At 39.9% G+C, this 71,743-nt stretch overlaps 3 protein-coding genes and 1 pseudogene across 5 annotated transcripts; 1 reads left to right on the forward strand and 3 right to left on the reverse strand.

Annotated features, from left to right (window-relative positions):
- Positions 1-338: 338 nt before the first annotated feature.
- Positions 339-32,832, reverse strand: LOC130090438 (keratin, type I cytoskeletal 13-like). 3 transcript variants are annotated; one of them, XM_056257808.1, is made up of 8 exons: positions 32,564-32,832; positions 2,010-2,275; positions 1,721-1,803; positions 1,488-1,644; positions 1,244-1,405; positions 1,027-1,152; positions 724-944; positions 339-552 (listed from the first exon to the last, which is right to left on the reverse strand). In XM_056257808.1, exons 1-8 carry the CDS (start codon positions 32,781-32,783, stop codon positions 399-401), a joined length of 1,389 nt encoding a protein of 462 aa, XP_056113783.1. In that variant the 5' UTR covers positions 32,784-32,832; the 3' UTR covers positions 339-398. The 3 variants fall into 3 exon arrangements, with proteins under 3 accessions (XP_056113783.1, XP_056113786.1, XP_056113785.1); XM_056257811.1 differs by lacking the exon at positions 32,564-32,832 and adding an exon at positions 2,276-2,415 and having other exon boundaries at positions 2,010-2,239; XM_056257810.1 differs by lacking the exons at positions 339-552; positions 724-944; positions 1,027-1,152; ... (2 more) ...; positions 1,721-1,803; positions 2,010-2,275 and adding exons at positions 30,602-30,821; positions 30,920-31,140; positions 31,225-31,350; ... (1 more) ...; positions 31,696-31,852; positions 31,936-32,018 and having other exon boundaries at positions 32,307-32,823.
- Positions 19,238-21,127, reverse strand: LOC130090441 (putative nuclease HARBI1; annotated as a pseudogene).
- Positions 21,537-23,676, reverse strand: LOC130090440 (keratin, type I cytoskeletal 13-like). Its single transcript, XM_056257815.1, has 7 exons — positions 23,179-23,676; positions 22,913-22,995; positions 22,680-22,836; positions 22,427-22,588; positions 22,200-22,325; positions 21,894-22,114; positions 21,537-21,761 (listed from the first exon to the last, which is right to left on the reverse strand). Exons 1-7 carry the CDS (start codon positions 23,605-23,607, stop codon positions 21,611-21,613), a joined length of 1,329 nt encoding a protein of 442 aa, XP_056113790.1. The 5' UTR covers positions 23,608-23,676; the 3' UTR covers positions 21,537-21,610.
- Positions 32,833-53,308: 20,476 nt separating the features above from the next.
- On the forward strand, positions 53,309-55,564 carry eif1 (eukaryotic translation initiation factor 1). The gene is made up of 4 exons (XM_056257816.1): positions 53,309-53,477; positions 54,413-54,576; positions 54,675-54,776; positions 54,867-55,564. Exons 1-4 carry the CDS (start codon positions 53,447-53,449, stop codon positions 54,909-54,911), a joined length of 342 nt encoding a protein of 113 aa, XP_056113791.1. The 5' UTR covers positions 53,309-53,446; the 3' UTR covers positions 54,912-55,564.
- Positions 55,565-71,743: the final 16,179 nt, after the last annotated feature.

Below are 71,743 nucleotides of genomic sequence, written 5' to 3' on the forward strand. Positions count from 1 at the left end.
AAACATTTTGCTTATATTTTTACATGGATATATTTATTAAAAAATAATGTCCTTGTCCTTTGTAGCAAAGTGAACTCTAGCCTGATTTAATGTATGTAATTTAATGCATCTGCATCTTATTGTTACTTCAATTTTTGTACTGGTAATTGAGAACAGCCATGTAATCAGGTCTTTGAGTTAGTTGGTATTTCTTTTTTCTAATTCTAATGTTTTATACCACACCTAGGCTAATACTAGCTGATCTGTTTTTTTTTTTTAAATGCCTTTTGCCTACATTTTCACATTGACTCAATATGGTATCAAAACAAAACTAAAGAAAATAAGACAAAACACAGAAATTCACAGTTAGGCCAGTTTATTGGTATTTTTTAAATCACTCTGAGATAGATTGTTGCTGCTCAAGAGCTCTTTTGAGACATGGTCTCGCTGGTAGCCTGGGAAGATGAGCTGACCACTTTGCCGTCCACCACCTCTTCCACAATGGTTACCACTTTTCGTGTAGTTGTGCTTGAGCTTGAGCTTGAGCTTGTGCTTTTGCTTGCGCTTGAGAGGCTGCAGAGGTAGAAACACATAAAATTAAATTACTGAAATGCTAGGCAGATATTTCCATCTCATTTTAATTTAGTTTGTTGTAATAAGTCGCCACTGCTCACTGAAAAATGTTGACACTACTGTTTAATCTAAACGCTGTTCTTTAGAGATTTTGTGTTGTAGATGTCTCACCCAGTAGCCTCTCCGTCCAGCAGTCTCCTGTACTCTGCGATCTCCATCTCCAGTCTGGTCTTAATGTCCAGAAGCATCTGATACTCTTGACTTTGGCGTTCCAGATCGGCACGAAGTTGCACCAGGTGCTGTTCCATGCTGGTCACCTGGAACTGGTAGCCGGACAACATGGAGCTGTAGCGGGCCTTTGTTTCTGCCAAAGTGCCTTCCAATGATGATTTCTGTTGGGGGAGGAAATTAATTATTCAGTGTTCTGCACAATGTGATGACGAAACATTAAGGGATTTATTTCTCCTTGCTTACCATACTAAGTTGAGACTGCAACTCGATTTCAAGACTCTGGAGTGTGCGTTTAACCTCCGTGATTTCAGATCGGGATGTTGTAAGGGTTTCTGTGCTGACAGCAACTTCCTTGTTAAGGGTTTCGCTCTATTAAAGACAATCCATAGCAAAGCAGTCAGGTAAGTCTGTTGGTTTTGATTATAATGCTGCCCTTTCTTTAAAAACATCAGATTTTTACCTTGGACTGGAACCAAGCCTCAAGTTCCTTGCGATTCTTATTAGCAACAGCCTCGTAGTGCTCACGGATTTCAGCCATGATCTTTGACAGGTCTTCCTGTGGTGCTGCCTCAACCTCTACATTGACCTGTCCACTCATCTGGGCACGTGCTGCCAAGAGTTCCTAAAGATGTTGTAAGAAACCACTGAGCATTTGCTTCATTTACAGAAATAACTTATTTATCAAAGAGTGTGAACCAACATACCTCCTCATGGTTCTTCTTGAGGAAGATCAGCTCTTCTCTCAGCCCCTCAATCTGCATCTCCAGATCAGATCTGGCCATTGTCAGCTCATCCAGCACCCTTCTCAGCCCAGCAATATCTGCCTCTACTGACTGCCTCATGCTCAGCTCATTCTCATATCTGCACAAAACAGTAACTGATATAAATGATTTGACCTTTTATAGATGTTGGAAGTGCTGTTTGTTTATTCACTTACTTGACTCTGAAGTCATCTGCAGCCAGCTTGGCATTGTCAATGCTCAAGTAGATGCCTCCGTTTAGACCAGTAGCATGCTGAATCTTCAAGTGGAAAAATGAATAAATAAAGTCAAATTTAGATATCTCCTGAAGTTACCTACCTGAGAAATATGGTATTTTTTCCCAATGCATTTTGAATATATCCTTTGCAAATGAGGAAACATGGGATATTGAAATTGGATAATTTTTTATCTAAAGTTAGGTTAATGATTGACTTGAATTAGATGTTCTGTAGCTATGTCACGTACCTTGGCCTGAAGGTCACTGATAGTAGCGTAATAGGCACTGTAGTCCCGAGCAGAGGGGGACGTCTTGCTCTCGAGGAACTGGCGGATCTTCAGCTCAAGATCAGCATTAGCCTTCTCAAGGGTGCGCACCTTCTCCAGGTAGGTGGCCAGACGGTCATTGAGGTTTTGCATGGTGGCTTTCTCATTTGTAGACACATCAACGGCATCAGCCAGGTTGAAACCAGCACCACCTCCAAAACCAGCACCACCTCCAAAACCAGCACCACCTCCAAAGCCAGCACCTCCAGCAGAGAAGGAACGAGAAGCAGAGGAACTGGAGATACGGACACCGGTTCCTCCTGCTCCCCCATACACACTACCGGCATGCATTGCTGAGACACGACCAGCTCCGCCACCAAAGCCAGTGAATTGAGAAGATCCTCCTGAGGACATGTAGCTGCGGGTGGACATTTTGAAGGAGACTTGCTGTTGTTCTCTACTCTGGAGAATGAGCGAGTGGATGAGTGAGGAGAAGACGACCCTTGCTCCTTTTATGTGGACAAATGGGGGAGGGACTAGATGGATGGATTGCTTAGGGTGGGGAGCGTGAAACTATTTGCCTATCCCCCGAGGTAGCAGGCGTGACTGAAGACAGGTTTGGATGGTATGTTAACTTATAACAGTTTCACTTAAATCCCTCAAAGATTCCTTAAAGTTTGACTCAAACATATATCATGGATTGACTGAAATGGGGTTTTTCCTTCTTTTTTGTGTGTTTTGTTAAATTAACTAATTTCTTTCTACTTTAATGAAATGTTTTATGTTTGCACAGTATATTGGCCCTATCAGTCCGATAAGTAAAATAGAAGAATATATTTAGATATAGTCAAGAAACAATAGCCAAATGATCATAGGACCCCACATTATATGTAGTTGGCATGTTGTTAAACACAAATTAATTAAAATGTTTACTCAAAGATATTTTTTGTTGTGTGGGACACAGGCATTTTATTTCTTGATTCTTTGTTATATTATTCTTGGCTCTACATAGGTATCTATCATTTTCCAGTGGTTTATAATAGGCCAATTTGAAAATGATTCTGGGGTAAAAGTTGTATTGGTTTTATTTTATTTCCCCTGCACATATTGTTTGGTGTCGTTTGACACATGTATAGATGTAGACTTCAAAGGTGAAATTATATGAAATTTCACAAAAGGCAGATTCATCAAAATATATGTGAATATATTAATAATATAAATTATCAGTTATCAGGATTGACAAATTCCATTTCCTACTTTGCATATGTTTTATATGATTGCTTTTTAAATATATTTTTTACAGATATACATTACATTTTATTTAGATATACATTTAAACAACAAATTTGCTTAATGCCCTTACTTTTGCATCAAAATGAGCTAGATTAAAAACCAAATAATTAAAAGTAGGTTTAGCTTGTATTAAGTGGGTTTCGGATGGGTTTTGGGTGACTTGATATTAACCAGATTTGTGAGGGGTTGGATTGTTTTCATTTCAAATGGTAAATTGAAAGTTTCAATGTTGTATGTAACAAAGTTGTGTATAGGGCAACCTTTAAATGTTTGGAATGTGGAGTGAATGTAATACCATAAAGCTAAACACAGTTCGTTTCTAATATACAGTAGTTTCATAAAAAATAAAAATAAAAAAAATACATAAATTCCTAATATAGTAGAACTAATTCTTAAGTTAGTGAACAGAGTTAACCCTACTTTACACCTTTTGACCAACAGGAGGCAATGTTCAGAAACTATGCAGGGTCCCTCCCGGCATTCAGTCAAGCAACAGAAGGGACTTTATTGCACTGCATTTTTTTTGCAGGGATAGTCACCTAGAGCAGTGTTTCCCAACCTCATTTCTGGAGGCACATTGTTGAATCAGGTATGTTTACCTGAGGTTTGCCCCTTTGCTCAAGGCCACAAACCCTTTGGGGTTTGACCCTGCAACCTTTACCAGCTTATGTCAATTCAGTAGTATTGCTGACAGGGCCGCTCTTAAGGCGGTGCGACCGCACCATGCCCCGTGCTTAAGGGGGCCCTGCAGTGAACGGACTGAGGGGAATGGACCATGCTTGAGACGGCCCTGATTTCTGACAAACTATTGGTGCTTTTATTAGCAAACTGTTTTGAAAACGCTTAATTTGAATCCATCCTAACTTTGGTCAGGATCGACTTTTGATTACCTGATTTAATTTGGTGAGGATCAGAGAAACTTTATAGTAGGAATTAACAAAGAAAAATATTTTTTTAAGAGTTTCAAAATAGACGATGGACAATACAGTAATCAACAGCAGAACAATTGTAATAATTGAACTCTGCATGCCTCTGGGAATCTAGACCAGAAGCATGATTTAGAGTAGACGCTCAGAGCATGGTTACAAAGACATATATACAAATTTTTTTTAACACTCAAAAGCATTGCTTATATGCAGCCTTAAGGGCCGTACACACCGGGACGAATATCGGCGCGCGTTATTCGCCAGCGTTTTTCAACGCGTTTTTGTGTTCACACCCAAACGATTTTCGCTGACGATGAGCCGAGTGAACATGCCAATTCATTCCCTGACAGATGGTGCTTAATGTAAAACAGAAATAGTCCTAGTCGCTGTCACCTAAGTTGTGTTTTACTGTAACTTCAGAAGCTCCAGACACGTGAGCAAAAGCACCAATATCATTGGTCGGATAGTTAGCGCGTCAAACCAAAAAAACGAACCCGAGGCGTTTTTAAAAAAAATGACGCTTTTACGTGTGGTGTTTTTCGCGTCGGTGTAGTATTGCTGTCGGTGTAGTATTGCAACACATTGGCGCCCTTTATTTCGTCACGAGGCGTTAAACGCCGGCCAATATCGCGCGCGAAATTCGTCACGGTGTGAACAGGCCTTTAGGCCCTGAAAGACTTTTTCATCAAATACATTACTTGATATATATTTAAGGGTTCGTACGATCATGAAACACTTTGAAAAGTCATGGAATTTTAAAATAAAAAATTTTCAGGTCTGGAACAGTATTAGAAAAATAAACGAGAGAAAGTTTTGGAGAAGTCATGGAAATAAGTTTCACAAATATCCAGAATATATATTTAATCAGTGCCTACATTTCAGCATGGGAATGCAGATATTGCGCATAGTTTTACTCATTCCAGCAGGTTTTGTGCTTATAAAGCTGAAAATTCACGAAAACTTTTATTCATTATATCATGTGGTATACTGGATCCATGCACTCGATCTTAAAGTGACAGCAGCCTAATAAACCAGCTGTTGTCTGTGTTATTAATGTTAATCTAACAACACAAGACAAAGAGAAATTCACTGGCCGCTTTTGACTGAATAACTTTTATTTTAAGGATTCAAATTTGCAGTAAAGACAAATAGACAAGTGTTACTTTATTACATTTCTGTAGTATTTCAGATTACTGAGCCTACTGTTAGACCTAAAAAGAAAAAACTTTTATTTGTATCTCTATTCCATTGTATTTATTCGTGCTACTGCTTGTAATTTAGTTGTTTTTATTTTACTGACTGTTTAATGAACTTGATTAAAAATTTGACTTTATACAGAAGCATAGGAGTGTCCACCGGAGTATTGGTATTTGCAGTATTGCAATGCCCATGTCAAGAGTAAGGTAGTCATTAGTAAAGTCAATCTTGCAAATATTTAGTTTACTAATTTCACCTGTCCGTTTCACCTATTAACAACTATAATGTCATTATAAGATAAACATTAGAGAAAAGAAAAGTGATATTCATTAGAATGGATACTAAGTCTGAACTGAGTAATGTATTGATGTGGCTTCTTTAAAAAACTTAATAAAACATCTTCATGAACAGTAACCCAATAAATCAGTGGCAGAACTACTAAAAACATTATTCATTTTGAAAAATGCTATGAAATGCATGCGTGTTTGAGTCTGTGAGTAAGCTGCCTCCTTATTTTGTCTAATTCTAATATTTTTATATACTGGCAGTTTTTACTATGGCTGATAATTGTTGATTTTAATTTAAAGACTTCAGCCTTCCCTTACAAAAAATCATTTTATGAAGTATACTTAAGAAATGTTCAAGTATATTTTTAAGTATACCTTATGTAGTAAGTATACTAATGTCAATATGTACTAGTAGTACATTTGTAAGTGTACTATTTTAATACTGCTTGGGACTAAATTGGCCCACTTTTAGTATATAAAAGTATATGTTTAAGTGTACTATAAGTGTAACAGTAGTAAACTTTAAGTGCACAACTAGTTCATAATTACATTTCTCATTTGTACTGCAAGTGAACGTATGGGTATACTAGTAGTTTACTTTTTTAATACTTGTAGAACATTTTTAGTTAATGAAAGTACACTTTAAAGTATACTCATAGTATAAAAGTACTAAACTAGTAGTTTACAGAGAGTACACTAAAAGAAAACTTGCAAGTATACTTGCAGTATAACACTACTAAACTAGTATACTGAAAGTTTTCTTTAAGTAAACTTAACATTATACTTATAGTTTACTATTTATATATTATATTTGCACTTGCAGTAGGCCTATACTACTATGTTGACATGTTATTTTTTATACTTGAAAAAATACTTTGTACTTTAATTTTTTTTTAAAACCTATTTTATTAGCTTCATGCATGCTTTTATATCAACACTTGAATGTTGGTAAGTTTCATAAAGAAAGGAAACATTTTAAACAAAAAAGTTGAGAAAATCTCATTTTTGTCATAGACTACGCCTTGATCAGATTCAGAACGATGATCAAAACACAGATGGAGTAGATCGAGTCCAACACCCCCAAAGCTTCAAAGTCGTTTTCTCTTAATGGGTTAGACGCTGTTTAATGTTTTGATGATCACGTTATTTTACATTTGCGTGAGCAATCTTCTTTCACTTGTTTCAGCTTCTTCTTCTTCTTCTTCTTCTTCTTCTTCTAGGATTTAATGCGGGTTGGTAAACCAACTTAAAAGGTGCTGTTACGGATTAGTTTTGTTTTGGGTTTTTTCTGTTTGTTTTTTCTCTCTTTTGATAGGTTGTCAGATAAGGATCCACACCTGTCTTGAGTTTGTGGATGGATATAAGATGTCTGCCCTCTGTCTACCGGGGAGCCCTGCAGTTGTGCTGAGGAGCTGGACCTTCATATTGTTTTTCTCTTAAGTGTTTGTTTATTTACTGTTGAACAACTATTTTCTTTATTACTTACCCCTAGATTTAAATAAATATATTGTTAAATATATTTTTGGACTCTGAACCCTTTCTTTTGTTACTTCCTTGAGCCGGAACGTAACAATTGGGGGCTCGTCCTCAAAGTTTTTTTTTGGTTAGAATTCGGAAGGTCCAGCTTCTATTGAAAAAAAGGTATTGTTTGTAAATTTTTCGCTAGCGCCTGTGTATGTGTAGGCGGAGCGTATATGACTAGGCTACTATTCGATTCACCTGCGTGTGGCTTGGCGTTCTGGCGCTAGCAAACAGTGGGTGTTTGTTGGGAAATGTGCGCGAGAGTTTTCGGTGTCTTTAAATCGGTGGATTTTCTTCATCATGTTCAATTGAAGAGAAAGTAAGTGGAACCCGAAATAGACCATTAGATATGGTAAGTGTATTGATTTCTCTTAATATTTCCCATTGTAAAACGTTTGTTTCTTTTGATAGGCTAGCTTTGGCAGGATTTTGATGGGTATGTTTACTCTGGTACTCTGCTCGGTTAGCTAGGATTGCTGAAAGAAAGGTAATTTGTCAGCGAACTCTGTATTTTGTAGCACAAATAGTGAGGTTCCCCGGTAGGTTTAGCAACGCATCGCGTTGATCTTTTTTTTATTTTAGTTTGTTGTTTTTGTGCTGACGCTGAGTTGAGAGCACTGCCGCGATTGTATGTCTCACTGGTTTGTCCGTGAGTTTATACATCTGACGGTATTTGAGTGCTTAAAGATACTCGACTCTTGGTGGAGGCATGAAGACTAGGGTTGAGTTATTTTAGGGGAGAGGAGAGAGAGAGTAGGGGGAATAGTCACTTTTTGGTGCTTGTAAGTCAGAGTGAACGACTACGAGTTCTGCTGAATAGAATAGAGAATGGCTACTGAGTTAGACTTATTTTTTGAATCTCCTAGTGAGGAATTCTTTGACCAATTAACGAAAGAACAGTTGTTGGAGGTGGCCGCTAAGTATGATATCTGCTTAACCACCAAAGAAAAAAAGTTAAAAGAGTCTGTTGCACTAATTGTTAAAGCCACTCTAGTTAAGTTAGAGGTTTTTGATCCTGATAAGCCTGTTGGTTCTGATGAAGATGATGATAGCACTGCACAAACTTCAGTTATTGCTTCCAAGTTCTCTTTTGAGCAACAAAAAGAACTAATGCTTTTAGAGTTAGAAAAGGCGAAAATGAATCGTGAAATTGAAATTCGTAAATTGGAGGTTGAGGCTTTGCGGTTTCAGTTAATTGAGGAGGGTAAACTGGGGGACAGTGCAAGTGCTCTAACCAGATCTGTCAGAAAAGGGTTGGATGTAGCCAATAATATTAAGCTGATACCCAAATTTAGTGAAACTGATGTAGACACATTCTTTAGTTTGTTTGAGCGCTTGGCAGATGTTATGAAATGGCCAGATTCTGAACAGACTTTGATGTTACAGTGTGTGTTAACCGGTAAGGCACAAAAAGCTTACTCCTCTTTGAGTGTTCGTGATAGTCAGAATTATCATAAGGTTAAGGAGGCTGTTCTGAAGGCTTATGAGCTGGTGCCAGAAGCCTATCGGCAGAAATTTAGAAACATGCGAAAACCTGCAGAACAGACGTATTGTGAGTGTGTGAGAGACTTAAAGATCCAGTTAGATCGCTGGTGTGCTGCTTCAGGAGTAACTAGTCGGGAAAATCTTCACGAGTTGTTCCTGTTAGAACAGTTTAAAAGCACTTTGTCTGAGCATGTTTCCATCTTTCTGACTGATCGTAATGTTACATCTACGGAGGAGGCTGCCATTCTTACTGATGAGTATGTACTCACTCATAAATGTGAAGTCAAGAAAAGTAGGTTCAAGTTCAGTGAAAGTCCTACAGAGAATGTAACTGTCCGTCATGCCTGGGCTGATAATAATAAGAGTGAGAGGAATTTTAAAAGTTACGCTGATAAAAATGACCGGTGTGCTTATTGTCATTTAAAGGGACACTGGAAAAAGGATTGTTTAGCACTTAAAGGGAAACTGATGCGTGTTAAATCTGAACCCAAGCCTGCTCTTGCTGTTTCGTCTGTTCAGACAGATAATAATTCTGACTGCTGTCTTGATATTTTGCAGAATCTGGAGAAACCAGCGGTACGTTACAATGTTGGAGATGTTGGATATTCTCCCTTTATTACAGAAGGCTATGTGTCACTGCTTGAAAGTACTGAGAAGGTTCCTATTAAGGTTCTCCGAGACACGGGAGCATCAGAATCATTCATTTTGCAATCTGTTCTTCCTTTTACTCAGGAGTCCAATACAGGGAACAGTGTGCTGATTCGCGGTATTGGGTTGCAAACATTGTCTGTACCCCTGCATAACATGTTTCTCCAATCTGATTTAGTAAATGGAGCAGTTGTGATGGGAGTCCGTCCTTCACTACCAATGGAAGGAGTTTCAGTGATCTTGGGGAATAATCTGGCGGGTGACCGTGTGTGGCGTGATGTTCCACCTCCACCTGTGGTTGCTACTTGTCCTGCCCCATTGGGTGACAATGATATATCCCAGCAGTATCCAGAGGTATTTGTGTCTTGTGCACTCACGCGTGCAATGCGTAAACAGTCAGCCGATGCAAAACTAAGGGATGTGAAGGATTTGTTAACGTCTAAGAGAGTGGTGCCAGGTCTCCTTGCTTTGCCTTCTATTCCCCATCAGGTTTGGGTGTCTGCTCAGAAAGAGGATTCATCTCTGAACTCGCTGTTTGATGCTGCTTTGTCTCCTGATGTAGCAGAGAGTTCCGTTAATGGGTACTTCATTGAAAATGGGACACTATTGCGGAAGTGGACTTCTAACACAGAGGGAGGTTTGACGGAACCAATTATACAGGTAGTAGTGCCTGTTTCTTTGCGAAATTCTGTATTGGATTCTGCTCATGGCGGGGTGTCTGGACATTTGGGCGTAAATAAAACCTACCAACATTTGCTGCAGTACTTTTACTGGCCTCGTATTAAGAGTGACGTAAGGCAGTATATTAAGACTTGTTCGATCTGTCAGCTGACTGGAAAACCAAATCAAACCATAAAACCTGTGCCTTTGTATCCCATACCTGTTATGGAACAGCCTTTTCAGCATCTTCTAGTGGATTGTGTTGGGCCTTTACCACCTTCAAAGTCTGGTAGCGTTTACTTATTGACCGTGATGTGTCAGAGCACTCGGTATCCTGCGGCTTTTCCTTTGCGTTCAATCACCACACGATCAGTTGTAAAAGCCTTGTCCCAGTTCATTTCTATTTTTGGAATTCCAAAAGTTGTTCAGAGTGATCAGGGGACAAACTTTACATCTAATATGTTTCAAGAAGTTCTGCGGCAGCTTGGCATTAGGCATAACAAGTCCAGTGCATACCATGCGGAAAGTCAGGGTGCCCTAGAGCGTTTCCATCAGACGTTAAAATCTTTGTTGAGGGCATATTGCACTGAGTTAAAAGGTGATTGGGAAGAAGGGTTGCCTTGGTTGTTATTGGCCACACGTGAGGTTATCCAGGAGAGTTTGGGATTTAGTCCCAATCAGTTAGTCTTTGGACATTGTGTACGAGGACCCATGGCAGTACTAAGTAAAGCTGCGCTACCGGAGGAGCCACCACAGAGTCTGATTCAGTATATACAGGGTTTTCGTCGACGTCTAGTCCTGGCTGGGGAATTGGCAAGAGAAAAGTTGAAAAAAACTCAGGGAAAGATGAAATGCTGGTTTGATCGTAAGTCCGAGGTTCGCATGTTTAGTCCAGGAGATCAGGTGTTAGCCTTATTTTCTTTACCAGATTCTCCTTTCTGTGCAAGGTTTTTAGGACCTTACACTGTGCTTAAAAAAGTGTCTGATCAAAATTATATTCTTTCTACCCCTGAGCGCAGGAAACCTACCCAGTTGTGCCATGTGAATTTATTAAAACCCTTTTACTCTCGTAATGTTGCTCCTGAAGTCGTTCCTTCCTCAGTTGCGCTAGCTAGTTTAAGTCAAAAAGGTGACGTACAACAGGATGTGAAATCACCTGATGATGTCATCTTACAACCTCGTCTAAAAAACTCTGAGACTTTGGCTAACCTAGAAGAATGGGTAAAACATTTATCTTGCAAACAACGTTTCGAGTTAAAATCTATGCTGACTGAGTTTTCTGTTCTCTTTTCAGATACTCCTTCTCGTACCCACTTGATTGAACACGATATAGATGTTGGTGATGTTAAACCTGTCCGGCAACGATTTTATCGTGTATCGTTTGACAAACGTCAGAAATTGGAGGCTGAAGTCAGTTACATGCTTGAAAACAACATAGCAAAGCCTTCCTTTTCAGATTGGGCTTCGCCTTGTTTGTTAGTGGGAAAGCCAGACGGCACTCAGCGTTTTTGCACTGACTATAGACGAGTAAATATTCTAACTAGACCTGACTCATACCCGTTGCCTAGGATGGAAGATTGTGTTGACCAAGTTGGATCAGCTACTTTTGTCAGTAAATTTGATTTGCTCAAAGGGTACTGGCAAGTGCCTTTGACCACCCGAGCACAGGATATTTCCTCTTTCATTACTCCGTTTGGACTATATTCTTACACCGTAATGAGTTTTGGTCTTAGAAATGCTCCAGCTACATTTCAGCGGCTAATGAACAGAGTGACCGCTGGTTTAGAGGGCTGTGCCGTGTACCTAGATGACATTGTTATTTATAGTGACACATGGGATCAACACCTTATCCGAATTCGTGCACTGTTTGAACGATTGTCAGATGCCAAACTAACAGTTAACCTGGCAAAGTGTGAGTTTGCCAGGGCTACTGTGACTTACCTGGGCAAGGTTGTTGGAATGGGCAAAGTGCGACCTGTACGTGCTAAAGTCATAGCGATTGACCAATTTCCTAGCCCTCAGACTAAACGTGAATTGATGAGATTTTTAGGAATGGCTGGGTATTACAGGAGTTTTTGTCCCAACTTTTCTTCTGTTGTTGCCCCGCTCACGGATTTGTTACAAGCAAAGGCTAAATTTGTGTGGACTCCAAAATGTGAAAGTGCCTTTGAGAATGTTAAACGCTTGCTCACGTCATCTCCTGTTCTGACAGCTCCTCGACTTGATAAACCATTCAAACTTCAGGTGGATGCTAGTCAGGTTGGAGCGGGAGCTGTTCTGCTGCAGGTTGATGAGAATGGTATCGATCGCCCTGTCAGCTATTTTTCACGGAAATTCAATTCATATCAGACCAACTATTCGACTATCGAGAAAGAGGCGTTAGCGTTGATCTGGTCCCTGCAGCATTTTGAGGTTTATGTGTCTTGTGGGACTATGCCCACTGTGGTGTACACCGACCATAACCCTCTTACATTTCTTCACTCTCTGCAGAATCCAAATCAGCGTCTTATTAGGTGGTCTCTTTTCTTACAGCCTTATGCTTTGGAGATTCGTCATGTGAAAGGCGTAGATAATGTCTTAGCTGACGCCTTGTCCCGTGCCCCATGTGGTGGAGAATAAGTCTTTTGACAATCATTTTCCTCTTCTCTTTTCTTTCTTTGGTTTTCAATTCCTTAATTTTGCTTTCTCCAGGCGCCGGGAGATTGCTGGTTTCGAAACCAAGAGATGCGGGGAGTTGGGAAAGTTGTAATGGTTAATGACTTGGTGTTAACTCCGGTAGGGTTGTTTTTGTTCCTCATAAACTTATGTATGCTTTGGGGTTGGAAATTGTATAAGGTAGAGTTTCTAACGAGAATCTCTCCCTTTTTAAGGGGGGAGGTGTTACGGATTAGTTTTGTTTTGGGTTTTTTCTGTTTGTTTTTTCTCTCTTTTGATAGGTTGTCAGATAAGGATCCACACCTGTCTTGAGTTTGTGGATGGATATAAGATGTCTGCCCTCTGTCTACCGGGGAGCCTGCAGTTGTGCTGAGGAGCTGGACCATCATATTGTTTTTCTCTTAAGTGTTTGTTTATTTACTGTTGAACAACTATTTTCTTTATTACTTACCCCTAGATTTAAATAAATATATTGTTAAATATATTTTTGGACTCTGAACCCTTTCTTTTGTTACTTCCTTGAGCCGGAACGTAACAGTGCATATCTCGATCAAAAGATTCAGTACAAGTACAGGACAAATATATTTGTAATTTTCTCTCAGTATAAGTCAAGTACACTTAAGTGTAATTTTAAGTATATTTTTGAGAAGTATATAAAATGATGTCTAAAAGTATGCTTTCTTATTTTTAGTTGAAAAGAAGTTTACTAATAAAACACTTGAATAAAAGTTCGTAAGGGTAATTATTATCGTGTACAAGATCAGGTTCAGTTCCATGCTTATTTTATTTGCTCTATAAGCTATTCTACGCGAAAGCTTGTTACTATATAAACTTGAACATGTTAGTGTATAAGACAGTGTGTATGTTTTAAAAAAAGTATTTAATAAGCTACTCAATCAACATAGTAAACACAAGTACAAGCCAAGAATACTTAGAATACTTAATTATACTTTTAATTATCTCCATCAACAAGTATAGGCCAAATATACTTAGACTTTTCTGTCAGTATGTCAAGTATACTTAAAGGTGCTCTAAGCGATGTCGGGTGACTTCACTTCTTGTTGACGTTTAAAGTATTGTCAAAAAAAAAAAAACGGAGGCTAGCTAGACCCTCCCTCCTCCTCATCCGCACACTAACCCCCTAAACCACACCCCCAAACTCTTCTTGTCGGTGATTGGCTGGAACTGTTTGTCATGTTTTGTGGAGCGGGTTAGCCCAGTTTGTTTTTGTTGCCGTTTGTGGAGCCTGGGGTGTCTGCAGAGACCGCGTTTTTTTACAGTGTGTTCAGGGGACAGGCAGCCAGCGGATAGTGAGGAGATGTTTGCTGTATGTGACAAAAAAAGTTTTGGCCTAAAAAACGGGTGACATCGCTTAGAGCACCTTTAAGTGCAATTTGAAGTATATTTCAGAGAAGTACATAAAAAGTAGACTGAATTATAGTTATGTCTGTCCTGTATTTGTTTTCCTGAAAAACAAAGTTTCCCTCCGGGTCCCTCCTAGTTTCCCCCCGTCATTGTGTATTTGGTTCAGTCCTGTTCCCAGTTTTCCCGCTCCTCGTTAGTGTTCAGTTTATTCACCTGTGTTGAGTTGATTTGCCCCAGCTGTGCCTTGTTTCCCTATTCTGTTCTCTGTGTATTTTTACCCTGTGTTCTCCCTCATTCCTGGTCGGTTCTCGTTTGTGTATGGTGTGTAAAAGTTGTCCTGTGTTAATGAGTGTTCTCCTGAGTGTTATATTAAATCCTGTTAATTCCTATTCTCCGGCTTCCTTGTGCTTCCAACCACCACACGTACCGGTGACAGAACAACCGAACCGACCATTCTAAAAAATGAACGTGGAGGACTGGATGTCGCAAAACGGTCGCTCGCTGGAGGATTATGTGGAGGTTTACCTCGACCTGTGAGGTGGAATGAGGAATCTTTCAAACAGCAGTTCTGGAGTGGGATGGACGATCTACTCGCCCAGATGCTGCTGATGGGAGATGTTCACCTCTCTTTTGTCGAGTTCATCGACCGCGCGTTATGGGTATGTGGATCCTCCCTCACTGTGGGAGTCGTCAAGAGCCCAGTGTCTCGTCCCGCCGAGACCATCCTGCCAGTGTCTCGTCCTGCCGAGACCATCCTGCCAGATTCTCGTCCCGCCAAGATCGTCGTGCCTGAGCCTGCGCATCACGTCAAGCCCGCCTTGCCAGTGGGAATTTTAGTGGAGTTTGAAGACTGGCTTATAGACTTTGACACTGAGCCAGTATTTCTTCATGTCATCCCTGTTCAGCCTGAGCTTCACTTCAACCCTGCAGAGCCTTCTCCGCTGGTCCCGTCCAGTCCCGAGCCTTCTCCGCTGGTCCCGTCCAGCCCCGAGCCTTCTCCGCTGGTCCCGTCCAGCCCCGAGCCTTCTCCGCTGGTCCCGTCCAGCCCCGAGCCTTCTCCGCTGGTCCCGTCCAGTCCCGAGCCTTCTCCGCTGGTCCCGTCCAGCCCCGAGCCTTCTCCGCTGGTCCCGTCCAGGCCCGAGCCTTCTCCGCTGGTCCCGTCCAGCCCCGAGCCTTCTCCGCTGGTCCCGTCCAGCCCCGAGCCTTCTCCGCTGGTCCCGTCCAGCCCCGAGCCTTCTCCGCTGGTCCCGTCCAGCCCCGAGCCTTCTCCGCTGGTCCCGTCCAGCCCCGAGCTTTCTCCGCTGGTCCCGTCCAGCCCCGAGCCTTCTCCGCTGGTCCCGTCCAGCCCCGAGCCTTCTCCGCTGGTCCCGTCCAGCCCCGAGCTGGTCCCGTCCAGCCCCGAGCCTTCTCCGCTGGTCCCGTCCAGCCCCGAGCCTTCTCCGCTGGTCCCGTCCAGCCCCGAGCCTTCTCCGCTGGTCCCGTCCAGCCCCGAGCCTTCTCCGCTGGTCCCGTCCAGCCCCGAGCTTTCTCCGCTGGTCCCGTCCAGCCCCGAGCCTTCTCCGCTGGTCCCGTCCAGCCCCGAGCCTTCTCCGCTGGTCCCGTCCAGCCCGAGCCTTGGGGGTTGGGGGTATCCGCCCTGGCCACCGGAAGGAGACTGGAGACCTGGAGACTTCCTGTTCCGGGAAAGCCACACCCTCGTCGGCCTCCAGGGCGCCCACCCTCCCGCCCCTATTGGATGTTTATACGGCGTGGGGACACGCCTTTTCGAGGAGGGGCGTAATGTTAGTTATGTCTGTCCTGTATCTGTTTTCTGAGTTTCCCCCCGTCATTGTGTATTTGGTTCAGTCCTGTTCCCAGTTTTCCCGCTCCTCGTTAGTGTTCAGATTATTCACCTGTGTTGAGTTGATTTGCCCCAGCTGTGCCTTGTTTCCCTATTCTGTTCTCTTTGTATTTTTACCCTGTGTTCTCCCTTATTCCTGGGGTGTATTCCAGAAAGCAAGGTTAACTTACCGTCAGATAAACCTTGAACTCTTGGTTGATTAACCCCAAACTTGCTTACTCTGGGTATGTCGGTTCCAAAACACCTGTGAGGAGTTAGTTTAATCAACCTCCTATTGGTAACCTAGAGGTAATGCGTGCGCACGGCGAGTACATAAAGACATTTTCAATGGATCGCCGATTTCAGGAGTCACCATGGAAACCAAGGGAGAAAAAAAGCGAGCTACATACTTCGGTGAAACTGAGTTAGAGGTTTTAATGCTTGCTTATGAAGACTATAAGCCCGTTATAACTAAAAAAAAAAAAAGCAATACTGCTGCATCAGCAAAAGAAAGAGAGTTGGCTTGGCAAAAAGTAACGGACAGAGTAAATGCGTGAGTTTAGAAAATTATAAATGGGCTATTTTCCCCTTTCATTAGGCAAAAATTCTTTGGGGCATGTAAAAATAGACAAGTAGCATTTACTTGTTGGCCTCCATACATTTCTTAATATTACAGTAGTAATGCACATAATTGGCTTGTTATATGTCAGCTTCTTCTTCTGGTGTAATCCTTCTGGAGCCAGAAGAAGTGTGAGTCAAGTCAAAATGAAACACAAAAACATTCTCAAGCAAGGTAATATTGTCACGTGTCTGTCCTGTCCTGTGTGACACTTGGGTGTTTGTTATGTTGGGCCATGTGCTCATGTCATTGTCTGATCCCTCCCCCTCGTTACCTGATTATTGTTTGAGTTCAACCACCTGTTTTCCTCTTGATTTGTTCCCGTTATAAGTCTCCCCTTGCATGCAGTCTTTGTCGGATCTTTGCTTTATGTTTCCCCGGTTTTCCTTGTCATGCTCATGTTGTTCCTTGTCAGGTTGGTTTTCTAGTTTGGTTCTGTTTTATGCTTTATCTTTTATGTTTTCCCGCTCGTGGGTTTTTGTTTTGTGTTTTGTTAATAAATATACCCCTTATGCTGCACTTGAGTCCTCTCCTTCACTTTTGGTAACCGTACCGTGACAGAAAGATCCGACCACTAAGGGACTCAGTAGCATGGAGGACGAGGAGTCTTACTGGGCGAATCTGGTTGATCATCACATGGATGACGAGTATTTGGATTGCCCGGACTACTTCATCGCTACGTTTTGCTCAACCAAATTTTCATCGGTCCATGGGGACAATTCGAGACCTGCTTCTCGCCGTCGCGGACGGAGAAGGAGGAAAGGCCCGTCTGCCCAGCGAGAGACTGTTCACGTCCCGTCTGCCCAGCGAGTGACTGTTCCCGTTCCGTCTGCCCAGCGAGAGACTGTTCACGTCCCGTCTGCCCAGCGAGAGACTGTTCACGTCCCGTCTGCCCAGCGAGAGACTGTTCCCGTCCCGTCTGCCCAGCGAGAGACTGTTCACGTCCCGTCTGCCCAGCGAGAGACCGTTCCCGTCCCGTCTGCCCAGCGAGTGACTGTTCCCGTCCCGTCTGCCCAGCGAGAGACTGTTCACGTTCCGTCTGCCCAGCGAGAGACTGTTCACGTTCCGTCTGCCCAGCGAGAGACTGTTCACGTTCCGTCTGCCCAGCGAGAGACTGTTCACGTCCCGTCTGCCCAGCGAGTGACTGTTCCCGTCCCGTCTGCCCAGCGAGAGACTGTTCACGTCCCGTCTGCCCAGCGAGAGACTGTCCCCGTCCCGTCTGCCCAGCGAGAGACTGTCCCTGTTTCCTCTGCCTTCCTGAACTGGGACTACCTGGAGCGTCTGGCTCGGATATTGGATATGCCAGTCTCTGCTGTTCCTGAGCCGGAGGCAGAGCCAGTGTCTGCGGGTTCTGACCCGGAGGCAGAGCCAGTGCCCGTTTCCGAGCCGGAGGCTGAGCCAGTGGAACAGTCAGTGCCCGTTCCTGAGCCGGAGCCGGTGCCCGTTCCTGAGCCGGTGCCCGTTCCTGAGCCGGTGCCCGTTCCTGAGCCGGAGGCGGAGCCGGTGCTCGTTCCAGAGCCGGAGGCAGAGCCAGTGCCTGTTCCTGAGCCTGACCCAGTTTTTGTGTCTGTGTTTGTGTCTGTCTTTGTGACTGTTTTTGTTCTAGTGTCTGTTCCCGAGCCGGTGTCTGTTCCCGAGCCGGTGTCTGTTCCCGAGCCGGTGTCTGCTGCTGCTCCCGAGCCGGTGCCTGCTGCTGCTCCCGAGCCGGTGCCTGCTGCTGCTCCCGAGCCGGTGCCTGCTGCTGCTCCCGAGCCGGTGCCTGCTGCTGCTCCCGAGCCGGTGCCTGCTGCTGCTCCCGAGCCGGTGCCTGCTGCTGCTCCCGAGCCGGTGCCTGCTGCTGCTCCCGAGCCTGTGCCTGCTGCAGTTCCCGAGCCGGTGCCTGCTGCAGTTCCCGAGCCGGTGCCTGCTGCAGTTCCTGAGCCGGTGCCTGCTGCAGTTCCTGAGCCGGTGGTTGCTCCTGTTCCACCGCCCTGGCCGCCCGAGGGGTCTTCGCCGTCCGAGGGCTCTTCACCGCCCTGGCCGCCCGAGGGCTCTTCACCGCCCTGGCCGCCCGAGGGCTCTTCACCGCCCTGGCCGCCCGAGGGCTCTTCACCGCCCTGGCCGCCCGAGGGCTCTTCACCGCCCTGGCCAGTTCCTGTCTCTCCCGTGCCCCCCTGGTGTGTCCCTCCCGTGCCACCGGATGGAGCGTCTGGTAGCCGCTCCGTAGGGAGGAGGTAGTGTCACGTGTCTGTCCTGTCCTGTGTGACACTTGGGTGTTTGTTATGTTGGGCCATGTGCTCATGTCATTGTCTGATCCCTCCCCCTCGTTACCTGATTATTGTTTGAGTTCAACCACCTGTTTCCCTCTTGATTTGTTCCCGTTATAAGTCTCCCCTTGTATGCAGTCTTTGTCGGATCTTTGCTTTATGTTTCCCCGGTTTTCCTTGTCATGCTCATGTTGTTCCTTGTCAGGTTGGTTTTCTAGTTTGGTTCTGTTTTATGCTTTATCTTTTATGTTTTCCCGCTCGTGGGTTTTTGTTTTGTGTTTTGTTAATAAATATACCCCTTATGCTGCACTTGAGTCCTCTCCTTCACTTCTGGTAACCGTACCGTGACAAATATTTTCTAAACTTACTAAACTTGTTACTGACGCCATGTAATTTAGTATTTAATGTAATTTAGTTTTCTATGTAGCCAATAGAAAGAAGGCTAAGGCCCGTAAAACATTAAAAGATGTTTAATACAGCTGAGGGTTCATCTACCTCCACACAGAATCTTAGCAGTGTAAGAAATGTTCTGCAGTTCTCCTTCCTCATTTAAATATTTGGTCTGTGTTTGTATTACAGACTTGTTCAGTCATGTTTAATTATTCTGTCTTTCTAGTTGCCTGCCAAAGAGCTGTATAAGGTCCACCTTCAAAAGCAAATCAGAAAAAGTGACATGGAGATGGACCTTATACAGCTTCAAATGGAGGAGGAAAGGCTTAACCTAAAAAAGGCCAGTCTTGAAATTGAATTGCTGGAGCACTAGCTTAAGGTGGGAAACAGTATGTGAACATTAATCTGTCATTTGTTGTTGAATGAAATCCAAAGCAATAAATACAAATGTCTTTTGTTACAAGAAATAAAGAAACAATGAACAACACTTGACTGTTAACTGGTTTTAATTAAAGTGATATTGGCAAATCATGTCTCGTAACACCCTGCCATCTCTTTGGTCTACTGGGTTCACTGGGGGTTCCTCTTGGCCATCTTCATCAAGAGAAAGGGGGGCCCTTTCACCTCTCAGTGTGGCAATGTTGTGAAGAACAACACAAGCAGCTATGATGTCACATGACCTTTCTGGGCTAACCCTGAGCCCACGCAGGCACTGAAACCTTGCCTTCAGGATGCCTATGGTAATTTACACCTTGACCCGTGTTCTGCTGTGGGCCAGGTTGAATTGTGCCTGTGGTCCAGGCTCAGGTTCAGGGTAGGGTGTCATCATATAGGGCAGACAAGGGTACCCTCTGTCCCCCAGCAAGTAACCATTGAAGTGTCCTATAAAGGTAGTTAAAGTATAATTGCATAAAAAAAAATACAAAAAAAATAAAAACATTGTGTAAGGCAAAACATACCCAGTTGAAATCTGTGGCACAATGATGACTCCCTAAACATTCTGGCATCACGTACAGACCCTGGCCATTTGGCTTCAACATTAGTGATGAGGTGGGTTGCATCACATACTACCTAGTTAGTGGGGACCAGTAATGAGGGTGATTTAATGGTTTAAACACCCAAACATTTAGCACCCAAAAAAAATCTATTGTCACCTGCACATTGATACTATGGATTGACTTCCTATTAACATAGTCTCCCTCATTGACTGAAGGAGCTTTAATGGGAATGTGGGTTCCATCAATGCACCCAATCACATTTGGGAACCCTGAAATTGAAAGTTATATAATTAGAAACATTGTGACTGTATACAGTATGGATAGATTAAGTAATGGTCTGTCATAGAATATCATAGAACGGACAAACCCGCCACTCTGTGGAATTCCTCTTTAAAGACCCTCGGTGGTTTATGACCAGGGAACTGTACAAAAGTGTGAAGGAACCGTTTGAGTGCAAACGGTTACGAACAGCCCTACACACAGTTGCCTTTCCCACATACTCTGCATCGCCTACTGTATACAAAAAACTCCCCGTCGCAAAAAAGCGAAGGGCAATGCACAAAATGTGCTCCGTGTTAAGCGTTAATCCGTGATGTGTCACGTTTGCTATGTATGGTTTCAAAATCTTCGTTACATAAATTAACGATTCTTTTGAAAAACGGTAAAGCTCCCGCAAATATTCATTTGGATACGAAAACACATCGATACGTGGTCGTATCACCCTCTCACAGCGGAAAAGATTTCGTATTATCTGTGCTTCCACATCCACTGGATCGTCTTCAAAAGGGCACGCCATGCTCCGTCACCTTTCTGAAACAAACTAACTCTGGAACATAACCTGTTCCGGAGCAGGTTAAGTTCAGAGAGTGAGTTGCTATGACTACTAACATACCCTGAAAGTTACCTCCGTTTTTGGAACCGAAGGTTGAGGTTATCCGCTTACTACTCTTAAACATACCCGGGTATGTCACATAACCTGCTTTCTGGAATACACCCCTGGTCGGTTCTCGTTTGTGTATGGTGTGTAAAAGTTATCCTGTGTTAATGAGTGTTCTCCTGAGTGTTATATTACATCCTGTTTATTCCTATTCTCTGGCTTCCTTGTGCTTCCAACCACACATACCGGTAACAAAAGTATACTTATTTTTTAGTTTAAAAGTATACTAATGGCACACTTGAATAAACTTCTTTTTCGTAAGGGTTATTATGTTTGACTATGGGATTTGATTATTAAAGTTGTAGCTCAATTTTAAAACAGCTATGTGATTCTTGAGCAGTCTTTAATTGTCACCGTTTTTTTTTTCATGCTAGATAATTATTGTTTTTAATTGACAACTTTCCATATTTGTTAAATTTAAGTTGATTTCAAGGTGCAAATGACAGAAGAAAAAGACAAACAATTATGCACAGTTAGACCAGTTTATTTGCTTTTTATCACTCTGATGGAGATAGCTTTTGCTCAAGAGCTCGTTTGTTAAGACACGATCTGGCTGGTCTCGGAAGATGAGCTGACCACTTTGCCGTCCACCACCTCTTCCACAATGGTTACCACTTTGCGTGTAGTTGAGGTTTTGCTTGTGCTTGAGATTGTGCTTGAGCTTGTGCTTGAGCTTGTGCTTGAGGTGCTGCAGAGATAGAAAATGCAGAATATTAAATAAATAAAGTTGTTATACTTATTAAAATTAGAACATTAATGTTTAGTCTAAATGCTTTTTTTTATATATTTTTTTATATTGTGTGTTGAAGTTGTGTCTCACCTAACAGCCTCTCCATCCAGCAGTCTCCTGTACTCTGCGATCTCCATCTCCAGTCTGGTCTTGATGTCCAGAAGCATCTGATACTCTTGTCTTTGACGTTCCAGATCGGCACGAAGTTGCACCAGGTGCTGTTCCTGGCTGGTCACCTGGAACTGGTAGCCGGACAACATGGCAGAATAGCGGGCCTGTGTTTCTGCCAAAGTGCCTTCCAATGACGATTTCTGTTGGGAGAAAGTCATTATTGTATACATTTTGATGATAACAAAACACTTTACAAGATTCCTCTTTTTGTCGGTGCTTGCTTACCATACTGAGTAGTGATTGTAATTCTATTTGAAGACTCTGGAGAGTGCGCTTAAGCTCAGTGAATTCTGATCTGGATGTTTGGAGAGTTTCTGTGCTTTCAACAACTTCTTTGTGGATAACTTGGCTCTATAAGAGGCAGTCCATAGCAAAAAAGGAGTCAGATATGTCTTTTGTTGGTTTTTATTACAATCCTTCTTTGCAAATTAACAGATTAAATCTGATTTTACCTTGGACTGGAACCAAGCCTCAAGTTCTTTGCGGTTCTTGGCAGCAACCGCCTCGTAATGCTCACGGATTTCAGCCATGATCTTTGACAGGTCTTCCTGTGGTGGTGCGTCAACCTCTACATTGACCTGTCCACTCATCTGGGCACGTGCTCCCAAGAGTTCCTAAAGATGTGATATCAAACCATTGAGCATTTGCTTCATTTAAAGGAATCACTTATTTATCAAAGAGTGTGTGAACCAATCACCAATTTACCTCCTCGTGGTTCTTCTTGAGGAAGATCAGCTCTTCTCTCAGCCCCTCAATCTGCATCTCCAGATCAGATCTGGTCATTGTCAGCTCATCCAGCACCCTTCTCAGCCCAGCAATGTCTGCCTCTACAGACTGCCTCATGCTCAGCTCATTCTCATATCTGCACAATTATATCAATATAAATGTCTTGGGTTTGTTATAGATGTTGGAAGTGCTTTTTATTTTTTAAGTCTTACTTGACTCTGAAGTCATCTGCAGCCAGCTTGGCATTGTCAGTGCTGAGGTAGATGCCTCCGCTTACACTAGTAGCATGCTGAATCTTCAGGGGGACAGAACGAAAATGTATAAAAAGTCAAGTACTGAAGAAATGCAATGCAATCACATGCTTTGAATATATTATTTGCAGACAAAGAATGGTGAAATATTGGTAATTGGTTAATTTTTGTCTAAGGTGGTTTAATGATTGTCTTGAGTAATTATGTTCTATAGTTATGTCACTTACCTTGGCCTGAAGGTCACTGATAGTAGCGTAATAGGCACTGTAGTCCCGAGAAGAGGGAGTGGCCTTGCTCTCCAGGAACTGGCGGATCTTCAGCTCAAGATCAGCATTGGCCTTCTCAAGGGTGCGCACCTTCTCCAGGTAGGTGGCCAGACGGTCATTGAGGTTTTGCATGGTGGCTTTCTCATTTGCAGACACATCAACGGCATCAGCCAGGTTGAAACCAGCACCACCTCCAAAATCAGCACTTCCAGCAGAGAAGGAACGAGAAGCAGAGGCACTGGAGATACGGACACCGGTTCCTCCTGCTCCTCCATACACACTACCGGCACGCATTGCTGAGACACGACCAGCTCCGCCACCAGAGACAGATAAGCGAGAATATCCTTCTGAGGACATGTAGCTGCGGGTGGATGAAGAAGAAGACATCATTTTGAAGGAGGCTTGCTGTCGTTGTCTGCTCTGACTGGTGAAAGAACGAGCGGATGAGTGAGGAGAAGACGACCCTTATTCCTTTTATGTGGACAAATGGGGGGAGGGAGGGACTGTAAAGATTGCCTTAGGTGGTTGATAGTGAAACCATTTCCCAGGTCCCCAAGGCAGCAGGTGTGGCTGATAACCGGTTTGAATGTTCTGTTATCATTTAGTTTCACATTTCCTTAGAAAACAATTATTTTGGAGGTTATGAAAGTTTCAGCTGTCAGTCCTTGTCTTTGGTTATTTGAGCTTGTACAGCACTTCGGTTAGTCCTGTGGCTGTTTTAAATTTGCTTTATAAATAAAAGAACTAAACTGAACTGAACTTGTCAATCTTCACACTTATGTGCTTGCATGTTCTGTTTCTTTTCGTCTGTGCAAAATATATTTTAACTTGTTGCTTAAAGGGATAGTGTGTCCAAAAATTTTAATTCTGTCATTAATTACTCACCGTCATGTCGTTCCAATTCCGTAATACTTTCGTTTATCTTCGGAACACAAATGAAGATCTTTTTTTTATGAAATTTGAGCCATTTCTGTCCCTCCATAGACACAACTACCACTTTGACGCTTCAAAAAGTTCATAAAGAGATCGTAAATCTAATCCATATGAATTGAGCGGTGTAGTCAAAATTTTCTCAAGAGACACGATCACTTTATATGATTAACAGATTTCATTTAGGCTTTTATTCACATTTAAACACTGATCAGGGAACAAACAGAAGCACAAGAACAAACCTCTTGCTGAAGCTCAAACGTGCTGCGTAACACGAGAATGAACCTCATTGGTTCTTGCTGAAGCTCAAACGTGCTGCGTAACACGAGAATGAACCTCATTGGTTCTTGCTGGAGCTCAAACGTGCTGCGTAACACGAGAATGAACCTCATTGGTTCTCACACGTCAAGCGAACATGCTTGAGTTTCATTTTACAACAGTTGATGTGTGAGTTGATGAATGTTTATATGTGAACAAAAGCCTAAATTCAACCTGTTCATCATAAAGCAATCGTGTCTCTTCAGAAAATGTCAGACTATATACCACTCAATTCATATGGATTAGTTACGATCTCTTTATAAACCTTTTAGAAGCAACAAAACGTTAGTTGCCTAGACATTTTCAGACAGGAATGTTGTTCCAGGATCAACACAATATGTTGATCCAGGAACATGTATTACTTGGAAAAATCATGGTGAGACAGAAAGCTCTGAGATTTCATCTGTGTTTCGAAGATGAACGAAAGTCTTACGGGTTTGGAACGGCATGAGGGGGAGCAATTAATTACAGAATTTTCATTTTTGGGTGAACTAACCATTTAATAAGCAGTGGTGTTAGTACTCAAATACATTGCATGACATTTGTTTTTTACAATTCTGAAATCAAGAGCTTAAAATGAATGGATTGTTAGATTTATTAGATGCACCTTTTTCAATTAAAAATTACATTAAATTTAAAACCGTAGAAAAGTTCTCAGCATTTGTCACACATAACACTGAAACCGTCCTTATCTCTACACCATTTCAACACCTTATCCAGATCCCGCACCTCAGGCAAGATAAACCTGTTTTACCCACTGAATCTGTCAAGTCTCAACATTAAACCATTTTCAAAGTTTAACAAGTACATGAAGCCCTTTCTGAGATTCTGAAATGATCAGCTCTCATATTTGTCCACTCCAGAGCAGATCATATAGTTTAAGGTGCGATGACAGTACAACAAACCCTTTTCATGTGAAGTTCATTAGATTCATTACAGAGTGGTCCTCTGTAGCTTTTGTCTCTGTTGCAAAATGCATTGATTAGATTAGATTTATGTTCTTGCTGGAGCTCAAACGTGCTGCGTAACACGAGGATGAACCTCATTGGTTCTCACATGTCAAGCGAACGTGCTTTTACCACAGTTGATGTGCGAACTTATGAATATTTATATGTGAATAAAAGCCTAAATTCAATCTGTTCATCATATAAAGCAATAGTGTCTCTTCAGAACATTTAGGACTAAACCGCTCAATTCATATGGATTAGTTACGATCTCTTTATTAACTTTTTTGAAGCATCAAAACGTTAGTTGCGTAGACATTTTCAGACAGGAATATGGTTCCAGGATCAACAAAATATGTTGATCCAGGAACATGTATTACTTGGAAAAATCACGGACCGTCTATGGAGAGACAGAAAGCTTTGAGATTTAATTTGTGTTTCGAAGATGAACGAAAGTCTTACGGGTTTGGAACGACATGAGGGGGAGCAAATAATTACAGAATTTTCATTTTTGGGTGAACATTTAATAGGCAGTGGTGTTAGTACTCGAATACATTATATGAAATTTGTTTTTTACAATTCTGAAATCAAGAGATATTAAAATAAATAGATTGTTATCTTTATTAGATGCACCTTTTTCAATCAAAAATTACATTAAATTTTAAAACCGTAGTAAAGTTCTCAGCATTTGTCACACATAACACTGAAACCTTCCTTATCTCTACACCATTTCAACACCTCATCCAGATCCCGCACCTCAGGCAAGATAAACCTGTTTCACCCACTGAATCTGTCAAGTCTCAACATTAAACCATTTTCAAAGTTAAACAATTACATGAAGCCCTTTCTGAGATTCTGAAATGATCAGCTCTCATATTTGTCCACTCCAGAGCAGATCATTTATTTAGGTATAGTTTAAGGTGCGATGACAGTACAACAAACCCTTTTCATGTGAAGTTCATTAGATTCATTACAGAGTGGGCCTCTGTAGCTTTTATCTCTGTTCTTGCAAAATGCATTGATTAGATTAGATTAGATTTAATGTTTCTTTTTTTATCCAATAAGACGATTGAAGTAAAAAAATAAATATCACCTTTCAGTCTATAAACCCACTGGGCAAATTACTCAAATGACCAACTAAATGACAGAGGCAGACAAGGAAGTGTTCATGTTGGTTGTCAGGTTGAAAGTGCCAGGTAATGGAACAGCATTTCAATTATGCAGAAATTTCACAAAATTGTGCAAGAAAACATCAAATGTGATCAGTTTTTTATTTTTTTTTATTTTTTTTTACATTTAGACACAACAGCTATAGTACTTTGATTAACTGTTTTATTAGAATTTAATTTAAACAAAGTATGGTTGCTTTTTCCTGCAGTTGAATTAAATGTTTAACTTCTAACTCAGATTTATTAGTGCTGTGGTTTTTAACAATTAGAGGATAGCTAAAAGATTTATGCTAAAATATAGGAATTCTTATGTCAGCTTAGAGTAGCAGAGAGTTATGGTTAGTTAAAACAGTTGCATGTGTCATTAAATGATAAAATGCTGGTGGTATCATGTTACAGCTGTCAAACCTGAAGAACACCATCGATTTTCATGTGAAGTTGGTCACCGATGAAAGACAAGTATAAGTCACTACAATGCAGCAAATGCTCGCAAGTCTGTACAATATTGTTTCTCACAAGTATTGTTGTATCTCTGACACGTGTTATGTAACGGCAGGATCAGATAGTTTGCTGGAAATGACAGTGTGTGTGCAGCATTCTGTTCAAGGAACTAGTTTACCATTGGACAGTTTGTGTTGTAGTAAGTACATTAAGAAAGCGAGCCTGCAATTTAATCGTTCTGCCACCAGGAGTCACTCATTACTGATCTTGTTAATGAAAATGAAACCAATTGTAATGTCATTATTTCCACTGTGTGCTTAAAATGTTGGACTGAACTAAGGAGGTCTAAAACACTTGAAGAAAGCTGTCCGTTAGCATCTCAGTCACTGAAATGGCAGTGCATGCAGCCTCTGAAGTACAACCTGGATGCTGCCGTCATTTTATGGAGACATTTTTGGGCCATTATATGTTTGTTTGGTCATTTTAAATATTGCTTGCAAAAGTACTTCTTTCACTAGAATACAGTAAATGGCCTATAACAGAGGAACAGGCCTTCAGTACATAGTGGTGTAATTACAGCATCTACCAGCAGGGGATAATTAACCTCCTCTCTACTGGACAGAATTTAAAGGAGCTATATTTAGAATTCAGAAAGCCTTGTTATTAGGGACAACAAGTGGAGAAGTCAAGTGAACTGCAGGTTATTGCTCGTGCTTGCACTGGTGCACACATAACATAATAGAGACTGAGCCTGATTCAATGACCCTGCAAACTTATTTTTTTGTTCTTTGCTTAGACGTTGAAAAAGAAGTTGAAAATACCTTTGCAGCAACTGTACTGATAACGAACATCGAGACGCTGTCAGTGCTGCTGAGAGCGATGTTTAGATGAATATGTAAACGTGCTGCATGCTTTCTTCTCAATAACAAAATAACCACAACAAAAATGACAGCGGTGAGAAAGCAGCAGTTAAGAAAGCATCTGATATGTGTTGAGAAGCTGCATTGCTTTGTGTTAACTAAACGTAAGTGTAATGTGAAACTGTACCACTAGAGGTCCCTAGAGGGCCCGTAAAAGATGAGAGAAAGTGAATAAGAAAGAAAATGAAGATTAGAAATTCAAGTTGAGATATAGGCCAATGCCATCTCTTCTACACTTTATTGATACCTAATACCCCAAATAGCGATGTGGATATGTTTGCTCCAGCTCCGCTATTTACCGGCATCATATTGAGAGATGAGGAAATTAAAATTGCACTTATAATAGTTTATGGAGTACATTTGAGACTGTGTGTATATATATATATATGTATATGTATATGACTATGTGAAACTATAGTTTGAATTATCAGCCCGTTCTCATCCCAAGGCGTCATATACTGACGCCTTTGCCAAAGCGTCTATATCCAACGCACATGGCACCCTTTAGCGTCAATATGAGACGCAGATATATGGCGCCTCCTAGTGGTCTAACCCTAACACTACCCCAGACCTAAACCTACCCATAACCGAAGCGTGTTATATTGACGCTAAAGGGTGCCATGTGCGTCGGATGTAGACGCTTTGGCAAAAGCGTCAGTATATGACGCCTTGGGATGAGAATGCGTTGGAATTATTCCCTTCTTTGCATGACACATTGACATTACAATAGGCCAACAGAATAGCTCTTTCGGCATAATCCTGAACATTGTATAAGCATTCATTTCATGTGTCATTGAACGGGAGAGAGGCTCTCGGGGGAGCGCGTAAACATCACATCTTTTGATTTTCATGGCAAGACCATCCCGATTCCTTCACATAAAAATAAGTCTACAGACATTCACAACCTAGAAAGTTGGGGAAGGCCTCGTTTTTTAAGTTTTGTTACAAGCTATTCACACATTGGCAATAAAAAGCGACTAATACATGAGAATTCTTACATACAGCCCCTTTAAGTATAAAATTGTTTATTATTTGCAATTACCTATTTTTTTCCTTTTGTAGCCATCGCATATTATGTGTAATATTCTCAAATAAACAAAACTGGAGGAAAGCAACTTCAAAACCCACTGTGGCAGAAGAAGAGACCTACGTATTATGGATTGGATCCAGGACGCTGGTTCCACACAGAGGTCAGTGTCCAGCAGACAGTGAACTGATAAATGAGAATCTGATATTGATGTTAAAATGTTCAATGTGTTATGTAATGAGTGCACATTAATGCACAGCTTCAGTCTTTATAGCAGGCATCTGAATGTGACTGCCACATCCACCCATATATTTATTCTTTTATTGCGTCAATCTGAACCCTGATTCAATCCCTGCACAAACTCGACAAAAGCTTTCCCAAAATAATGAATCATACACCTCTCCCAAGATGTTAAATAAATCAGTGGGGCTACAAAAAAGGTAAGCCTCATCTTTACAATGCCACAGGTTGTTTTTGTCCTGACCCAATGGTCAAGCTATGATGGTCATATATCTACCGATAACTTGTCGGTCAGTATCTCATTGGATTGAAATGAAAATGTCTCAATGTTAGATTGTTAAAACCCAATGATCTTTCAGTATAAGACCTGCGCTGGATTTTTTTTTTTGAAACGGTTGTATTTTTACCCAAACCCCCCCCCCAAACCCCCCCCCCCCCAGCCCGACCCCCCCCCCCCCCCCCCCCCTTTTTTTTTTTTTACCTTGTCTACTTTTAAAGGATGCATATTAATTATTTACACCCTTTAGGGGTACATGAGTGTATAAGTGCACAGCCCTATTGACAAGCCGCTTTAGCCCTTGTGGCATAGCTTTTGCAAATATTTTTCTATACAATATTATTGGTAGGTATTATTGTTTTATTAGAGTATTAAAACAAAAACCATAAAACTCATTTGTGTTGAAATGGATATAACTGTTTGGATTTGCAGACTTTTGCACACATTTGTTTTAGTTGTTGTTTTTTTGTTTGTTTTTTATGCGTGTACACAATTGTTCAAGATTTTTTTTGCTCTTATGCTCACCAAGGCTGCATTTATTTGATCAAATACTCTGAAAACATTAACATTATGAAATATTACAATTTAAATTAACTTAACTTTTCCATTTTAGTCATTACTCCAGTCTTCAGAGTCACATGATCCTTCAAAAAAATCATTCTAATATACTGATTTGCTGCTTAAGAAACATTTCTCATTATTATCAATGTTTTTAATATTTTTGTGGAAACCATGATAATTTTTATCAGGATTCTGTAATGAATAGAAAGCTCTAGAGAAAAGTATTTATTTGTAATAGAAATCTTTTGTCAAATTACAAATGTCTTTACTGTCACTTTTGATCAATTTTGATAATTTGCTTATTTTAATAAATACGCTACCATTTCATCCTTTCATCATCGGACTAGAAAGTGTATTAGTATCTTCCAAAATATATTTTTTTAATAAACCCAAACTTTTTAATGTATGCCTGTAACATAAAACATAAAACATGTAACATAAAAAAAGGTTGCCTAATATTCCACATAAGGTTTTTGTAAAAGGCAAAAAATGTTCCTGATAAAATAATTTCTGGAGAAAAAAAAATCTGAGTATAAAATAAGACTCAAACACAGAAGCACATTTCGAGCACTTTATTGTTTTTCATCACTCTGAGTTAGGTTGTTTAATCTCAAGAGTTCCTGTGCTGGTTCTTCTTGTTTGAGATCTCACTTGGTCTCGGTAACTGCCTGGGTGGAGGAGATCACTTTGCCGTCCTTAACCTCCTCTACAATGGTTACCACTTTGCGTGTAGTTGAAGTTGAGGTTTTGGTTGAGGTCTGTGCAGTTTGAGTGCTTCTGAGGTTGGGGGAAAAAATGGGGAGAAAAGTATTCAGAATCATCTCAATCTCATTTACTGAGAAATCAGGGTGTGAATGTGTATTTTAGCATCTCACCCAGTAGCCTCTCCATCCAGCAGTCTCCTGTACTCTGCAATCTCCATCTCCAGTCTGGCCTTGATGTCCAGAAGCGTCCTATACTCTTGACCTTGGCGCTCCAGATCAGCACGAAGTGACATCAGCTGCTGTTCCATGCTGCTCACTTGCGATTGGTAGCCGGACAACATGGAGCCGTAGCGGGCCTGTGTCTCTTGCAAAGTGCCTTCCAATGACGATTTCTGTTGAGGGAAGAGTCATTATTCTAAAGGCTTTGTGATGTTTCAAAACCGCAAATTTCAAGACTGACCTGGTCATCTACTTACCATGCTGAGTTGTGATTGTAATTCGATTTGAAGACTCTGGAGTGTGCGTTTCAGCTCATTGATTTCTGATTTGGATGAATTAAGGTTTTCTGTACTTTCAACGACGACTTTGTTGATGGATTCGCTCTATGAGAGACAATCCACAGAAGAGCAGTCAGATAAGATATTTGGTTTTGATTTGGTATTGGTTTCTTTTGACAAATATAAATAGTCTGATTTTACCTGGGCCTGGAACCAGGCGTCGAGTTCTCTTCGGTTCTTGGCAGCAACGCCCTCGTAGTGCTCACGGATTTCAGCCATGACCTTTGACAGGTCTTCCTGTGGTGGTGAGTCAACCTCTACATTGACCTGTCCACTCATCTGGGCACGTGCTCCCAAGAGTTCCTAAAGATGCGATATCAAACCATTGAGCATTTGCTTCATATACAGGAATAACTTATCAAAGAGTGTGTGAACCAATCACCAACTTACCTCCTCATGGTTCTTCTTGAGGAAGATCAGCTCTTCTCTCAGCCCCTCAATCTGCATCTCCAGATCAGATCTGGCCATTGTCAGCTCATCCAGCACCCTTCTCAGCCCAGCAATATCTGCCTCTACTGACTGCCTCATGCTCAGCTCATTCTCATATCTGCAGAGAAATGAAACCATTGTAAATCACTTGGACCCATTTGAGATGTTGATCGCTTTTCTCTTAGTCATGTGTGGACTTACTTGACTCTGAAGTCATCTGCAGCCAGCTTGGCATTGTCAATGCTGAGGTAGATGCCTCCATTAATACGAGTCGCATCCTGGATCTACAGGGGACAAGCATATAGCCAAATTTAGAAATCTCTTGAGAATTTTTTGAGTTTAGTGTTAAAATATCTCTTAAATATATCAAATACAAAGACAAAGTCCTCAAAGATTTAATTGGTTATTTTGTACACACACAAAAAAATCACTTGTATGTTCATTCTCATAAACTGCATATGACGTCCTTTATTTTAGCACATTATTAGTATACAGGTAAGTTAACAAAAGATAAGTAGTTATTTATTTACTAATCACTGTTTCAATTTTGTTCTTCTGACAATACCACATACTTTGTTCTGGAGATCATTGATAGTAGCGTAATAGGCACTGTAGTCCCGAGCAGAGGGGGACGTCTTGCTCTCCAGGAACTGGCGGATCTTCAGCTCAAGATCAGCATTAGCCTTCTCAAGGATGCGCACCTTCTCCAGGTAGGTGGCCAGACGGTCATTGAGGTTTTGCATGGTGGCTTTCTCATTTGCGGAAGCATCAATGCCATCACCAGCACCACCTCCGAAACCAGAACCTCCACCACCGAAACTAGAACCACCACCAAAACCAGAACCACCTCCGAAGCCGCCACCACCTCCAGCAGAGAAGGAACGAGAAGCAGAGGCACTGGAGATGCGGGTTCCAGATCCTCCAGCTCCCCCGTACATACTGCCAGCACGACCACCGCCGCCTCCACCACCGGACATGGAGAACTGAGATCCTCCTCCCATGGAGAACTGAGATCCTCCACCCATGGAACTACGTGCGTATTGAGACATGATTGCAGAGGAGGCTTGCTGTTCTGCTCTTTCACTGAAGAGAGTGTGAGAAGTGAGGAAAAGATGACCCCATGATCTTCTTTTATTTGGAAATAGAGGGAGGCAACTGTAAGGATGGGCGTTGTGGTTTAGCCAAGGAGGTGGAGTGAGAATCCATTGCCTCCCTCTCCAAAACAAACTCATGGTCACATGCACTCACACAGCATTCAGCCAACTGCAGGGTTTGAATGTGTTTCATATCAAGTTCTGGATTTTATAGGAAGGCATTTTACCATAGTGAAGAAAGAAAATAGAATGCGTACGTTTTTGATTTGAACTGCACTATGCTTAAGTCTTGTAGTTTAGTTAAAAAACCTTTTGTGCACTCAAACTCAGTGGATTTAAAAGGAACATAATTGTATGTATATATGGTCTATGGTACATAATATATATGAACGATATAGAGTGTGTGTGATACTGTATATATGCGTATATACATGCACATCGGGACAGTTATATCAACTTGGACTAAAATACATTTATCCAACCTTAACGATACATTCTAAATGTTCAATACAGTATATCATGAGTTTATATTGTTTAGAAAATCACAAACTTCAACTAACATTTTAGTTACCTTAATTTCTTTTCAACCTGAGGGGAAAACGGTTCTGCAAATACAAGAACTAGGAAAGTGAGAGTTTCTGTCCTCAGGGTGCCAATACTGAGCCACACCCATAGAGCAAGCTGCAGCAAAGCCACAGTTATTACAACACAAGATTATAGAAATAACAGAATGGTTCATATCTTTTTATTCGAAAATATGCTTTATCACATGTGTATAGAATAGAATGTTTTAATCTTTTTATTAGAAAATACATTTTATTTATAACTCTTAAAGTTTAGCCATCAAAATCTCAAGTGATGCATTTTGTTTGGATTAAATCATTATTTACACTATCCTTGTAATAAATCTTCCAAAAATATGAAGATATGCCTTAATGTTGTTGCCATGGTGACAAGAACAAAGTACAAAAACAAATAATAAGCAACCAGAACAAAAGGGAAGAATATTTAGCAAGCGTTAAGGCCGTAAATTTGATGGCCTGATAGGAGAACAAGAAAGCCCTTTAATAATTAAGCTTCGTCTGATGGCAGGGAGTGTTTTATAGTAAAGAAATAAAGGTCGGATATGAAACACCCATCACCATAAAAACTGAGAAGAGACTGTGAGTGAGAAGAATAAAAATCATTTGTGATTCTTTATTATGTTTGCTTGAGGCATTAATGATAAAGACTTTTTCTGTAACAAAACGCTAAATTGCTTTATTTAAATCGCAAGCAAATGGATCTTGTATAGTTCAGCTGTTTTACAAATAGGTTTTGAAATGTGGGTGAGATGTCTTGATGTGTTTTAGTTGGACTACATGACTTCCCGCTCCTGGCTCACATTATTTCAGTTTATATGCCACAGTTTCATGCTTTGCTGCAGGAGTATTTATATTTCACATAGACTTGCTTACTGTAGACAAGCGATGCGTTTATGACCAAGGTTGTGTCCCTATAGAGGTGTAACTTCACAGATAGAATGAACTTATACTGAACTCAACAGTAACATGGCCAACGATTTAAAGGGTGGTTCTCTTCGTGAAGTTTTAGGCGCGTAGTGTCAATAAAGTACAGGGAAGCGTCAGAGAAAAGTCAAACATTTGATGATATATCGTTTTATGGTATAGTCAAGCACAATTTACACAGCTCCTCTAGTGTGACAAATAGAGGAGTGTGACGAAGTTTAATGCCTAAAGTTTATGAAAAAATCTGATGCTCCTGCTCCTTATTAAGTGAAAAATAGTAATTAGGTGCAAAATAACACTTTTGTTATTTGTTGTTCCGGTCTGAACTATTCAAAGCTGGTAATGTGCAGCTGGTAAATATAGGGCATGAATTAAATATTAATGCAAGCATAATTTACTAATAATAATTGTAATCCAAAGGAGAAACATCTGTGAAATTATATTCATTTACAAGTTATAATACATTGCACTTTGTGAGTCATATTTGCAATTAGCTATAATGCAATAAAACCATAAAGAATTTTCTTTTATTAAATAATCCCAATATGACTCACATTGTCAAATGACAAAGACTTTTTTTTTAAGGAAATTGCTTTTGTATCTCTCTGTGCAGCATTTGTTTTTCTTTTTTCCTCCAAACAAAAGCATGCATTCTGAATGCATTTTAATCCATGTGTTTTTCTTTGCCTTCTGTTTAGATTTTCATTGCAGTGCTTTTGTGCTGCTCCCTTTATGAGCCTGAACTAGGAAAGCATTTGAGGACAAAGGGTGTGTCAGATCAATACAAAGCGCTGTGCAGGTTAGGTAACATCTAGAAACTGACAAGGGGACAAATTCTTTCATTTTTCTCCCTCATGGTTTGACAAGTATACGCAAGTATGAGCCTATAGGGAAACTGTGTTATATCAGTGCCATCCGCCCTCAGAAGTGATCTTGGGCAATCCGTTTTTTCTTCTGATAATTGCAAATAATGATAACTCAGGGAAAGTTTTGTAAGTGCTGATGTGTTCCAACTGTTTGGTCCAAAAGTGCTTTGCTTCAAGCAGAATACATTATAGTTTTGCTGTCAGTTCTATCAATGTCTATAATATAAGGGTAATTTAAGTTTTTGTAAATGATATAGTATATTTTTATACCTATGAGCAGACATAGAGACATATGATTTGATATGCAGAGTGGCATGCTAAACTTCATCTAATGCCTGGGACAAATTGTGCGATTTTGGGCTGTCCCAGACGATTTCTGTGGTCGTGGCTCCTAAACGGTAGTCCTACGTTGTACAGTGAGAGAGGTTCGAAGACGGCCGTTGTCACGGTCTTGCGACCAAAGATAGCCTGCGATAATTTTCTGACAGTGAAATTTAGTCTGATCATCTCACAGTGTGTTTGCATAAAAGCAACATGAAATGGCATTTTGATCAACGCGACATGGCACTAAAACGTCTCGGTTGCGTATGCAACCCTCGTTCCCTGAAGGAGGGAACGGAGACGTAGTCAACGTCGATTGAATGGGATCATGCTAGGGAGCCAGTCATCTTCGAGTACTATTGAAAAGAGCCAATGGAATTAGCTGCGTGATTTGCATCACACACTCCACCTCCGGAGACGGACTTTTGACTTGAGCTTGGCAACTTCTAAGCGCCTTACTCGGTACCCTTTATCCCCCCAGTACGACGCCCCTGGCGTCAATACAGAGGCAACAACATTTTGAGGTGGAGGAGACAGCCCTCACTCCAACCCATTAGCAGGAAAGAAGCACTGAAGTGATCGAACACCTTTGGGATCTCCTACGGAGAGAAGACTCAATACAACGAATAGGTTCCACTTATAAGGGGAAGCGTGCCTCATTTTGAGAGGGTGCTCTTACAGAAGTGATGGTCTCTATGGCATAAAAATTCTTGCTGTAGTAACCAGAACCTCCGCGTCCCGTTCTTTTTAGAACCAGACCTGGAACTCTCCAAGGTCTAAACGCAGGTGCCATCATGCCCCATCCCTGAGAATGTACTCAGAGGAAGGAGTCAGGAAGGGCTGTCGAGAGGAGAGGTCTGGTTGGGCCAATATTGGTAACTAGCAATGTCAATGTCAATGTCAATGTCACATTTATTTATATAGCACATTTCCAAGGCCAAGGCCTACCAAAGTACTTCACAATGAAAACACAAAGATATTATTCACAAGACCTGCTCCATCTCCTCTCTGACTTTAGCACAGTTGTGTTCTCACTGGGAACGCATTTCTGTGGGGGCCCCGGTGCCAGCTGTAGCCAGAGTTTTTTCTGTGTCGAGCGATATCTACTCAGACAGGAGAAAAAACAACTGGCGGAGGGACGAGTCCGGAGGGGCAAGAGATGTAACTGTGCAGCCCCGAATTGGTCCCAAACAGCTGGACCGCCTGGGGATGGAGACTCCACTCTCCCTGGGCCATAGGCTGTCGTGAGGCTCGTCAGCGGCACGATTGAGCAGGCCAGAAGTAATAAGTGGAATGAAGCGACCTCAGAAGCTTCCGACTCCGAGGAGGAGATGGCGGGCGAGTTGTGATATGCGAGGGCAGCATAGCGCAACGGTCGCAATGTTGTCTTTTTAGACCAGTACAAATTCGCTGAGTATCTCAAAGGTGGACACTCGTTCTAGGGACCGTTGGCCCGGAGAAACAAAAGGTCTGTTACGGACTGAGGGTTTGGTGGCAGGTCATTGTGCTTTCACACGGAGCGTGCCGCTCGGCCACGGCCACCTCGGGACTCAGCCGTGAAGTCAGTGCTGAAGCGGTCTTCATATGGAGGAAGCCAAGTGACTGCATCTACCATATGCCCCAGGAGCCTCTAAAGAGTTTCAGTGGGACCCTTTCTCACTTCTATACAGCACTCACCATCCACACACTCTTTTTCAGAGATGCGGTGGACCGAATCCATCTCCAAACTAGAAAAGAGATCCTCAGCCCGTGGACGAATTTACTCTTTCCCAGTTGACCTGAGGACCCAACTGCCTATGAGCACTTGAAGGGTAGGACTTTGTACTGATACTTCACACCTTTCGAACGCACGAACACAGTATGGCCTGTGGTGCGGAAGGATAGAGATCTGAAGTACATGTCTCTCAGGTCGAACACTGCAGACCAATCTTGGGGAGGAGCATTTGGAAATGCATATCAGCTGGAAGTAGCGGCTGCATCGCGTCCTTCGCCAGTAGACTGCGATGTGCGCACAAGACATGAGCAATGCTCAACACTTAGATGTGACTAAAGTCACTAATTTTAGGAGCATATTTGCTCAACACCCAAGTGTGACGAAAGTCACTTACTTTTAGGAGCATCTTTGCTTAACATCTAGGTGTGATAAATATCACTAATTTTAGGAGCATATCAAGCTCAACACCTAGGTGTGATGAAAATCACAGAGCTTGGGCGGAAGCCGAGCGAAAAGAAATCGCAAGCCGAGTCTGATGGTACAGTTTGGGGCCATCTGGACCGGTTGGGAAGCATTTTTGGCTTCCACAAACCGGGCCGGGAGCCAGGGGACCACAGACGTACCCGAGGTGGGGCAGCGAGGTGGAGGACAGGGATCTGGCTCGGAAGGCCCGAAGGAGGGTCTGAGTGTGGTGCACAACACTTACCTGTCTCCACGAGATGGCCAGCGATGCGTGAGAAGGCGGATGACCGGGTCCACGAACAGCACCCAGCTGCCGTGCTGGCCAACAAGAGGGGGCTGAGGGGTGCAAGGTTTACAGGGTCGCACACCACCAGACTTGCCCTCTTGGGACCCAGGAACAGAGGAATTTGCTCTTTCTTTGAAGTGAGGGTACCACTTGCTCCGCTTTTTTGGGAGCCAGCGGTGGAACAGACACACACACAAACGAAGACTCCTCCCGGCCCTCACCCGGGGGGAGGGAGTGGATTGGTGACCAACTCCATGAGCATCCTACCCCATCCCTGAGCGGCCCGCTCAGAAATACTTTCGCTGTCGCTTGCCACCTGGGTTGGCAGCACTTGGAGCGGGCTGGGCGTCCCTACTGCTGCCGGCTCCATGCTGAGGCCTGGCTGGAGGCTGTTGCTGCGGGGGCCCAGCGGGAGCGGCGGCAGGGGAACGCGCCCTCGGTGACGAGCAGGCGGAGGAACTGCCACCGGCGGCGGGGTGGAGGCAGCAGCAGGCCGCCGGGGCAAGATGTGTTCGCTTTAATTTAGTTATTATCCATTTAATGACCTCACATAAATTGAGAGATTAAAGTCTCGTTCACACCAAGGATAAAACTATAACGATAAAGATATAGTTCTAAAATGTATCTAAATGTAAAAGAATAGCAGAGTCCACACTATAATGATAACGGCACAAAGTAACAAATTCTTTTTCCAGCTGATGAACTATAAAAAACATTGACAGCCAATCAGAATCCACCAGTCTTTAAAGAGCTTTCAGAGCATTCAAAGCAGCAGACAACAAAACTGCAGCGTACTTATAATAAACAGAATGTTATCGTCCGCTAGTAGTAGTTATCATTATAGTTATCATTTTTGGTGTGAACGGGCCTTAAAGGTATTGTAGGTAGTAATTTTATAAAAAACTTTTTTCCAAATTTGCTTAAACTTTCTGTATATATCAATGCATAATTAAAATGTAAGTACTCTGATAAAAAGAGTATAAAAATCGAGTGACTCTAGACCATTTAATCTGCACTAAACACAGCTCATTATTTCCTTCGGGGACGAAACAACTGATTGGCTTAGGCGACTGTCACTCTCTCGCAACCATGGCAACCACCCTTTTGCCACACAGGACCTGCCCACTTCCGCGTATCCGTTTGATTTGAGAAATTCAAGAGGCACGGAACCTAGGAATAGCAAAACAATGGCAGAGAAAGACCAATCAAAATTCACATATGCAGTTCGCGAAGGCAAACCTTAACCAGGCAAAAAAAGGAAGACAGTAACGTTACTAGAAAAGTTAATGAACAAAAAGTCTTTGGATAAACAACGAAATAAAACGCGTGTCAATATCGGCGTGGCTTTCCAGCGATGGCGAGAACTGAGAGACCTCAAGGGGCTGAAAAGTGACGCCTTGTGACGACCTCCTCTGCTTCGCCCTCGACCCCGGATCTGTCCTCGAGCTGATGATGTGGTACTTTTCTCTGGAGTGTAGTCCTCATCAGAGTCAACAATGCTTTCATCATGGAAACTCTTGCATGCAGAACACCATATGTAAGGAATAATTGACGACAGGCCGTTGAATTATTAGAAAAATAATGCACACCCTAGGTGGTAATGCGGTCACGACGCGAAGCGGAGTGGCCGATACACCCCAGGTGTGCATTATTTTTCTAATAATTCAACGGTCTGAAGTCAATTATTCCGCTTATACTACAGTTACCACACCCCGAAACATTGTTCAAATGATGTATTTCAAGACGTTTGTGAAGTTTTTGTCATTAAAACGCTCTTGTATGTAGGACTAATTTCTTGCGCATCTAATCCCATGCCTCCGTTGCTAATTTCAAAACGTCATTTTAGAGTTAGTAACGGAGTTTTGAGCCACTGATAGCAGACTAATGATGGACATATACCGACTGGCTGAAACATTCTCTGACTGTTTCCATCGACTGCAGAAGATTTTAAACTGAACACATAGACAGTATAAGAAGTGGACAGAGCCATCTCATTGGAACTCAGTTGAGACAGTTGAAGCCCATTTTTAGCGATTTTTAAGCACTTCCGTTCCTGACGCGCAGACTCAAACCGACTCAAACTAAGCTTGATGACGTGAGCAACCTGTCGACAGAGAGTCGAGTGGTTATGACGCAATCGTTAGCCTATTTTTACTAAATCGGTTTCTACGGGGCCATAATGTAACACAGAAGGTAATGGAGCCCTTTATACATTGTCGTGTTTCTTTAGAAATAAATAATGGACAAATGGAGTCTTTAAACGCCTCAGATGTAAAGTTATTCGCTGTCAAAGTGACGCTAAAATGAATGGGAGTCAATGGAAATGCTAACGCAAGTGAAGTTCTTCTACAACATGGCGGCACCCGGCCGGCTTCAACTTCCGGTCGATGGATTACCCCCTTGGCTGAACACGCGTTTGGGCATGATCAATCATAACAAAGTATCAAATTACATTCATAACCGGCCTTACAATAAGTGTGTCCCCGGCTTTATGCAGTTATTAATGCAGTTATTAGAGAGAGAGAGAGAGAGAGAGAGAGAGAGAGAGAGAGAGAGAGAGAGAGAGAGAGAGAAGCATGTGCTTCAATGTTATTATTTATTAATTAATTCAATTCATTTTAATTAGTTCGTTCATTTTTTTCCTAATATTGACAGTAATAAATGAAACACAAAGTACTAACAAGTATAGGCCTATCAATAATTATTAATTTGTTATAGCCTATTATCTGCAATAATTACGAAAACCCGTGCAGCAGGACTATCAATTATTTATAGGCCTATTCAGTTTAATTTTTTATTGACTATATGGGGCTATATTCTTTATTTATAAAAAATTAAACTGCATGTGTCCATTGATTGTGAAGTTAGACATCGAAAATTGCAGATCAAGCGCATGGTCTGCATGTTTTTCTTGTTATGAATTGTATCCTATTTTCCGTTATTACAGTTAACTACGCGAAGTGATATGGAACTGTAATGCGGTCAAGACCTGCCTGGAACTACTTTAGCCGTGCGTTTCCCTGAAAATAATTGCACACACCTTAGAACGTTTCTCAACCAATCAGAATCAAGCATTCAACAGCCCTGTAGTATAAATGTTATGAATGTTACACGAAATTCATCTTCATCACAGTGTAAATGATGGCAATGGAAAAACGTGTATCATGCAACCTGTTTTTAGCTTTGCCTTATAGATAACTAGCTCGTTAGCGAATCAATATATATTTTGAACTTTACCAATATCAATATGCTAGCTTGATAGTGAGTACTAAAATACATCTTATTTGTTTATATTCATAATGATAAAGTTAGATTTTTTTATTACATGTGATTCTGACATGATGTCACTACGTGCACTGCGCTCCTTCTTCTCCGCTCGTCTGTCTCAGGTAAATAATGCGTCTTCAGCTCAGCGGTCGGAGTCGCGCGTTCATGTGTTTTTGGGGCGTGGCTTTGGAAGGAGCCCAGAAGGGAGGGGGTGGAGTGAATGGAAATAATGAGCTGTCTTTAAAACAGCCGTGAGAGGTCTACAGACACTTGATTTTTATACTTTCTTTTTCAGAGTATACATTTTAATTATGCATTGATATATACAGAAAGTTTAAACAAATTTGGAAAAAAGTTATTTTTATAAAATTCCTACCTACAATACCTTTAAATGGAATATACTTTAGGGCTATCAAAAGCTAAAAAGTGATTAAAAATGGTTTAAAAAAAACTTCAAAAGGAATTTGTGATGTCACCTTAACTAAATTAAACGTTTCCTTATACATTTAAGCCTAAAATCTTTGTTGAAACATTTGTGTCAGTGTGTCTTAATGAGGCACTGAAAATACATTTCAGGAATGTGCAAACAAAGGCTTGTACGAACCTGTAAATCGTCTGCTAGCCCTCAACCGATAAAGATCTAGCCTTTTCACCTGATCCTTCTGACCACAATGGGAGATTGTTGATTTATGCGGTTTTCAAATATTTATGGCAACATTGAAGGGAAAAGGTATATGCTTGTCAAGAGGTTCATTAACACTCGTGCATGCAAGAAAACACCATATCATTTTACAATCCTTCAGTAATCTTAAACAAGTCTTGTCCTTCAGTAATCTTAAACAAGTCTTGCTCATGAAAAGCTAGTAAGAATCTGGCCGGGCCAACAAGGATTTAGCTTTATGTTTTACGGTGGAAAACTGTTCTTTTTATCTTCCGTCTTTCCCCCATGACGTCTGGCTTTAAGGGAAAAACATTGAATTGTTTGATTTTAAATCTGAAGAATAAAGATCTGTTCATCTGTAACCCATTACGTAAGTCTTCAAGCATGAGAGGACCGAGGCACTTTAAACAGAGGTTTCAGTTTGCTTTAGTTTTATTGGACTACCCAAACCCCACCCCACTCCACCCATCGAAGCTCACATTACTGCAGCGTACAAGCCCAAATCTGCAGTTTAACACTCGCCCCCTCAAGAGTATTGGTATTTTACATAGACTTGATTACTATAAACAAGCAAACTAATAATAATGACTAAGTCTGTGTCCTCCTGAGTGGTTAAATTGCCTTTCAGATCCAACCTTGTTTGTGATAGTATTGAACATGATATTAGCCTAACCACAGCAATTCGGTTTGGACTAAAAGGACAAAATTTGAATCTCAGACATTTATCTCTTGTTTTATTGCTGAATTGGCTGTAATTGCATTATAAAAACATAACTGATATTGCTAATAATGGGACGCCTACACAATATACAAAGAGTAAAATTGCGGTGAATACACTGAGCAGAATGAATCAGAGCTAGTTCTGTACAGCTGGAAACGAGATTTAAATAATGAAAATCTGAAAAAACACCCGTGAGAACCTGTCCATTCTTGGCATTCGTTCATAAAGTAACTCTTTTATTGAGTAAAAAGTTGTGAGTCATAACTGAATCATTTGTTTACTGTAATGGGATTTTGTTGAAACAATGTGCCTGTTTGTACAAGCGGAAACCTTTGTGAATCTCTGCATATACCAACTTTTTGTCAAACCATGCAATTGGCTTGCATTTATATAGTTGCCAATTATCCTTTGGGCAGGACAATGCACACATTGTCCTTCTTTTTCATGCTGTGAATGTGGCCTGTAAACATCAGGTGAGGGTTTTGAGCACAGAGGGTGTGTCAGATTGATTTGAAGCGCAGGTTAGGTAACACCCAGAGACCAGGGGACATATTCTTTTAATTCATTCTCCCTCAGGGTTTGGCAAGTAAACACAAATGACAGCAGAAAAACTGCTATCTGTGAACTACGCCCTCCCATCAATCACTCTTCATTCACACACTCTGCGTACAAATATTCTTGCGAAATACTTTTTTGAGAATCAAAGCTTAGGAAAGCTTTTCAGGTTGATGTGGTTTTGTATGAACTATGACTCTGCTTTCCAGATTACAGTTTTTGCCATTTCTTTTTTATGCTTGTGCCACGTATAAAGGTGTGCAGTTGAAATTTAAAATGCATGAACAGTTCTGGTAATGCTGACATCTTTAGACTATATATTTCAATATAAGACTAAAATCCTGCACATTCATAAAGCTCCACATTAGTCTGATATCCTAAAATACACTGAAGTAATATTCTTAGAGCGTGTGTCAGCTTGTCTGAAATAGTTAGCTTCCCTTTTAAGGTCTGTTGTTGGAATGGTTCTGCGAGTGCAGTCCAACAGAGGAAAGCGAGCCAATTTCTCACACATGTGTCTAATATTTTTCTCCTTAAACCATCCAACTGCAAACTGTTGGGCTTCCATTTAATTAGAATGTTCTGTGGAATAATAGATGTGACTTTTCCACTGCTGTTGCCCGGGAGTGAATGTAACTGTTTTTTTTTTTTTAACTGTCTGAGTGTTAACTTATTTATATTGTGTATATATATCCAAATACTTTTTTGGCCCCTCTAACTTTTGTCCTGGTGGTTTAAGGCCGTGAATATTGCCCTATAAGGAGCTGTATAATCTCAGGGTTGCAGAAACCTGCCCTTGTCACAGTACACTTGATGTGAAGAGCTAAAGGCAAAAAAACGCAGTGAACCAGAGGAATGTGGGAAGTTTAGTGAAAGAGACAAAACCAAAAACGTACATTATCTAGATTAATCCACAGTGCAACTATGGAACAAATTGAATAAAATTGCTGATGTCAGAGTAGGCCTAATAAAAACTCACTGCAGCATGGCAGAATCAAAAGCTTTACAATAAGTTTCATAAGTTAACCTTTCACATTCCTTTAGTTAACGTGAACTAAGAATGAGCAATACTTCCACATCATTTAGCCTATTAATCTTAGTTTGTTAATTTCAGCATTTACTAATACATTATTAAAATCAGAAGTTGCATTTGTTAACATTAGTTAATAAACCGTGAAATAACATAAACAAACTATGAATGACTGTATTTTTATTAACAAAGAATAATAAATACTGTATCAAATGTTTTGCTCATTGTTACTTCATGTTAGTTAATACAAATGAGACCTTATTGTAAAGTGTTACTGAATTCTTCTCTGTTCACTTTTTATTGAGGATATTTGACCTAAATACTAAAGGTAGCCTACATTTTATGCCTCATGCTGGAAAGTGTGCTTTTTACCCTGAAGCAACATCATGCAATAGAATAGTATGTGCTGATTGATTTGAATATAAGGTAACACTTGTTCAGACAGAACCGTGGGCTGCAAAAAGCTTTTCAACACATTCTCTTGTAACTAGACCCTACATGACACCCCACAAGCTCCAGTGCAAACAAAGGAACTTATGCGAGGACTCATTTTAGGGTTCGTTTACACGACACCATTTTCTGTAAACCCTAATGTTGTCTTTACTTAAACAATCAAGTGTACTTGACTAAACATTACTTTAAATTTAGCAGTTTGGCCCTGTCACTCAAAAATATAAGTTCAAATAACTTATTTACCTTCAAATTACATAAACTTAAGATTTCAAGTGCTGTGAGCTCAAAATCCTGACTAATCCTTACTAAAGGTCATTTTCACAAATGTCGTTTTCTTGACCGTGAAATGAATACATTCATACATGCTTTTTTCAAGTGCAAGGTGTCATTCTTATTTTACCAGAAAACAAATGGCTTTCATTATATTACAATTATTGATCGTAATGGAAATAAACAGATTTTTATTTTTAAATCTGATACTTTAAACTTGATAAATAAACTTTAATACCAATATACAAGTGTTTTTGTAATACAGTACATCTCCAGTGTTTAATTTACACTGCTCAGTGTTTATATGAGTCCACACTCAAGAGTGTTATAAGTACTGAACCAGTGTTAAAGTTAATGAGATAATTAAGTGATTAATTGAGTGATGATTGAGCGTCATTTGTACAAGTTCTGAAAGTTAACACTGAAAACACTAATAAGTTGATTGAACTCAATTGATTTGAGTAAACTCGTTCCCTCAATTTAATTGAGTAATGGGGTCTCCCAAAACATGCATATTTAAGTGTACTTAACTTGGTGCTTATGTAGACTTGACTTAAATTGTTTAGTTCACCAAACTTGACGATTATTTAAAGCAGAACTAAGTAAGAATTCCGTTTTTGTCAAACAGCGACCCCTAGAGTTGCTGTGGAGTACTTGTACTGTCGTGAATAGCACTCACACGCAGAGATGGCTCGCACTCACGGCCGGATCCCCTCCCCCTGTACACCGGTACCTGTTCAGTAGGATGGACGCTGTAACGAGTGGAAATAAGGTATGGCCCCTTTAAGAGCTGCGCGCGCCCTGCGTCTCGAACACCACATGTATACGGCGCCGGGTTATTTCTGTTTGATGCTCATTTTATCAGAATTTTATCAGATCTGTTTTTTGCCGTAAAGCAATTCTTTACCTCGCGAGACCTGATATCACACGATACTTCCTAACACTGAGGCCGGCGGCTCGCCGGCTCAAAGTTGCAAGTGTGATTTTGCGGCTCACAGGCACCAGGGGGGTGCGAGGCGACCACCATTCAACACGAAATCAGTAATATAAACATTACAATGACTCCAAAGCTGTTCGGTTAAGGTAAAAAAGTTACTTAGTTCACCTTTAATGTACTTAAACAATAAAGTTAACTTAACTTAGTGTTGATTTCAAGTGTACTTGTATATTCAAGTGCACAGCAAAATCCCCAGTGTTAAATTAACACTGCTCAGTGTTTATATCAGTCCACACTCAAGAGTGTTATAAGTAACACTGAAGCAGTGTTAAGGTTAATGAGATAATTAAGTGAATAATTGAGTGATGATTGAGCATTATTGAAGTTACCTGATGTTAACAAGCAGAATCACTGAAGGAGAAAACCATCATTTTTAAGTCACCGTTATGGTGATAAGTGTTTGGTTTAGTTGGGCTCTTGACCCTTTGATCATTAACTTTATATTTCGTTTGACTGCTGTAACTCAGTTATAACAGCCATATGAACAAATAGAAAAGGTGATCTGATGGTGGTGATTGTGTTTTAACATAATCATTATTTCACAATCTTTTGACCTGAATCCTAAACTAAACTCATTTAAAGCCCAATTTCTGAATTAGATTCATGTTATTAATTATAGCAACACTGTCCTTGTACAGCATTACATTTTCAACGATTACATCATAATGCAAACAATTTCTTTGAAGTTGTTCTTATACATATTACTGTATATTATTTTTTGACACACAGACATCAAGATTTAGCGTATGAATCTCAGCAATGGTGATAAACAGATAACCTCTGAACATAAGCTCATTATTTATTCATGCAGCAATGCATGATGGGAGCCATGAATGAGTTTTGATTGGTGGCACCCAGAATGCACTGCAATATGCTTTATGTCACCATTGTTGAGATTGAGAGGCTGATTCATGATCTCTATGTGTCTAAAATAATATGATCTACATATTTTTTATTATAACAACCTTAAAAGAGAATATTTGGATTAAAATTGAAGTGTTACAAATATTATATAAAATATAAACAGTGCAGGTGAAGATGATTCAGCTTTATATGACTTCAAAGATTAAATTCCAATCATTATGAAATAATGATTTTGTTAAAACACAATCACCACCATCAGATGACCTTTTCTATTTGTTCATCTGGTTACAACTGAGTTACAGCCATTAAACAAAATATTAAGTTAATGATAAGGGTCAAGAGCCCAACTAAAGCAAACACTGATCTCCACAACGGTGACTTAAAAATGATGGTTTTGTCCTTCAGTGATTCTGCTTGTTAACATCAGGTGTCTTCAATAATGCTCAATCATCACTCAATTAATCACTTAATTATCTCATTAACTTTAACACTGCTTCAGTGTTACAGTCTACATAAGCACCAAGTTAAGTACACTTAAATATACACGTTTTGGGAGACCCCATTACTCAATTAAATTGAGGGAACGAGTTTACTCAAATCAATTGAGTTCAATCAACTTATTAGGGTTTTCAGTGTAAAACGGAAAAAAAAATGTTAAATGAGTTTTGGCCGTACATTTACACAACAATGGCGTTTTGGAAACCTGAAAACCCGAACTTTTAAGCGAAACTGTTATCGTCTCTGTCTAAACTACAAAAATGTGAATTTGTGAAAACTTTGACGTGCACATGCATATTACATGTTCAGCTTCAGTCTATAGGCGCAGTTTAAGTGACATCGCCAACTACTGGCCTGTCAGCATAATACAGTGCTTTTAGATATTTTCACGGATCTGTGTGAACAGGATTTTTTTTGACAACGTTGTCTTCTATACGTGAAAAACGCAAAGGAAAAACGTTCCCGTTTTTAGTATATTGTTGTGGTGTAAACGTCCCCTTGGTCTTCGGTGCATATCATGGAATAATTCCCTCATCACTGACTTGAAATATGTTGCAGATGCTTTATTGCTAAATTTTGCTCATGAAATCTGTGCTCCAGCTGGCTTGCATGTGAAATATTTGATATGCTGTAACCACAACCCTCAGCCCATTGTGAACTTTCTATCTAGAAGATTGCAGTGACTCGTTCTTGCTGAATCATACTTGAATGAATTTAAAAGCAGTTACAAGGACAAAAGTACATTATGATCACGTACACTGAAGTAGACCACACACACACATACATGCACATCGTAAAAATGTTTTTTGCAAATGTTATATCCAACATATTTGTTTGAGAATTAAAAATGTGTCAATGATAAGAGTTTTCAGAGTTTCAATTCTGTTCTTCATCAGTAAATGTGACTGCAGGGCATTTTACAGCAATTCATTTTTAATTTTTTTAATGACTTGATTTCAGATGTGTGTATCCGGGATTCCGGACTCTAATAAGCACAATGTCTTTTCCATTGTATTTTTCATTCTACTCCTCAATTATCTTCAAATACTGCCAGCAAAACCCCTCAGTTGGCTTTTTTGTGACTTCTGACTATCTCAGCACATGAATAGTTTCTTTGACAACAAACAGTGTTTTGTTTCTCTCAGATAATCCTGAAAATAACAAGCATCTCATTTGTAAAACGAATGCTTGTGCGACTGAGAGCATTGCCACCGGCTATCACCCATATGTGCAACAGCAAACTTGAAGATTTCAGTATGTGGTCCGAGTGATTATTTATCTTGTTTACCATGCATTTTTGTCTGAATGTTAAATAGTATTTCAAATCGGATTCTCTCTGTTGAGTTAATGTAAATCCATGATAGTCATCAGTGTTTCTGAAGTGATCAGTGTCATGCTTTGTCTGATGAGTAGATTCAAGTGACCCTGTGACCCTTCTTATCCTTTCTAAACGATATTGATTTATTAAGGATGCAGAAACTCCTGTTGTGACCCTTATGAGCCAAATGCATGTTTTCTGTCTGGTTAACACAACTAAGCCCCTTTGATTCCAATGTTATCTTCATTACTTCGAAGAGCGGATATCAAAAGATAATAAGCACACTTAAGGCAATGACCGTTTTTATACTTTATATTCATGCCAACTTCCAATTCAAAGAAGCAATTAACTTGTCAACATCCACCGGAATCCAGAGCAACAACAGGGCGGCGGTTTGAGTAATTCATCACACATATTCATGCAAAGATCTCCACAATGTCAAGCATGCAGATGCTGTCTTGCTGTGTAAATAATCGGACTCTCATTGAAACTCACAAGCAAACACACTTTAATCTGCTCCGACCAGTTCTACCAGTGCTGTCCATTCAGTTGCCTTCCTCCCAGGGTGTCTGAAGTGGAATTATATTTACAAGTAATACCAAACTTTTGTCACTCATCAAAAAAAGAAAGAAAGAACATGAATACCTGATGTTCAAACCACACCTGTAATCATAATGTTGTCACGGAGTAGAACGTTTTGTTGGTGTGCGTCATCTTAGCCCACCATGATGCTGTTCAGTTGGTTTTCATAAGGTCGTATTCCCTTATTGCAGTGCTTTGACCAAACACCGTATGCTTTAAAAGGGATGAAAACTCATTTTCAAAACTCAAATTGTCACTATGTATTCTCCCATGTTGTTCCTAACCTGGATTGTTTTTATAATTTTTTTCTGTAAAAAAAAGTTGCTGCCTTAAATGTTCAAGTACAATTAACTTGGATTTTTAAGTCATTTCAACTTAAATTAAATCAAACTGACTTAAAATTAGTTGAATTTTTTCATGACTTATTTAAAAAAAAGTTGAAATTGCTTAACTTCTCAACAACTCAATTTTGATGAGTTAAAGTGATATAAAAACATATGTTGTCATAACTTATGGATCATATAATTTTTTACTGTCTTTGAAAGTCAGTGGGGTCCCAAACAAAACTGACTTTCACTGTAAAAACACTTTCAAATAATGTCTTAGAAAATAACAATCCCTTTAACGCTGGCACAAATAGTCCTGGTGGAAAGTTGTTTACGAGTTATGCATACTCATAAATCTCTTGTAAAGATTGTGACTATGCAGTTTTTTTAATTGAGGTAAAACATCATCATAGAGCACAGCATGCTTCTACAATATGCTTCAAATATCTCTAATGCGTGTGGCAGTTTAAGACAAGCCCTGTCCGTGTAAACATGGTCCAACATAAGTACATGATTTATTAATTCATTAAGTCAAGTCAGGTCATTTTATTTGTACAGTGCTTTGCACAATCCATGTTGCTTTTACAAGTAGCTTTACAGAAAAGCGTTCCTTAATGTCTTTAATATCTCGGTAAACAAGCCAAAGGTGACTGCGGCAAGGAAGAAAAAACTCCTAATACTAGCATTTAAAAGCGTTTGGCAATCTGAGTGATATTAGAAAAGTGCTTTAGCTTCACATGTGAATGCAGTGCAAAGTATACTGTTTTGCCAATTCTACTTTTACATTTGTCTGCCAAGTAAAAAAACTGTAATTGTTTCTTTTAAACGGAGAGTGTTTCTGGATCAGGGCTTTGACAGTGCCATTGTAGGGCATTCTCCTTTTTATCTGGAGCCATTCCAATGAAAATCTGGCCTTGTGATACAAACTTGTGCAACATTTTCCAACGTGCGCTGTTGTGTTTAACAAGTGAACCAACAACAAGTTTGCCTTCTCGTGAAAACAGCTCCATAGCATAAAGAGTTAGCCTCAAAATCTTTATCTCTTCTTATCGAATTGATTGCTATAAAATTTGTCAAAATCCAGACAAAGGCAACTTTATTTATTTATGTTTTATTACTGAGCTATAGTCACTCCCTAACTCCTGGTTCTTGCACAAGACAGGCGTTTCGAGGGAGTGTCTGGTACAGCTTCTGCTGGCTGATTATTGTCCCAGTGGGTGCTGTCGCTTGATCTACTCAAGTATTTCTCAATCCTGATTCTATGTTGATGTCTTTCTTATCTAACCCTGATTCATCTCATTAGCTCATGAGTATTGTGCTGCTCATGACCTGAACTGGGTGTGTCCGATTATTGAGACACCTCAAATGTGCAGCGCTGGAGGAAGCAGGATTGAGAAACACTGAATGATTGCAATAATGTTAAGTACTCTTTAACTAATTCATTTATTTCTATAATATATGCATGTTGATATGCACTTTTCAAAAAACAGAAGAGGTACTGTTAATTTTCGGCCAGGACATAATCTGTTAATGCAGTGTGTCGTTCAAAATATGGGTAAAATAAAATTCCAGTAGAAAATCAATACGGAAAATATCTTTGTATTAACACATGTACATGATTTGGCCATTTTCTGTGCTTCACTGAGAGAATTAGTTTCAGCCATTCACTGGCAAATGAAAGATCACAAAGTTGCCATAGATTAATAGGTCTGTTGATCTAAACTGCAGTGAAAGAAGTAAATATGATTTGAAGCATAAATTGATTCCGTCTTTTAATAGATGAATACACCATGGAAAATCACAAAAGAAATATCTAATGGAAATCTTGTGACTTTATCTTGTAGGCTATAGGCTATTGTGTATAGGCTACCCATAAGTAAAGTACACCACCTAGAGGCCAAAACAAAATAAAAACTACATTTACCTCTGGACCACATAACTCTGTGGCTACATGCTATTTTATTGCCACATGAAATGAAAATCCAGGAATTCCTCAATAAGGTCATGATCATGTGAACTAACTCAGTTTGGTTTCGACATTCAGTTTGGTATATTTTGTATTAAAAGAGAGTGTGAATGCCTAGACAACTAATTGATTCAGTCACTCCATATAAACTAAGTTTATGAAGTATTCTTACTTTGGCTTTTCAAAAAACACACGCTCAGATGACACAGAGATGTTGTCCCTCGCCACTTTACTACCAAGTGATAATCTAGTTTAATAACAGGCTGCCATACTGTCTGAAAGTGCTAAACAAGTATAGGCAACGTTTTGAAACAAATAGTGCATTTGCTCCCCCTGCTGCTTTCATTGTGCGGTTTTCTTTTTTTCTCTTTATACAATGAACTGGTTGCATCAAGATTTTTTGGTTGGTTAGCATGGCTTCATTGGCCTCTGCTGGTACCATAACTACACCACCTGCTTCTAAAAACATATCATATTCTGATGAAATTGTCCATTCTTCAGATGTACTTTAATACTTTAATATAATTTAACATACACTTGGATTCTTTTGAATGACTAAATCAGGGTAAGGGTAAACATCAAAAGCCAAAAGCCAAATGAAAGCGAGGCAGTGAGGGATAGTTTATTCAATGGGTGAACTGTTATATTCAGCTAACATGCATTTCTATTTTCCCAAATCCAGATGACAAAAAAAAAAAAACTTTACATTTGTATTGTTAAAATTACATGCGATAGGATCTTAAAGGGATAGTTCACCCAAAAATGAAAATTCTGTCATTAATTACTCACCCTCACGTCGTTCCGAACCCGTGAGACTTTAGTTAATCTTCAGAACACAAATGAAGATATTTTAAGGAAATCTGAGAGATTTCTGTCCCTCCATTGAAAGCTACACAACCACCACTGACGCTTCAAAAAGTTCATAAAGAAATCGCAAAACATGTGCATAGATTTGAGTGGTTTAGTCAAAATTTGATGAAGAGATGCAATCACTTTATATGACGAACAGATTGAATTTAGGATTTTTATTCACATATAAACACTGATCAGTGAACATAAACAGAAGCTCGACCGAACATGCTTAAACCGCGAGAACAAACCTCATTGGTTCTTGCTGAAGCTCAAACGTGCTGCGTAACACGAGAATGAACCTCATTGGTTCTCCCACGTCAAGCGAACATGCTTGAGTTTCCGTTTACCAGATCCGATGCAATGTGTGATGATGAATGTTTAGGCTATGTGAATAAAAGCCTAAATTCAATCTGTTCAGCAGATAAAGCGACCGTGTCTCTTCTGAAAATTTTAACTAAACCGCTCAATATGGATTAGTTTTACGATCTCTTTTATGAAGTGTAAATTGCATAGAAATCACTCAGATTTCATGACAAATATCTTCATTTGTGTTCCGAAGATTAGTCTTACGGGTTAGGAACGACATGAGGGTGAGTAGGCTAAATGATGACAATTTTCATTTTGGGGTAAACTAACACTTAAAGGTGTATATCCCTCACATCCTTCTCATTTGGTGTTCTGTAAAAGGTTTCTAAACTCTTTGATATATTTTTTCAAATGTTATTTGTTTACGGTAAATAAATGTTTCGTTGTTATCTGGAAATGAAATGTAATCTAACACCATTTATATGTCCATATTTGACCTAAAAATGCCGAAACATTTACCCTACCCCGGGCCCTACCTAAAGTAACCATAATACAACATAACGTAAGAGACAGCAGAAATCTTGCGTGTGGGTGACGTCATGTCCTCGATTGGAGGCGGGGCTTAACAGAGCTGTTTTCAAGTGCCCGAATCATATTGTCGCCATTTTGTAAGCTCGGCAAACGCTGAAGAAGCACCGAGTGAGAGAAACCCCCTCAATAATCAGCCCAGATTATTAAGAAAACAAAACAGCAAGATCACCCGTTGTCGTCCGAAAGGAAAGGGAATCTTATCGTATGTCCGCTATCCAGAACCTCCAAACTTTTGGTAAGACTTCACATCTGTAAAAACGTATTATTTTATTGTGTGGGGGGAAGGGCGAAAGAAAACGACACTGTTACGTTGATGTTTAGCAAATAAATCCTAGCACGACTGTTAAAAATGTCGATTTATGAACAACAATTACATTTACCGAGTCAAAAACTCGTGTTGTGTTTTTGATTAATGTTTTTGTCGTCGAAAATCCCTGTCAGAAACAAAAGCTAGGCAGGCCTTCAGTTTTTATTCTTGTTTGGGTCGCTCCAAATATCGATATACTCGCCTAATTTAAAGTGCATATCCGTGTTAAATCGGTCTTTAATTGTTTTTCAGTTGGTTGCCGTCGAGTTTTATACGTTTATTTCGAATTAAATCGAGATTTAGTTTAAAGATTATGCTCTACCTCGATTTTGATCGCCAGCTTGTTTTTCTAGACCAGAGACAAAATGGAAGACGCCACTCGATGACGGCTTATTTTTAGATTTCGAAAACAACTTTTAAAACACCTCGAACCCCCTGTGTGTTTTTGATTGATGTCAGAACTGAAGACAATTTCCGTGTAAAACAGAAATCGTTGAGCTTAGGCTGTAGGCCAATAGAAATAGTCTTTTGATATTTTAAACTGATCCGATACACAAACGGTTAATGAACAACCAGATCAGACCTGAACTCTACCCTGTAGTTAAAGGAGATGGTTTGCTTTGTTCCAACATGTTCTTAGTTGCTTACAGACCCAAATTTTACATGCTAAAATATTTGGGGCAATGCCATTAATTAGGGTAACTTACTTATCCTTCATTCAGTTTATTAAGTACTTCAAGTGCCCTAGTTTAAAGATTAGCTTTGACCCGTGTCAACCAAATCGCACTTTACAAGAAACGTCAAAGCAGGAAATCTGATGCCACGGATATTGCTGCTAATGCCTGTTGTTTATCTTTCTGAAGACCCCTTTGCTGATGCAACTAAGGGTGATGATCGGCTCCCAGCTGGGACAGAGGACTACATCCACATAAGAATTCAACAGCGGAACGGGCGGAAGACTCTGACCACGGTTCAGGGCATAGCCGATGACTATGATAAAAAGAAGCTAGTCAAGGCCTTCAAGAAGGTTGTCATTTAAGTCCCTCTGAAAAAGCGATCACTCTTAAATGGTTTACAGTTGCATGGGTGGAGCGTTTTTTAACATTGCCTTATTTGCATTTTCAGAAATTTGCCTGCAATGGGACTGTGATTGAGCACCCTGAGTATGGTGAAGTAATTCAGCTGCAAGGTGATCAGCGCAAGAACATTTGCCAGTTTCTCACTGATGTAAGTAAGAGCTCGGTGACTTTTGATGTATAATCTGTTGGCCTTTTGGTAGTAGCTGATTTAATCGACCCTTTTTCCTTCATCATACAGATTGAACTGGCCAAAGAGGAGCAGCTCAAAGTCCACGGGTTCTAAAAGCTGATGTGAACTGACCCCTCCCTTCCCCCGACTCCTACCCCAGCCGACCCTGTTGTTGTGCTGCTGTCACCCCCAGCAGCCCCCCTCAAGGAAAAAAAGCTGAAAATGATTACCTCTGATTTGAGACTTTTTAGTATGGCATCCTTAACAAAACGACCAGTCCTGTTCAAGCATGGACAGACGACAAGGCAAATAATGCGGGATAAATGATTATTGTTCCTTGTCCCCTTCTTTAGTCCTTTTTATTTTTTTTAGTTAATCTTGTGCTGCTCTAGAGCACAAATTCCATGTAACTTTTTCTCTTTGTTTTGTACAAGGTGTTTCAATAAAACCTTCAGATGCCACGTTTTGCACAGTCCTTAAGTTGATGGATGGGGTGTGGATGGGGCAGTTTATGTATTGATTTCTTGGTTCACATTTAAACCACCACCATAAAGAATCTGCATTTTTAGTTCTGATGTGGGCCAGCCTGCTTCAGGGTTACATTGGTGTGCTGTTTAAACACAAAAGCACGGCAACCCCATCGTTTCTCATTATGCATCTTCTAACTGCCTTTTTTTACCCTTGTTTTTCACAATATGCATAATTTCAATTTTCTAAACTTGTAATACCATATTTTGTTTTTGGTCTGGAATAAACAATATCCCATACTTATCATGTTCCAAGTTTTTAAACGCTGAAAGTTGTCATGGTGAATGCAGTGCTTGCTCTGATTGTGATCTTAAAGGAAGCATTAATGTATTTCAACATATGTTGCTGTAGGTTTTGTTTGCGGATTACTGGTTTAACTAATTCATTTTATCTGTGCTTTTCACTTACTTGCATGGGTGGGGGGGGGGGGGGGGTTTCTACATTGGAAAAAAGAAAAATAAGCAAGTCGTAACATTTTAAAATAAAAATTGTTCCAGTAAGAGAACTTCCCTCAAATTACTGGTAAGCCTGCTGAAAGTTGAATAACATGAGATTAATGAGAACACTTTATACTTTGAACAAAAAAAGTTGTTTATATCAGTGGTGTCCGATCCTGTTCCTGGAGATCTACCTTCCTGCAAAGTTCAGCTCTCTGATCAAACACAACTGAACCAGCTAATTTAAGACCTTCAGGAGAACTACAGACAATATAATACAGACAGATGTGTTGGATCTGAACTCTCCAGGAACAGGATTGGGCACCCCTGTTATATGTAAAGTATATATAATAAAGCATCGAGCCATTCTAGAGACTTGTTATGCTGCCCATTCACATTTATCTGTAGAAGAACAAAAGCAACTTAATGAATGGTTTAACATTCAAGTCCTGGTTTCACAGACAAGGCTTAGATTAAGCCAGGATTAGGCCTTAGTTCAATCAGGGCATTTAAGTAGCTTTTATAAACGTGCCTTAGAGAGAGATTTTTTTTTTTTTTTTTACTGGTGTGCATCTTGAGACAAAACGCAATGACATATTTTAAGAAATGCCAGTGCAAGTTGTTTTCAGTTAAAACAGCTCACACATTCCACAGCCTTGTCTGTGAAAATGGGAGAAATGCTTTATTGTAGGGAAAATACCACAGAGACTGAGGTAGCTTCTTCAAAATGTAACTCAAAATTTTTGTTTTGTTTTTGCCAGTGGCCCTTTCATAGAAATCAGCCATTCACTTCAGATTCAATGAGACCCATGTAAAATGCTTAGTGGATGATCATTTTACCCCACTCCCTACTAACAAATGCAAAGAACCACAACCACCATTTGTAAGCTGTTTAAACTTGTGGTTGTTCTCTTTTTTACACAGCAGAGGGCACAATGATAGTACACATTTACAGTGTGATGACATTCAGTTATCCAAATATATAAATTCTGGTTTATTTAGAGGATATGCATATTTGCAGACCATAAAAGGTCAGGATTATTAAAAGAAGTATAAATACTCAGGCATATTTTTGTGGTTGGTTGGTTGTTGTGTGTTCCTTTATGACAGCAAGTAAAAATAACTACAGGTGGCATGCAAGCCTTATTAAGAGTAAAAATTCTATTTTTAATGTTCCATTTCTATATGTGAATGACTAAAACACCAAAGGGAATCTCAGACGCATCCATGGTGTTTTGAATGTGGTGTTGAAATACCTTGTCTTGCAGATTCAAGTAGCACTCAGACTAATGACTTGAGTTAACCGTATAACTGGAACACCAAAGTAAATCAAACTTAGTACACATAAATCAATTCATCTATCTGTTTTCCAAACTGCTTGTCCTAGGGTCATGGGGATTCTGGAGCCTATCCCAGTGCTGTTCCTAAGGCAGGGAACCAAACGGGATTAATGACCAGTCCATCACAGGCATGGATTCTAGTGATATATACAGGTTAAGATTTAAGATGAACCGAGTAATATTGAGCTCCAATTAAATGTGTAGAGTTAATTGCAATTGTTAAAAATACAAGAAATTAGAGTTAGTAAGAGTTTGTTTATCCGCCTATTTAACAATTCAGTTAAGGTCTTGATGGGCATTTTAAAATCTCTATGCTGTGCTAAAAAATCCAATAGAGCGATACTAGTGACGGTATTGTATTTAGGCTACAGGGTTTCCCCAAGTAACTTTTTGCCATATTTATCAGTTATTAACCTATGAACTAATATTTCAACATTCATTTTCCTTATTTTTAGTTACAGGCAAAATAAAAATAAAAATATTTATTTCCCTAACAAAACATTTTAATTTTAGTTCTGTGCAAGGAAAGGTATAGTAGGCTAATCAAGGTTATTGATGGGGGAAAAATAGCCCATTGATCTAAGATATTGACCTAGTGGTTGAATGCAATCAGTAGTCCAGTCATTTGTGTGGGTTTGACCGGTACTGCTATAAAAACTCACTGTGAATAACCATTAGAAGTCATAATCATTATATTTAATTAAACAGCAAATTAGTTGATATTATAATTAATTATATGCATCTGGATGAGTTCCAAATCATTTATATGTTTGCTTTGTATGTGTGGCAGGGTACGTTCCCTTCCTTGTATTTGGGGTTATTGCCAAGAGTGACGGCCTATCAGCATTCCTGCTTATTTAAAGACTATAGCAAGCCATTTTAGCATTTAATGCCCTCTGTACTAGTCGTAATTTAGTTTTGACTAGTCAAAATTCTAATTCCAGATATCTATTCTGACTCATCTTAATAGGAATTAAGATTAATCATAGTAGGCTATGCATTGAGGATATCTATGTTAATTTTGACTAGTTATATTCTCCCGTTGACTTCCATTGGTAAATATTTTCTGATATCTACAAATTAGTTTCTTGTAGAAATTGTAATTAAAGATATCTATAATTGATTTATATGTATGCTAGGCATAATTCTAATTAGATATTTACTTTTAGGCCCCAGGAGTCGGGAGCTGTTAGCTGTTCTTCCCTTCAGGTGGTGGTATTTTGATCACTGAGTGTGATTTTTCCGCTTGTAACCACTTTTGTGGATAATCACTCTACAGCTAGCCTACCCCTATAGGTGTAAGCCTTTGCCGACAGCGGAGTATTGGTTCCTCCCAAGGTTTGTCATCAACATAAACATCAGGGAGTTTTTCGTTCCCATTGTCACCTTTAGCTTGTTCAGTGGGAGTGTAAGGCACTTTGTTGGTAAAGCTGCTTTGGGACATTATGTGTTGTCGAAAGAGTGATCTGAATTAGGCTTTGCAATTCACATAACATTTCAAGTGTAATGTAAAAGGCATTGTAGTGGACCTCACAAAGTCATAGGACAAACTAAAAAAGGTGTTTTTAGAAAGTTTGGCCTCCATTGATCAACTGTCAGGCATAGGCCTATTCAGTGTTGTAGTGGTGCCTGGAGAAGTGGGTATACTCTTAATTTATGCCCCCAATATTTTTTTTAAGCGTCCCAGCAAAGGATGAACGCTCTTTGTTATAGACAGTGACGTAAGACTAGTCTTGCATTAGTATTGAATATGCAAGACTGTAGAATATAATGAATACAATAGAACATATAGAATCACTAGTATTCTTGCATATCAGGGCCGTACGTAGGGTTTTCTAAATACCCCGGTCCCATAAATTATATTGCTATATCCCCCCCCAGGGAAATTGTGATTTTCCTGATCTCGACATGAGCATTTTAAGGTGTTTTGATGGCCAAAAAAATGGACAACAGTAGCTTTAAAAGCATGAAGTATTCAATCAGATTCTTAAACTTGAGAATCAGTTCCAGTTTCAGCTACTTTTTCTTTCCTAAATTAATCAATGTTTTTGGACTAATCTGTTCATTTAATTAATGGTTCAATTGCTCACTCATAAAGACAGTCACTTTCGCTGCCTTCTGGGTTCTCTAAGCGATCCTGGGTGACGTCACTTCTTGTTGACGTTCGAACTATTGTCAAACAAAACGGAGGCTAGCTAGACCCTCCCTCCTCCTCATCCGCACACTAACCCCCCAAACCACACCCCCAAACCCTTCTTGTCGGTCATTGGCTGGAACAGTTTGTTATGTTTTGGGGAGCGGGTCGCTGCAGTTTGTTTTTGGTGCTGTTTGTGAAGCATGGGCTGTCTACAGAGATCGCGTTTCTTTACAGTGTGTTCAGGGGACAGGCAGCCAGCGGATAGTGAGGAGATGTTTGCTGTATGTGACAAAAAATGTTTTGGCCTAAAAAACACATGACATCGCTTAGAGCACCTTTAATGATGCAAGTTGCGCAAACACAGACAAGCGGAGAGATACAAACAGTGAAAAGTCGAACACATTCGAGGTAACGTTATACAAATATATTTATACAATAATGGCAATATATTTAATAGGGTGCTTGTGTTGTTAAATTGAGCTTATAATTTCCACTGTCTTTGATCAAACTGATTATTTCTGTCGGTCATTTAAAACTTCTATCGAAAACCAGCGTATATTTTAGCTACTTGCATCTTATCTCGCACTGTATGATCGTTAACTGAAGTGAAGCGTCGCGTTATGGGATTCGCGCTCGGCTCGCGCTTCTGTGAACAAAAATCCTGCTTGCTTTGATTGGTCTCAAACATTTTGACATTGACGAGCGGGTGTTTGAGTGCTGAAGCAGATCAGATGTGGTCAGTTATCGTCGCGATGGAAGAATCATTGCAGCAACAAATTAGAGTTAATATTAGGGGTACGACCCTGTGTGTTTTTTATTCATGAGATTGGATTAGCAACTAAATATGATGCGCATCAGAGGGGATTTAGAAGTGGGTATACGCAATGCCGACTGAAAAAGAAGTGGCGTGGGTATACGCCGTATACCTGCGTATACCCTGCACTACACCACTGGGCCTATTTATGTGAATGTCTGTAGGCCTATCGTTGCAAGGGTACAATAGATTTTTTTTTTTTTAAACGGAGAAATGGTTTGAAATAAGATTATTTATTTCATGGTTCACTGTATTAAATAAATACAGCATTAACCAGTCAAATATTTATGAATAATGACATTGACCAACCACCCAACTATGCAAAGTTGCAAACCAATCGACGTCCTACTCAGTGACGCTCCACTTATGTCTCTTGTATCAATCCGCGGTGCATCTCTCTTAACGAAATCTCAAGTTAAAAATTTCGCCATCTAGGGTTCTAAACAAATATCCGTTAAACTCTGTTAATGGTGCTGGAATAGGCTACTTTAGTGGTGAATTTGAAATATTTTATGTAAGCCTATGTAAGGTACGATCAAGATAAGTAAGATAAGATCAGGAGTCTCCAAAGATCGGAACAAGAAAGTGAAGGTGGGTGAGAACTTTTAATTAACTTGAATTGCAGATTGTTAATTGATTAACGTGTAATAATGTTGCAGTCTCGCCATGATCGTGGCGGAAGCTTTACTGGTATATTAGGAAAGAGCACTGGGGTCTTTTATTGCACTGAAGGTTTGTAGCGTTTATGACCAACAGACAGTAACTATTCCTTGGCTTAGCCTACATAAGATCATCTTTTTTAGAAAGTCTGTTTTGTTTAAATTGCCTCTCTTATGCTCACCAAGGGTACATTTATTTAATAATCAATACAGTAAGACGGTGAATAGTGTGAAATATTATTACAATTTAAAATAATTGTTTACTGTTTCCATAGGCTATATTTTAAAATGTAATTTATTCATGTGACGCAAAGACTTGACAAACTTTTTTTTTCACTACTAAACCTCAGAAATCCAGGATGATAGATTTCTTTTTTAACAGGAAAGAAAAAAATATTGATAACAAATTTTATTTTTTTGTGGTTCACTAATTCTGTGATGCTCTTTTACAAGAAAAATGCAATATTATATCTGTTAGCAGAACCTTGTTTACCCTATAATCTGTAAATTGATAGGCTTCAGGATATGCACAGTTACAGTTATAGCTATAGAAAGCTGCCTGTTATTTGCCAGTGTGAATTGCTATGTTGGTGTACTCTTTTCAGGAATCATGATTACAGTATAATGACATCTATCAACATGGTGCAATTAAACATTTTCAAATCCTTGGATCAAAAGAATCTTGAAGTCTATCTGATTCCTCGCAGTTATGAAGAGACGAGGCGGGCCTTTCATGCTCACGTTGCCTAGTCTCTCAAAATTAAACGGATGTCAGTGAAATAAAATGGCTCGAGTGTAGGGAACATCTTGAGTTGAATGTGTGTTGCTTTCAAGCAGTGCTGTGTTTAGGGCAACATCCAGGAAGCTTCCGTATAATTTTGTCATTGTTCTGGAGCTCCCTCCTAGCCGGAGAGCTGGTGCTCGGCCCAGATGTCGGATCCATTTTGAATGTTAAAACCACCAGAGGAAAGCCTCTTAGTATGGCAACCAAACATTGTTTATCTTGAGTTGGTTTCAAGATGCAATGGGCTTAGTTTGTTACCATGAAGAGTCTTTTTCCTGCTGCATCATGTCACATGTGTGCTATGCTGAGTAATATTTTAGCTCTCATGCCATACGTTTGCTCACATATTGGTGTGGATGCATGGTTTAAGGATGAATGGTACTTGAAATGCAGAGGTGTTTTGAATTCAGCATTCAGTTCTGAAAGGTATGCCGATGAATTTTGATAGATATGCAGCTGAATAGTTTCTTTTTACACGTGGCTGTTGATGATTTGCAAATGATGCACATTGTATCCTTTCAGATGCCTCTATAGAGCCATATCTTATTTGACACCTCTATAAAGGATTGACATATTTCAGCATTTAAACTGTAGTTTTGGATGGAGTTTCTTACAGTCTAATTTATTCCCTTGGGTAGTTATTAAAAATCTCTGTCTCCCATAACTCCCTTGCAAACACAATGATGCACAGGAATGGAAAGACGACTCTCATACTTGACAGTGGGTGCCTCGAAAAGACAATTAAGCACATTTCAGAACAGCATATTTATTCAAGCTACACATTCTAGTCATGATTATGAAAAGCAATAAACCTTGGATTGCAGCAACTCTTGAACCATGTCTTGTAGTGAGACAGTTTTATGAATATAGTTATCTGTCACTGCATCTTGCAGTTGGTAGAAGCTAGTGAAAAAGTGCCTTTGAAAAGTTTTACAGCTTCTAACATTTGTAGTTTTGACAAATTTCTTTGCATGAAGCCTTTTCCCTGTGGGAAGAGTGAATTTAAAACAGGGGAACCCGGGGCTAGTTGTCACATTGCTTTCAAATCTGTGGAAAAGCCCATACTAGGTTGTTTAAATAGCATGTAATTGTGACAACTTACCCCATATAGTGTGACACACTGGGGCACGTTGTCACATAGGTCGGTCCAATAGCTTTATTTGTTGTGGCAAAGACTCTGAAAAATATAATCTGGGGTAAAAAGTGTGACAACTAGCCCATGTCTCGACTATATAGTGTGCGGCATGCATTAATGAACATATTTATTGCATAGAACATTAATTCTATGAGTTGATGCATTGTCTTTCATGCTGTGTACGTATGTGTTAGAGAGTGAATGAGAGAAATCCATATAAAATGACATTTTATTTTCCTCCCAAAGCAAAAGAGCCAAAGTGCTTGTTTTCTGACAGCATCATTTGTCATAAACCTTCCCCCCTGCAGGGTTAGAAGAAGATCTCAAACATTTTGTGAAAAAATGGCCCTTCTTGTACACTCATTGCAGTCATATAAGAACTTCTTCTCCCTAGAATAGCACTTTAAATGTACAAACATCATTCACAGGCCTCCATAATAATCATACCGCAGCATGACGCTGCACTGTAAGTGTAGGTGAAATCTCCCCAGCTTCACAGCAGCTTTTATTATTGCAGTGTCAACCAATCACAAGTAAGCACCACTAACAGAGCCAATTATAGCGAACAGAGTAGTGTTCACCTCAATTAATGGAGCAGCACGGTCCCGTTAAGGGCAGAGACCTTTAGCACTTTGATCGGTGTTCTTTACAGTGTCTATCCGATAATTGCAAAGCATATATTAAAGGGGATCAGAAGGAGTGAAACTGACCTAAATGGTTAGTATGTGGTAAAGTGCAGCTTTTTTTTGTCAATAAGTTAAAACAGTACAAAAGATTAAAAAATATAGGTTCCTTATAGGTTTTTGCAGCAGCAGCAGTGCCATTTTTGGGTTCCCAAAGAACCTTTCAGTGAACAGTTCAGAAGAACATTTTAATAATCTAAAGAACATTTTTCCACTATAAAAAAACATTTTGCGAATTGTAAAGGTTCCATGGATGTTAAAGATTCTCCATAGATACCAGCAAAGAACCTTTATTTTTAAAAGTGGCAGTCAACATTTTAAGTGGATCAAAAAAGTTCATCAAAGTTGTCCTAAGACAAGAGCGGGGATTGTTCAAAATTCATGTATAACTTTGATGAAAGGTTTCGATCCACTTCAAATGTTGACTAGTGTAGTATAATAGGTGAATAAGAGAGTTGGCGAAGTGTGTTGGAAAATCCAGCTTATAAGAATCTGTGTTTTGGAACATGGTTACTGGTTTCTAGCTGGTCTTTAGCTGGTAAAAGCTGGTCATTTTTTTTTTGTCATTAGCTGGACCAGTCATCATTTTCCAAAATCCAGTTTGGCAAACTTGGCATGACTAAAGGCTGGAATACACTATATGACTTTTACCCAAATTTTTGCCCTGATTTTACAGTCTGTACAAGATGACACTAGGTGCCGAAAGTCAGAGCCAGTCTGCAGATTTTAGTCGACAGATTTCACAGAAAATCCAGTAGTGTATGATGGTCACAGAGTTCAAAGTTAGATTCCATCCAGTCAGAGGATATTAAACATCCCAGCAAGCAATAGCCGTCATTTCACCGTCTAGGTTAACTATAGACCCGATATAGTCTGGTTATGAGTAACCCACTTCTAGACAAAATCATCTTGAATTTGGTTACATGTCGTTTTTGCCAAGATAACTTGCGAGATGTATGATATTCCATCATGTAAGCAAAGTCAACAGTGATTTACAAGGTGTTTGGTTTCATTTCTTTGACATGTTCTATGCGTTGCCTGTGCGTCTTTTCTATACAATTTTCACTGACAGCTCAAATGTAGTTTTAGCCTAGTCGTCTGGGCTGTGTTTGGGTGGCTATTAGATGTCTTTTAAACACAAAATTGCTTGCTGGGATGTTTGATATTTTGAGCCATTTTTAAAACACATATTGTGATTTGTCACACATTTCCTAGGAGCAAGTTTATGGTGTTCGTAATGACTTGAAATTCTGGTAGTGTGTGATCCTCAGTCGTTTACTGTATGATGCCCAGTTTTTCCTCTTTTAACCATTTACAAAGTCGCCAAGGTGCATAGTGTTTAGAAATCTGATCAGATTTTAAAGTGGTGTATATTCCAGCCTTAACTGGTAGCTGGTTTGTTGCTGCTCCAAGATGTTCTACTAGCTTGCATTAGCTAATAAGCAGCTTTGACCAAATAAAGACCAACTACAAACCAGCAACTAGTTTGTAATGGATTGTTATTGGTTGGCCAACTCAAACTCACTATAGTTTTCCCTGCACTTTAAATTCGGATAGAATCAAATATGTATTTAACAGACAAAGTTGAGAGGGTTTCTGCTACTTTTTGTACTCTTGAGGTGTTGGTCATTGAACTGGAAACTTTCAGCCGAACTAGTGTAATGTACGGACTTCAGCAGGCACACACTTAACAAATAGGCACGCAGCAAACGTCCAGGTGTTAACCTGGCATATACCTTCCTGTCAGCAGCTCTATCTTCACCCAGAAGAGTGCCTGAGGCTCAGTGAGTGCACCACTTGCACTTCCCATGCCTTCTATCCATATCTACACTGCACGATGGTAGCTGAATAATTAAGGGTCTGGGGTGCTAATACTCAACCTGAATCCCTGATCACATTTAGAGCCCATACTGTCCACTTTACCTTATGCAGTTTCTGCAATATTGCTAAATGCAAAGCACAAAAGTTTAAGTTGAGCTTTTACTTTTGAGCGGTTTGTTGTGCTCTTTGCGTTTAGATTCTGAGATCAAATCTCTGTCTCTGGACTGAATTTTTCAGCAAAACTGTGAAAAATAAATGTCGTCTGCCAAAACAGCTTAAACAGGCTCCAAAGTCTGTCTGTAGACAGTTTCTATGATTCATAATGTAGAAAATAAAGTTGGTCTCCCTGGTGAAAAAAAAAGAAGCTAAGTATACTTGCAGCCAGACTAATTATCAGTATACTTCAAGTGTGTTAATGATTAGTTAACTTGAAGTGTGCTATTTTGTACTAAGTAAATTTTGTACTAGTAAAGCATGACTTTAAGTGTATTTAGTGTACTTTTGTGTACTAAATTGGACCAACTTCAAGTATACTTAGTATACTTTAAGTAGGCTACCTGTGTAACAGTTTGTCAAACAAACAGACAATTATGCACAGAACTTACACAGGCTGTTTTGTACTGTTGCTGAAAAGTTTAGCTTATTATGAAAAGTAGATTATTATTACGCTTTGGTGATGACAAGTATTTTTGTCTATAAGCTGTAACTGTGAGTCTTGGTAATTCAACAACAGTTTTTCAGAGCAGAATGATCTGTTGAGAATACTATTCAGACCCGGGGACTTTCCTCATAAGTCTCTCCTCTGCCCAGAACAGGATCATACAAGCAACATTTCCCAGTCCAATCATTTCGTGCCCAACTACTTCACAGTTGGTTAATTACCTTCTTTAGAGATCAATATTTAATTAGGAAATGTTTTGCCTGTGGGGCAGTTTTACCAGTCTGAGAGGCCACTCTCTTCACATTTAATAGAATCTAAATTCATTCATTAGCTGCGTTGGGCTCCTAATAATTTATGCTTTGATAGACAGAAAGGCCTTCCTTTTCTTGTTAGTTGGGTTTTATGTTCTTTAGGCATTTGCTAGACAATCAGAAACACTGTTTGTATCTTACATATATCATGCTGGCATTATTGTAACTATGGCCCGGTTTATACCTGGTATCAAGATGCGTTTTGGTCGATCGGATCACAAGTAGAAGAGAGAGACACATACCCGTTGGCGTTTACACTTGGTGTTTAATCCATCTATTTTGTCCACTTTCAACCACTTCTGTCCTGATTTCTTCGAGTGGACAGTCTATGGGCGAGTAGATGTACAATCTAGGACAAAATAACTTTGTGCAATTTACATAGAGACAACGAAAAAACATAGGGAACATAGATCAGCTTTTCTTTCTGCTCTGTTTCAAGATCACGCCGAATGCGGTGAGTATGTGTGTGTGTTAGAAATCAGGAATAGGGAAAGAATCGTGCTTGGTTTGTTTTTCGTCTTCAAACCAAACCTGGGTCTCCAGCCGACAAAGTATAAATCCAGTCTGGCTAGTGCGCTCCCACTAATGTTTACCCATTCGTTCAGTAGACAGAGAGCAGACTTTTGTGGCAGTTTGAACACATTTGACCACTTGAACGTTTACACTTACGAAAGCAATCCAGTCAAATGCGTTTTTTGACTACCTCTGAAGTGGTCGAAAGTGCACCAGCTCAAAATATTTTAGACCCCGTTTACACCTGTATTTAGCGTTGTTTACTTGTGATCCGATCGACCAACACTCATCTTAAAGGTCCCCTGACATGAAATTTTTACTTTCTGAGGTTTTTTAACATTATTATTAGTTCCCCTAGCCTGTATTTGGTCCCCTCGTGTCTAGAATTTTCAGTCGGTGTAAACCGAGCTTTGGCTATTTTTCTCTTCTCTGCAGCTCAGACTCGCTGATCTTGAATCTCTTCGTTATGACGTCATAACGAGGAAAGGTTACCTCCCCTTTCTCTGCTTTGCCCGCCCGGAGAATTTGGCTCGCCCATGAGAAAACGAGCTAGGAACAGGAAGTACGAACACGCCGGCGCGATTTTAGTTTTTCCTAGAGAAATAGCTTTGAGATTTGAGTTTTTCCTCGAGAGGTATCATGGCTTGCAAACGAGCGAAGCATGGCAGTTGATCAGTGTTCGGGTGTACAAATGAACACAAAAGTATTTTTTAGTTCCTTCATGCGCCGACACAACTTCCCAAAGTTTTGTATGGTCCAAACATTTCACCGACGACTGTTTCTTCAACTCGATGAACGTCTGAAAATAAATCGATCGAGCTACCAAGCAACAATTTCTGAAGTGTAGCCTAATTGTTCAAGTTCAGACAGGTAAGTTAATCTTTCTCTCAAAATCGTTCAATACTGTTTATGCATCAGTAAGTCAAGCCAGTGACTAAAATATCAACTTCACATCGTTTCTTTTAGTAGGATGAAAATAATCTTATTTAAATTCTGAAAAAATTATACAGAAAGCGATCATAGAACAATCTTTCCACACAGCGCGAGTAATGAAATCAAGGACGCACGTTACACTGCACAACGAAGCTCTTACTGTATCATCGTGTTTGCATTGGGGAAAGCATTAGAGAGAGTGCAGAAACTGCGTTGCAATGATAAGATTTTCATGCTCGCGATCAACAGGCTGTCCTCTGCTTGCTCAATGCTCATCACGGCAACATTTTATGTGATGGGAATAGATCTAAAAACTTTAAAAACTTCTCACGATTCGTTAATCTCGATAGCTGTAATAGTAAAAACGTATAATAGCTGTAGTAAAAGTATTCGAGAAAGTTTCGCATGTAATACATAGCTATTTCATATGCAAGCATGTCAGCCAATCACAGCAGTGAGCGGTTACACTGAATCCCACAGCAGACACGCCCCTTCAAACAGAGCGTTCAAATCAGAGGCTAAAATCAGGCTAGGGAAATTGCCTTTTATTTCTAAATTATGACTATTTTTGATCTAAAAAACATACTAACATTATAAGGGTAACCCAGGAAACATTATAAAATAATAAAATAACCCCATGTCAGGGGACCTTTAATACCAGGTATAAACAGCCTATATGAGGTTCTGTTGAGGATTTGCTGCTCAGATATCAGCAGGTCCCTTCTTCAGTGATGTCTCTGTTTTTCTTCTGGCTTTAGCAGCAGCTGTGTTGTATGTCATGTTGAATTTGCTGTAATGTTTATATTAGTCATATTACCCAACACAATGGTGTGATTCTTCAACTGTGGACACTTTTGACCATGTGCACTCCAAATATATCACCAAAAAATGAAATATCTGTCTTTATTTATTGTGCCATTATGCTATCCCAAAACCACACGATATTTTTTCTTTCTTCTGTGGAACACAAAATATATTTTGAATAATGGCAAAAGTCAACAGGATACAAAACATTTTCTTAAAAGGATAGTTCACCCCAAAAAGAAAATTCTCTCATCATTTACTCACCCTCATGTCGTTCCAAACATGTAAGACTTTTGTTCATCTTCGAAACACGAATTAAGATATTTTAATGAAATCTGACATATTTTTGTCCCTCCACTGACAGCTATGCAACTAATAATTTGTCGCTTCAAGAAGTTAATAAAGCGATGGGAAAACTAATCCAAATAAAAATTGAGCGGTTTAGTCCAAAGTTTTTGAAGAGACACGATCACTTTGTATGATAATTTAATTTAGGGTTTTATTTGGAACCACATGAGGGTGAGTAATTAGTGATCATTTTTCATTTTTGGGTGAACTAACCTTTAATTTCCACAGAAATAAGAAAGTCATACAGTTTTGGAACAAAATGAGGATGAGTAAATGATGACATAATTTTCATAATATCTTAATTTACATATAAGAATGAAAAAGCCATACAGGTTTGGAACAACATGAACGTATCATACCTTTAAACCCTGTCAGTTTTTACTTTTAATTAATTTTCTAACTAGAAATGCATGTAAATAAGCTTCCCATGATGAATAATTCCCACACACAATAAATATTACATCCCACTCTCTCTCTCTCTCTTTTTAAAAATGCAATAATGAATATTTTTATGATGATTTTCATATTTTAAGAATGAACGTCTGGGGCTGAAATCTGTTAGTTTTAATAAAAAACAACCCCTGGGACATGAAAGTGCCCGTAGCTGAAGCTGAAACACCCAATGTCAGATTTGTCTATTTGGTTTTCTCTCTGTAATGTTACAGCGCATGGCCATGTGTTTGAATTTCAGGGAAGAGACATGATAAATGATACCCTGAACCAAACGCAAATCTCATCAAGGCAAACGGAGCCTCAGACAAAACTTGTGGCCATATAAATTTAAATGCTCCTATGAGGGCACGCTGATATAGTGCCGTGTTTTAGACAAATCATTTCTCCTGACATTCATTAAAGACTTCAAAGGAAGCTTTTCATCCCTAAACGCTTTACATGTTCCAATTGAGCGACAAGGCTTCAGCTAAATCTGTGAAATTGCCACTTCCATCTCGGTTTCTGACAGCATGCTAATGTTCAATAATAGATGTGTGAGAACAAGACCCAAACTACATTTGAATGAATTATTCAGCTGCCCCCATTTGCCCCTATAGTCTCCTGCTTTTCACAGCCCCTCCTACCGTTTCCATTATGTCTCACTTTTTTTTGTGAATTACGCAATAACGATGTAGGCTCCATCTTGCAGCCAGAAACCGTCCAAATATAAGCTTTCTTATCCAGCTTGCAGGGAGCTGTCATTATTTTTCCCTCCTGCACTTATCTGTGTCCCCACACATGTCTAGTTGAAGCCCCTGACAGACTTCAGAAACTTCTCGTTTCTGTTTCACGTTTCCCTATGTCATTTCTCTCTCTCACTTTCTCTGTCCTTTGTGGTATGTGCTTTTCATTTGTTTTCCATCACCGGTAGAACGTACTCCCTCATGCTTGTCCCCTGTTTGACACGTCGCTTTTCTTTACAAGGCGGGACAACAGTCAAGAGAAAAAAAGGCATATTTTGTGAATGAAGGACAGCGCATTGTTTTCAGAAAGACCTTATAAAGTAGCAACTGTTTAGTAAAAACTTTTTAAATGTGTCTTAATACACAATATACAGTAGCATATTGTTTATCGGCTGATGAATATATACAGTATCCATAGCCATCATATTGGATATTTAAAGGCCCACTGAAGTGAAACAGCGTTATTCAATGTGTTGACGTAATTTCTCCTGAAACGGGAAGACAGGGCGGGGCATATTGAACAGCTCCTCCCCCTTTTTAAAATAACCAATAGCATTTTGTTTATATCACAGCTCGGCCAAAGCTGTTGAGCTCAGTAAAGCAGTATTTGACAGCCTAATAGATTCCCGTTTTAGATTTAATATGAATACGCGGTGGTTCGCGTGACGCTAAAATGAAATCAGACTTCATTCGCCCCAATGGAAAGCACTGTCGGAGTCGTTCCCTATCCCTTATATAGTGCACTATATGACCAGGGCTCGACATAAGCAATAGCCCGATGGCCCGGGTCCAGTAAAAGAGTATGTCGGGCTAGTTGATTGGCCATCAGCAAAACAAACAGCAAACGTCATATACAGTGGCGCGAAGACGAAGAGTGTCAATGTTACTTCAGGTTATTTATAACGTATTATAATGCCAAAGAACTATGAGGCTGATACGAGAAAGAGGACATTCCTATTAGGGCTGGGCGGTAAATCGAGTTTGTAGGCTACAGTATATCGATTTTTTTTTTAAACGATATGGAATGAGGCAATTACCGTTTCGATACAGTACACGAGCACATCTAAAAAATAGCAGAGTACGCAGTGTGAGCTCCTGCAGTGAAAGAACATAGTACAATTTGTCCTAAACATGACACAAGCTTATACATACTGGTAAGATATAGTTAACAAGTTTAAAGTAGCTTGCCCTGTCAGATGCTCTGACAGATAGCCTACTGTTGCTGACTGAGAGATAAATAGGCTACTTGAGAGATAAATACTTGCGCTGTTTAATGCGTTTGAGACGTGGTGCTTTCCTCGGTGCTTAACTTGCATTTCACAGGTATATTCTCCATCTGTAAATGTTAGAAAGTCAAACAAATATGTCCCTTTTCACTGTCAGGAGAGGACGAGCTTCTGCAAGTGAATCTCCGCTAATATTCAAGCTCCCGTGAATGAGCGCCGCCGCGAGCACGCGCGCCAAACAGACGAGCACAATAGAAGAGTAGCGCAATAATTCTGACTAAAATATTTATTGTTGGAGACAATACATGTGCCATATGTGGAATTTTAAACCTACAAGTATGTTTTTATGAAAGTGAGCATTATAATGGGGTAATCAAATGCAGGCTAATAATTAGTTTGTGCTTTTGTTTTTATTTTCATTTTTAGTTTAGCCTTTAGTCATTTTAAAAACAAAAGCATTATTTTTGCTTTTAGATTGTAATGTTACAATGTTAGAATGTAATATGATTTTAACAACCTTTTTGCACATAATATATTGCATGGCCTATACATTACATTCCCTATTTTTGTTTCTTCAATATCAACATTGTTTGGATATCATTAAGCAGGATGTGAAATAATTTTTTTTTTAAATAAA

The sequence above is a fragment of the Rhinichthys klamathensis genome, unplaced genomic scaffold, assembly GCF_029890125.1.
Source record: "Rhinichthys klamathensis goyatoka isolate OS25496 unplaced genomic scaffold, OSU_Roscu_1.1 h1tg000144l_1, whole genome shotgun sequence".
Taxonomy (NCBI): domain Eukaryota; kingdom Metazoa; phylum Chordata; class Actinopteri; order Cypriniformes; family Leuciscidae; genus Rhinichthys; species Rhinichthys klamathensis.

Excerpts from the sequence above, each read along its gene's own strand:
- LOC130090440 (XM_056257815.1), bottom strand. The coding sequence starts at position 23,607 with ATGATGTCTTCTTCTTCATCCACCCGCAGCTACATGTCCTCAGAAGGA. Across the intron at positions 22,589-22,679 it reads TCAAGAAGAACCACGAGGAG|GAACTCTTGGGAGCACGTGC; the intron begins GTAAATTGGTGA and ends TCACATCTTTAG. Across the intron at positions 22,115-22,199 it reads TACAATCACTACTCAGTATG|AAATCGTCATTGGAAGGCAC; the intron begins GTAAGCAAGCAC and ends TTCTCCCAACAG.
- LOC130090438 (XM_056257808.1), bottom strand. The coding sequence starts at position 32,783 with ATGTCTCAATACGCACGTAGTTCCATGGGTGGAGGATCTCAGTTCTCC. Across the intron at positions 1,804-2,009 it reads TCAGTGACCTTCAGGCCAAG|ATTCAGCATGCTACTGGTCT; the intron begins GTACGTGACATA and ends TTCCACTTGAAG. Across the intron at positions 553-723 it reads CTGGACGGAGAGGCTACTGG|CCTCTCAAGCGCAAGCAAAA; the intron begins GTGAGACATCTA and ends CTACCTCTGCAG.
- eif1 (XM_056257816.1), top strand. The coding sequence starts at position 53,447 with ATGTCCGCTATCCAGAACCTCCAAACTTTTG. Across the intron at positions 54,577-54,674 it reads TAGTCAAGGCCTTCAAGAAG|AAATTTGCCTGCAATGGGAC; the intron begins GTTGTCATTTAA and ends TTGCATTTTCAG. Across the intron at positions 54,777-54,866 it reads TTTGCCAGTTTCTCACTGAT|ATTGAACTGGCCAAAGAGGA; the intron begins GTAAGTAAGAGC and ends TTCATCATACAG.